At 38.3% G+C, this 72089-nt stretch overlaps 3 protein-coding genes and 1 pseudogene across 3 annotated transcripts; 3 read left to right on the top strand and 1 right to left on the bottom strand.

Annotated features, from left to right (window-relative positions):
• Positions 1–5038: 5038 nt before the first annotated feature.
• Positions 5039–7600, top strand: LOC145044959 (vanillin synthase, chloroplastic-like). The gene is made up of 8 exons (XM_078993320.1): positions 5039–5290; positions 5414–5535; positions 6254–6369; positions 6458–6531; positions 6611–6875; positions 6949–7080; positions 7168–7303; positions 7388–7600. The coding sequence occupies exons 1-8, from the start codon at positions 5082–5084 to the stop codon at positions 7423–7425; spliced, it is 1092 nt and encodes a 363-aa protein (XP_078849446.1). The 5' UTR covers positions 5039–5081; the 3' UTR covers positions 7426–7600.
• Positions 7601–47875: 40275 nt separating this feature from the next.
• LOC145044958 (uncharacterized) lies at positions 47876–49314 on the top strand. Its single transcript, XM_078993319.1, has 2 exons — positions 47876–48327; positions 48670–49314. The coding sequence occupies exons 1-2, from the start codon at positions 48011–48013 to the stop codon at positions 49121–49123; spliced, it is 771 nt and encodes a 256-aa protein (XP_078849445.1). The 5' UTR covers positions 47876–48010; the 3' UTR covers positions 49124–49314.
• Positions 49315–54069: 4755 nt separating this feature from the next.
• LOC145046270 (sucrose synthase 4-like) lies at positions 54070–56381 on the bottom strand (annotated as a pseudogene).
• A 4206-nt stretch (positions 56382–60587) lies between these two features.
• LOC145044957 (O-fucosyltransferase family protein) lies at positions 60588–64270 on the top strand. The gene is made up of 9 exons (XM_078993318.1): positions 60588–61351; positions 62135–62302; positions 62384–62456; positions 62531–62601; positions 62710–62798; positions 62871–63003; positions 63101–63333; positions 63413–63889; positions 63981–64270. Exons 1-9 carry the CDS (start codon positions 60878–60880, stop codon positions 64180–64182), a joined length of 1920 nt encoding a protein of 639 aa, XP_078849444.1. The 5' UTR covers positions 60588–60877; the 3' UTR covers positions 64183–64270.
• The last annotated feature ends 7819 nt before the right edge of the window (positions 64271–72089 follow it).

Here is a 72089-nt window from a genome sequence, read left to right as displayed (position 1 = left end):
CTCAAGAACTCTAGGGACACACTCTGGGGGTTGGATGAGCGCAAATGACGGCCATAAGGCCCCTTAAATAGGCCACAAACCCGGGGATTTAGGGTTCCATAACACAGCGCAGACTCGCCGAGTCCATACCCTGGACTCGCCGAGGCCAAGCGCGCACCTTCGCTCAATCCCGCGTCCCTACTCGGCGAGTCTGAGCCCCAACTCGCCGAGTCCCTCTTACAAAATAACACAATTAAACTTACATTATACCTGGTAAAATCCGGATGTTACAAGTAACTTGGTGTTATAAAACATTTTGTTGTGTGTGATTCGGTGAGTGAGTGCAAGCGAACATTGAGTCAAAGTTTATCCGTTCCTTTTATCCAAAGTAGGATAAAAGCGATATCTTTGGGCCTCTCAATGATTTAGTGATGACAAACGAAAATTTTCGGTCGGGCTAGGGCTAATTTGATTTGTTCAATTAGTCAGTCGTCATAAATCGGAATTCGGGAAATAGTAAAGAGAGAATGAATAGAAATCATGTCTTATACGATATCTAGAATGGAGTAATATATGATCCCTTATCTAAAGGACACGCGTATCTGATAGGATTAGAGTTGATAGCGGCTTTGGAAAGCTACGATTGCAGATCAGGATCTGAAGTCATACGCATAATAGTTATTAGACTTATCCAAGTGGGAGACTGTTGGATTAATGTCTAAGTCCATAACTATTTTGGTATGTACTTGACCCGATGGTGCATGGTCCTTTTGGGTTGCCTTCACCAAAGCAACTTGATAAGATGAATTATGGAGAGAAAGGATTAAATATGATTTATTAATATATTATGGGAATAATATATTAAAGGAGAAATCATATTGTTTAATTAATATTAGTCAAGAATTAATAAGAATTAAGTTTGTGACTAAAAGAGATTAATTAAACTTAAAGGACTGGAATTGTAATTATAAGATAATTGCAATTGGGCTATGGATTGCCTTATATTATAAGGTTGGACGAATTCTATGGGGAAACCCATTAGAAATCGTCCAAGGCCTTTAAGTAAAGGAGTCCATGGGTTGGTTAGGGCTTAAGCATCCAAATTAGGGTTTCCTTGTTAGATAACCCAAATAGCCTCACTATTTAAAGAGCCCTTATGCCTAAAAAACGTGGACAAGCTTCCTTCTAGGGTTTTGGATGATTTTGGGCAGCCTCCTTCTCTTCTCCTTTTCATCCTCTTGCTCTTGGTGTTTGTGAACCATTAGAGGAGTGACATTTGTGACTCTAAGCTTTCTAAAGTCATTACAAGAAGGAATTGTGATTGTTATTGCTGCATAACAATCAAGGTAATATCTTAAACCCATTATTATGTTAATATCGATTATCATATGCTAGAATTAGGGTTTATAGTCTTGGATAAATTGCATGTACAATAGAGAAACCTAGATCCAAGCATTAGGGTTTGTATGAGCGCATAGGATGTTCTTATGACTAAAACCCATCACTTATATATTGTCAAAATCATGTCTGTTTATGTATAGTTATATAAATAATGTTTAAAGGACTTAGGATTGATAACTCGTCTTATTTCATTTTCCTTGTTTGGATGTGGACTTAAGGTATCGACTATTTGTCCTAATGTCGTCTAAATCTTAGTTATATATTATGTATATGTATGTAGACATAAAAGTACTACCAATCAGTTCAATGCCTTTGGGTAAAAAGCGCATACATTCATGATCATTCAGTCAAACTTCAGAAGTTACTAGTAAACTATAATGGGTATAGTTTAGGAAATTACTACTTACTATTTCTAGAACATTGAAACTTACATAAATCAGTACTTACTAGAGTCAGTTCATACATGAGTCAGTTCAAACAAACAATAACAAGAACAGAAAGGAATATATAATAACAAGAACAGAAAGGAACATACAATAACAAGTACAGCAAGAAACATACATCCTTTACAAGAACAAGATAACTTTAATGTGAGTCTACTTCATGACACAACAACAAATTTGTTGTGTCACGCTTTGTAACCAGAGTCTCCTGGAGGGAGAGTGGATGTTGTGTGTATAGATCAATACGGGACTGACAAGCCTGCATCCCGATTGTTCGCTACAGTTGGCCGAAAGGCCAGGGCTGACAAATGTCACAACTACTTTCGGCGCCAGCAGGTCGTCGTGTTAACTACTTGTCGATTTAGCATGGTTATAACCACATCACATTTTACCTTAGTTAACAAACTGGTTTTAAGGCAATTAGTGTTTCAGTAGGTATTTTATACAACATTACTGTACACTTTTATTTTCCTTATTTCATTTATATAGTGATACTCTCACATAAAAGGTAATGAAACTACTTTCTAGAAAAGATAGTCATAAACGTTAGGAAAACACACATTACATACTATTTCGAGTACAAACATACAAAACAGTTGGGTCTTGGTAGAAGACTACTTTCCATACTAGTAGAAAATATAGGATTTTCTAGGATATCTCCAACGTATACAAACACTTTTACAAACTTTTACATCAAACATTTATAAACAGTTTTCATCAAACCATACAAACAATTGTCACTAAAATACTTATGAACTCACCAGCTTAAATGTTGATCTACGCTTTCAAAATAACTTGTATTCTCAGGTCGACAGTAGACAGGTATCGATGATCAAGTTTTGAGAAAACGGAGCATACTCAGAACTCGTCTTTATTTTTATTTCATGTTTTTGGTATCTTACAACTATACATAATACACTTGTATTAAACTATATTATTAATATAATGGATGATGTTGTTTCTTGTCTACTATTATGCATTGTTATGATACTGTACATGACGTCCTCCACCTAAGAACGTTTCCGTCGTTCTGGTTTTGGAGTGTGACAAATTGTTTTTATTAGGAAAGAGGGAGTCATTCCCTACCAACCCACTCCTACAATAGCTTTTTCCCACTTCTCTCTCTCTCTCTTCCATCTTTCCTAACCCACAACACATAGAAACTTTACATTTTCCAACCGATTCAACCACTCAATTAGAAAAAATACAAAACAACTAAGGTAAAATTTTTAAAACACATTGTATAAGATATATATATATATATATATATATATATATATATATATATATATATATATATATATATATATATATAGAGAGAGAGAGAGAGAGAGAGAGAAGGAGGGAGAGACAAAGAGAGAGAGAGAGAGAGAGAGAGAGAGAGAAAGAGAGAGAGAGAAAGCGAGAGAGGGGGGGGGAGAGGATAAAGCATGTTAGTGAATCTACATAAACAACCCACTCATCCAAACCCACTCAAGAGGGAGTGGTGTCTTGGAAGTACCTACTCATTTTACCATGACTCCATCCTCCCTAACCAAAATATATCAATGTGCTTCATTCAAATGTTTATTAAACGGTGGAAAATAACATCTGAAACTGGGATGCTCCTTTCATTATTTTCCGTATGAATCAAATTTGTAGATTTAATAAGCATGATGGAAGCAACATATGTTTTGCATGCATAAGTGAGATGATATAAACAATAAATGATTATTTAGTTATTTTCTATGAACAAAGAAAAGCTCAAAGAAGAGTATGTTTATGCAAAGAAAAGGAGATCGATGAACTTGTTGTTAAAGCTATGGAGAAAGTTGGCAAAGAAGGTACTCACTTTATATTATTGTTATCTATTATATACTATCGTATCTTCTAAGAATGCTAAAAATGTTAATTTTTTAGTTTTTTTTTCAACATTTTGATTATTTCTTTTATAGTTTCTACCCAACAACTTAGTTGATGATACTGAAGCTTTTCCAAGTGTTGGAAGTAGTTATCGTTTGAATGTGTCTTGATGTAAATTTTAAGTAATTGTTATTTATAGTCATTATTTTACTTAGAATTTTCTTTCAGGCTTCAGACATATTAACACATATGATAAGTATTCTTAAATGAAAAAAAAAGCTAAGCAAAATTAAAACAAAAAAATTGGTGTTGATGTTATCTATACCGTGTAAATCACAATTACAAGAACATATATATATATATATATATATATATATATATATATATATATATATATATATAATAATAATAATAATAATAATAATAATAATTTTTAAACAACATCCATATCTTCAAAACATTTTGCATGATTAATTTAAATTAATGATAGATCGGAAACAAAATAAAATTTAATAATCTCTATTTTAATAAATAAATAGTTTTAATCTCTTTTTGTCAGGTGTCACTCTAATACAATTCCTCATTATTATTATGTTATATGTTATGTAAATATATTAGACAGTTAATTTCAAAATTCAAATTCATATATTAGACAGTTAAATTTGAAGTTATATGTTATGTAAATATATTAATATTATGTTATATGTTATGTAAATATATTAGACAGTTAAATTTGAAGTTATAATAACTTTAAAAATTTGATATATCTCTTAATTAATAATTTGTTTAAAATGATTTATTTAAAATAATTGATTAATAATTATAAATCTTTATTATGAAAATTTAATTAATTTTATAACTCGTGATTCCCACGGATTATAAACTAATTAAATATATATAAATCTAATATTAGTTTCCTTAACAGTTAACTATTCAATAAATAAATGAGTAAATTTACAAACTACTTGCTCTTATATGTTCTCACCTACAACTTCAATCTAAAATGTATATTCATATATGTAAAAGGAATCTTTCTCCAATAAAAATAATATTTTAAAAAGGTTATTTTATGATTTATCCAAATACAATAAGATTCTCCGGCGTATCAAAATCAACTAATTGAAAATATCTCCGATCGTATTTTTCTGAATTTTGAATCCAATCCGATGAGAGCACATGGCCGAACAACTAGCCAATAGAAGCCTATCCTGGTGCTAAGTAGGTCCCACTAATACATCAACCTAGTTATTCAATCCTATCCATACACGTGGCCAACATCAACGTTCAGTATTCAAAATTACAGAAAGGACCTTATATTTGACAAGTCACCGGATTCTCCCCCTTCCCTTTTCCTTATAAAGACAAGTGAGTAGACAACCACGCCATTCTAATCTGCTCCTTCACTCTCACTTAAAAATGGCGGCCTTCTCAACGGTGTCAGCCCTTGTAGTTCTGATCATCGCCTGTGCCGCCGGAGTACATGCCACAGAGGTCCGATCCACCTTTGCCGAAGAGAATCCGATCAGACAAGTGGTGTCCGATGGTTTACGAGAACTTGAGACTACTGTTCTCCGAGTTATTGGTCAAACTCGTCATGCTCGCACCTTCGCTCGATTTGCTCACAGGTTTTTGTTATTGCGTTCTTTGTATAGAACTCATGATCAATTGGAATATGTTAGATTCGTGTTTGACTTTTTTTTTCCTGTTTGGATTTTAATTTGTTGAACTCGAACTTAATTTTTGGATAGGTACGGGAAGAGATATGAGACTGCCGATGAGATGAAACAGAGGTTCTCGATCTTCTTGGAGAGTTTGGAGACGATTAGATCGCATAACAAGAAGGGGCTATCTTATACTCTTGGAGTCAACGGTAAGCATTTATTGGTACTTGTTAAAATTAATAAATTCGAATCAAAACTCAAAAGGCTTTTAGTGTTACCAGTGATTTATGTGATTCTGTTTCTCTTATGATTATCTATGGCTATCCTAAGAAAAATATATAGAAAACACCAGAAGCGAACTGTGGATTTTCACTTTCCTCATAGAGTGCTTTCTTGTGGGATCAGTAAACAGTGGTTGATTTGTAGGTTTGACTTATGTATTCTTTGAATCCATCCTTTGATCATGGTATTTTCATACATAGATGATGTTATACTTGTTAGCGATTCATTGATAATCTATTACGATTCTTAATATTTCAATTAGACTACGAATAAGTGATTAATCGACAGTTGTTTTTCCATATCACATGATTCATAACTTTCTGGTATCAATTTGATACCCTTACGATATGTTCTAGAAAAAATACAACTTCTCGGACTCAATCCAATATCATATCCACTATTTTCAAATCCAAGACAGTACGAATTCACAAGTTTTCCTAAAAAAGTATACACTCTTTCTTCAAGATCAGTATGAATCCATATGTAAAGATGGTCAAAGTCTGTAACATGAACTTTTTACTATTTTATCAAGAGTATAAGCATCCTGTTCGACCTCAACAAGCATACCTTTTTCTTTCTTTGCTATCCTATCAGATTCCACATCACTATATCAACAATATCAATACTTTGTGTTGTTTGAAACAGAATTCTCCGATATGACATTTGAAGAATTCAGCAAACAGAAACTCGGAGCTGCACAAAACTGTTCTGCTACTAAACAGGGCAACCACAAACTCACTGATGTTGTCCTTCCTCTCACAGTATGACCTTATCCAATCTTTCATGTTTGATGTTTCATTTCACAAACACGCTTGTATTATATATATACACTCATTATACATATTGCAGCAAGACTGGAGGAAAACAGGAATTGTAAGCCCAGTGAAGAACCAAGGATCCTGTGGATCTTGCTGGACATTCAGGTAATTAATTAATCATCATCATCATCATCAAATACAAACAGAAATGGTTTGTTGATTTATGATTTGATGATTGATGCAGCACAACTGGAGCTCTTGAAGCTGCATATGCCCAAGCTTTTGGGAAATCAGTTTCTCTCTCTGAACAACAACTTGTAGACTGTGCTCGTGATTTCAACAACTTTGGTTGCAATGGTGGGTTGCCTTCACAAGCTTATGAATACATCAAATACAACGGTGGACTTGACACTGAAGAAGCTTATCCTTACACCGGAAAAGATGGTGTCTGTAAATACAAATCAGAAAACGCTGCAGTCAAAGTCATCGATTCCGTCAACATCACCATGGTAATAACTAATAACAATAACAATAATAATAATATAATCAAAAAAAATTATTTACTGATTTGTTTAATTATAGGGTGCTGAGGATGAGTTAAAGCATGCAGTGGGTGTTGTTCGTCCAGTGAGTGTGGCTTTTCAGGTGATTAACGGGTTTCATCAGTACACAGGAGGTGTTTTCACTAGCGATGTTTGTGGGAATGATCCAATGGTGAGACTTGAGAGAGATTACATGTTTATTTGATTTAATTGTTATTGATTAAAAGAATAATAAATGTACACGTGTCATGAATTACAGGATGTGAACCATGCTGTTGTGGCAGTTGGATATGGTGTAGAAAATGGTGTCCCGTATTGGCTCATTAAGAACTCATGGGGAGCAGATTGGGGTCTTAATGGTTACTTTAAGATGGAGATGGGCAAAAATATGTGTGGTAGGTTATATATATATTTAATTATGTTACATTACGCCTCTGAATATAATAAAAATTGACATATGTTATTTATTGTTATTGTAGGTGTTGCAACTTGTGCATCGTACCCCGTTGTGGCCTAAATGCTATCTTTTTATACGGGGAAGTGATTGTAAAGAAGCTTTTTCGTTGTAATTTGGAATTAATGGTTAGTGTCAGTAATGTAAAACTTTCATAAATGGGGTCATCCCATGAACACAAAGACAGCATATTTGTAAATTTGGTTTATTGATATGGTACCTTTTGATTTCGTATTTATTAATGTGACTGTTTTAAATGTTAATTGTGATAAAGTATGTTTTTCTTTAACACAAAAGTTTCATTAAAAAGGGTAGTTTGAAACAAGCAAAAAGAACAAAATAAATTAAGATGGAATTGGGTTTTTTGCGCCACTTGCTCCTTTGGATATAGCAGCTAGATGACTATCATATGATTGAATCACAAAGGAGTATGTCACTAGGGGTGAGATTTGATTGCTTCTGTCTATGGCAACAGTTAAGAAGATGTTGCCTAAGTAATTCCCTTTAATAGGGCATGACGTTTAGAAATGTCGGAATCTACAAGTTATTGGACAATCAATCGTAACACTATTTAATAAAAACATAGAACTATAGGCAAACTAGTGTTGTATAAAAATAGAATCCTACAACCCAACCCAGAACGACAAAGAAGAACTTAAACAGCTTAGAGTCATCTTTCTTGATATGGGTACCTGCTCTGAGATTGGTTTTTGCAAGATTGTAACCATAGAAAAGGGGACCGATTAAACTTTTTTTTTTTTGTAGAACGATGGGTTATTGGATTAAACTCAAACTTTAGCTATAGACAAATTGTATTTTTGGTGTATATGTGTATACAAATATTAACCAACACATACAAAATTATGTCTTAAAAATAAGTTCAAAATATAAAAAAAAATTCGGTTTAAATTCAATTTATAATAGAAAAAAGTACATGTAAAATGCACTTATTTAAATGCAAGTCTGAAATGTCATATTCCAGATTCATTTTATGTCACATCGTGACAGAACTCATAGTCTCCGACATGATTATGGTATAATCTGGATTCTGGAATTTTATTCCGGACTTGATGATCATTTCGGCGAACATATGAAAAATAGGGTAGTAAAATGGATCATTGTTTTTCATAAATACAATGATAAATGCATCAAATGTTTCTCATAAATACAATGATAATCTCCATGCAAAAAAACAACATAGATTTTTTGTAAAAAATATAACTATTTATTGGTTGTTTAACAAAATGGTTATTATCATTGTAGCCCTACAAAGTTACGTATAAAGATTTAAATGGTCTCTCGTGATTATTTTTTGCATTTTAAGGGTATGTACTTCTATTTTACCGATTGAAAAAATCATTTTACCCATTTTAGCAGGCTATCCTGCCTCGTCACTTGCCAAGTAAGCAGGTGAGTGAACCCGTTGAGTCAATACCGAGTCAACTCGACGACAAACATGCATAGAGTAATTACTACCTTTAATATCTACCAACACCCCACCAACCTTTACACTGTCGATTGAGTTCTAGGTCTATGTATTAAACTGGGACACACCTATGTGGGGTTTGATGTAAAACAACCATGAAACTTGTGTAACACCCTGTTTCAAATCGTTTCATAATTCGAGACCGTGACCTAAAGTTTAGTTATCATAAGGCTTTAGGCCTTAGGGGAAAAAGAGATTTTGACCCATTTGGATGTGGGTAATGTAGATTAGGTGATCCGAGAGTTCGGTTTGTGCTTTGGAGCCCAAGGGTATAACCGTAAAGTGATAGTTCGAGACTTTTGTGAATTTTGGATTTAAGTTCGGAAAGTTTTAAGGCAAATGAGAATTGATAGGGTTGTAGAGCTTCTCATTACCTTTCCGTGGATATAAGGATCGTTGAAATGGGAGTTGAAACGAAGAAGTTATGACCGTTTGAAGTTAGGATGGTTGTGGGTTAAGTCGCATACGCTTGGCATACGGGGAAGTATGTTGGGTGTACTAGGGTATCCCTGAGTATGTTGGGCGTACGCAATAAGTTCCCAAACCCTATTTTCATGGTTTGAGCCCTATTTAAGCTCCTTAACTTCCACAAACCTATTACATTCTCATCACCCACCTCTCCAACACCCTCCCTTGAAATCCTAACCCTAGTTTGAGCCTTGTGAGCAAAAATAATGTGTTTTAAGTGCTTTAGAGTGTTCTTGGTGCATATTGGAGAAGAAAAAACTCACTGGAGAAGTGTTCGTTGCATTGGAGCTTGTAGATCCAGACTTTGTTCACCTTGATCTTTCTTCTAGAGGTATAAAGTTTGAATCTTTGTAACATCCATAAAATTCATGAAAAATTTAAACTTTTCAAATATTCAAAAACCATTGTTTTCAAAATAGTTTAACATCAGAGAATCCCAGAAATCATATCATAAAATATGAGGAGGTGCACGATCAAACCTTTGCCATCCTGCGATCATCCGAAGTACCTAAAACAAAATCCACATTTGTAAGCACAAAGATTAGTGAGTTCCCCCAAAATACTCGCATAATAATAACACACATATAATAACAACATATTATGGACCCAATTAACCATCGGTTTGGAATGCCCCAGGCCCTCAACCATCGGGTTGGAATGCCAACATACTATGGGTCCAATCATCCTCGGGATGGTATACCCTCGGCCCACAACCATTGGGTTAGAATGCCCACATGCTATTAGTCCAATCATCCTCGGGATCAAATACTCTCGGCCCACAACCATCGAGTTGGAATGCCCACATACTATAAGTCTAATCATCCTCGGGGTGGAATACTCTCGGCCCGCAACCATTAGGTTGAAATGCCCACATACTATGAGTTTAATCATCCTCGGGATGGAATACTCTCGGCCCACAACCATCGGGTTGGACTGCCCACATACTATGAGTCCAATCATCCTCGGGATGGAATACTCTCGGCCCACAACCATCGGGTTGGAATGCCCCAGTCTGTTGGCTCATGCACAAAGCAGAAAGTATCAACCACCAATAAAACATATGCACATATATCAGATAATCACATATTAGGATACCGATCTAACATATCATAACCATATAGAAACAGGATACTGGTCTAACAGATCAAAACCGTAATAAACCAAGATAACGATCCAAAGGGTCGGCCTTGGTGCCTTCGACCCTTGAGTACAGTGAGGAAAACTCACCTCACATATAATGCTAACTTACAAATCTAACTCTCAATCACAGCTCCGAACTCAACTGCCTACAACCATCAAGAGCGTAATTCCATCAAAATACCAAAATACCCTTAAAGTCAAACTTGGTCAACCATGATCAAGGTCAAAGTCAACTGTCAAGGTCAACAGTCCATGTTGACCCAACTCGTCGAGTGCATCTACTAGCTCGTCGAGTTCCTTCAGAACTCAAAAAACCACAAAAACCCGAGAAACTCGCCAAGTTGTCAAGACAACTCGTCGAGTTTGTATAGTATCCAGAAGGTTGAAGGAACCCCGACCTAACTCGTCGAGTTGGTAGAGCAACTTGTTGAGTTTTCCTTATCTTAACTCATTCAACCATCTCCCAAGTGAGACCAATGCTCCAAACTATAGATCTGGTCCCCTAGGGCTGAGATACTATGTAAAGTTGCTAACTTTACCTCCATGCATGGCATCAATGGGGCTAAAACACTCAGACATAGCTTAATAAGGGGTTTAGGTCATGAAGGAGGGCCAATACTAGATAAAGCTTGGAACATTACGCTCAACGATCCACAAAACATCCAGATTTGAAATGGCAACTTCAAACAGTGCATCATTCCAAAAATGACTCCAATATAGACCAAAAATAACAATATCTTTCCATAGAGTAGATCTAAGTAATAAGAGGCCAAGATATCGACTTTATACCTCAAAATGGTTGCCATAACAGAGTAAACACCATATCTACAACCTCTCCCTTCAACCAACTTCTTCAAGCTTCTTGTTCCTTCCCAAAAGAGCACCAAAAGTCGCTCTCCAAGCTCACACACACACACACACAAAGAGTGAAAAAGCATGAACTAGGGTTTTATCAGGACAAGGAGGCGATGAGGGAGGCCAATAATGAGAGTTAATGCCTTTAAATAGGGTGTAAACCTATAAAATTAGGGTTTTCATGTTCAACCTTCAACTCACCGAGTTGGGGCCTTCCAACTCGTCGAGTAGACATTGAAAAATATGCGGGCATTAAATACTCTACATGACATGTTGGAGCCTTCCAACTCGTCGACTTGCCCTAAAAATACAAATAATAAGTTTTAAATTCATATATGAAGATTGGGATGTTACAACTCTCCCCCACTTGAACTAGGCTTCATCCTCGAAGCCTGCTATGGTGAACAATTCCGGATAATACTCCCGTATCTCGGCCTCTGGCTCCCAAGTCCACTTGGATCCTCTCCGATGCTGCCACTGTACCTTTACCAAAGGTATCTCCTTGTTACGCAGGACCTTTATCTTCTTTTCTAGGATAACTACCGGTTTCTCAACATAAATCAGGCATTTATCGACTTGAATTTCATCCAATGACACCACCACATCCTCTTATAATATGCACTTCCGCAATTACAAAACGTGGAAAGTGCTATGACTTTGACGGAGCTCCTCCGAATGGTCCAGTCTATATGCCACCTTACCAACCCTAGCAATAATCTGAAATGGTCCAATATATAGGGGACCCAACTTTCCCCTCTTCCTGAAGAGAATCACACCCTTCTTGGGTAAGACCTTCAACAACACCATATCGCTGACCTGAAACTCCAACTCGGATCGGGTCGGTCAGCATAACTTTTCCAGCCGACTATGAGTAGTCTGCAATCACTACCTGATCTGTTGAATCTTCTCAGTAGTATGCAGAACTACCTTGGTCCGTCTCATGAACCACTAACCAATCTCGCCCCAACAGACTAGGGTACGACATCTCCACCCATACAACAGCTTGAAAGGCGGGGCACCAATTTTGGAATGAAATTTGTTTTTGTTGGAGAACTCTGCAAGGGGTAGGTATGAGTCCTAGCTCCCACCAAAATCAATGACGTAGGCCCTCAACATATCCTCGAGGGTCTGAATGGTCCGCACGCTCTGGCCATCTGTCTGCAGATGGTAAGCGGTGCTAAAATGCAGTCTCGTGCCCAGTTCCTCATGGAACTTCTGCCAGAAACGGGAGGTGAATCGAACATAAAGGTCTGAGACAACAGATACCGCCACCTCGTGGCAAGCAACGATCTCACGAATATACACAATGGCCAACTTCTCGGCCGACAAACTCTCCCGAATAGCCAGAAAATGGGCGCTCTTGGTCAATCGATCCATGAGGAACCGTATAACATCATATCCCTTCGTCATCCTCGGCAACTTGGTAATAAATTCCATCTTGATCTACTCCCATTTTCACATGGGAACCTCCAGAGGCTGCATCTTTCCATGTGGCCTCTGATGCTCGACTTTGACTACCCTGCAGGTCAAGCACCTCTCAATGTACCAAGCGATCTCTCTCTTCATGCACGGCCACCAGTAACTCAAACTCAGATCCCAGAACATCTTGTTGGCCCCTGGGTGAATAGAGAAACGAGACTTATGAGCCTCCTCCAACACAATCTATCTAAGCTTTCCAGACACTAGAATCCACACCTGCCCACAACGGGTCAACAACCCACGACTGTCTTGAACAAATCGGGTAATATTTCCCCTGGTCCTCTTAATTTTCCAATTTTCCTCTCACACTACCTCAGCCTGAGCCTCTCTAATCAATCTCACTAGTGGGGAGTCCATTAAAATCCTCATACATGATGTCGGAATAGAAGGTTTAGCCGACTTACAGCTCAAGACATCCGCCACCAGGTTCGATTTACCCAGATGATAAAGGATCTCACAATCATAATCCTTAACTACATCCAGCCACCTGCACTGCCTCATGTTCATGTTTAGCTAGTCCATAATGAGTCACAAGCTCTTATGGTCAGTGTAGATGGTACAACGGACCTTGTATAGGTAATGTCTCCAAATCTTGAGGGAGAACACTACTGCTCCCAACTCAAGATATGTGTGGGATATCGCATCTCATGCGGCTTCAACTGCCGCGATACATAGGCTATCACTCGCCCTCTCTGCATGAGGACCGCTCCCAATCCGGTGATGGATGCATCAAAGAAAACCACAAAATCCTCCACTCCCTCTGGTAGGTTCAAGACTGGAGCCTCGCACATTCGCTGCCCAAAGGTCTAAAACATTGTCTGTTGCTTAGGGCCCCACTGAAAATCTACCCCCTTCCTCGTTAGACGAGTGAGGGGTACTGCAATTTTTGAGAAATCCTGAATAAATGTCCGGTAGTACCCTGCCAAACTGTAACCTCCCAAAATCCAAGCCAAAAGTTTGATTTGTAATTTAATAATTCATAAAACAGATTATCGAAAACATCAATGAGTTATCCCATATCATAAAAACCATAATTCATATGTCACAAAACAAGTCATAATAAGGTCAGAGTACAAATCCCAAGAACATCATAGTGCGGAAAATAATGGTGTGATGTGTTGCAGTCATGTCAGCTCCTTTTATTTCGAAGAAGAGGTACCTGAAACCAAAACTGAAAACCGTAAGCACAAAGATTAGTGAGTTCCCCCATCATACCACATACCATACAATAAACATACTATCTAACATATTCGGTTACTAGGTACCCCTTCGGTTTCTTTTAACCGGTAACTTGCCTAGCATATTAGGGTGCTAGCCTACCCCTTCGGTCCTTTCAACTGGTAACTTGCCTAACATATCAGGGTGCTGGCCTACTCCTTCGGTCCTTTCGACCGATACCTCGCCTAGCATATCAGGGTGCTGGCCTACCCCTTCGGTCCTGTCGACCGGTATCGGGGACTATTTCACCCCCTACTTCTACCTTATAACATACTACTATATAAACACATAAGTTATATACTATCTAGCTTATCAGGGTGTTGGCATACCCTTTCGTCCTTTCGACCGGTACAAGGGCATATCCTACCCCTCCTACCACTATCACATAATATCATAGCATACTAGCACATAAAAGACAACAGGTAGTGGCATACCAGATAAATATCACAAAGACAATCATCTCTACTATACTCTTACTAGTGGGCCAACATTGGTGCCTTTGGCCCACTTCTACTGGAAGGTAACTCACCTCAAACGTTGTGAAGTAGCTGAACTGTCTGGGGCTCTAAAATCTGCTCCTCTCATACTTCTACACATAAAATCTCCTTTATTACCCTTTCATACTCATAACCCCTTTAAGGGGAAACTCTGGTCAATGGTCAAAGTCAAAGTCAACATCCTGGTTGACTCAACTCGCCGAGTTGGTCCACTAACTCATCGAGTTCCATGATCTATAAAACCCTGGAAATCTCGATCCAACTCGTAGAGTTCTTTCATGAATTCGTCGAGATCCTCATTATACATAGTCGGGACATTTTGCTCACAACTCACCAAGTTCCTTCTTGAACTCGTCGAGTTCTTCAATCTTTAAATCCCATAAACCATGTCCAACTCACTTAGTCGTCTCCTAGACTCAATGAGTTTCCCCAGAACAAAAAAGGTTTGGGGACCATGACCCAACTCAGCGAGTTGGATGAACAACTCATCGAGACCTCCTTGGTCTAAATTCATTTAGTCACTACCAGTCGAGTTCAGTGCCACTAAACCATAGATCTGGTCCCCTAGGACTGAGTTTCCACATAAAGTTGCTAACTTTACGTCCATGCATGGTGTCATGAAGCTAGAAACACCAAAACTAAGATATATAAGAGATCTAAGGCATAGGGAAGGGCCAAGTCTTGATAAAGTTGGCAACTTAGAGTCTTATAAGCTCATGGGTGCCTAGATATGAAGTCACAACTTTATGATACACTCAAATCCTGAAAAATGACTTCAATATGGCTCAAAACTAACAAAATACAACCTAAATGAAGATCTAAGAAATGGAAATCCAAGGTATCAACTTTATACCTCAAATTAGTTAAAAATGCAGCTTAACTTCCAGATTTATTGGCTCCCTCTTGAATCCTCAAGATTCTCCTTCCTTCTTAAGCTTCAAAATCACCAAGAACACACAACAATGGCACAAAAATACTCAAAGATGGATTAGGGTTTTGTGGCTAGGGTTTGGGTGATGGAGGCTGCAAATAAGGCCAACCTTTGGAGGTTAAACTGTTTAAATAGGATGCAAAACCTTGAAATTAGGGTTTCATTTTGGCATCCTACTCGTTGAGTCGAGGCTCTCAGCTCGTCGAGTAGGATTCAAATCCCGCGTCAAAATTTCCGTTCTTACTCGATGATTTTGGGGCCTCAAAATCATCGAGTCCCTTTTTAAAAATGAGTAATTCTTAATTAAAATATGTACCAGGAACTGGGTGTTACAAATCTCCCCCACTTATTTTAGACTTCATCCTTGAAGTCTATTGTGTTTGGAAATAGCTCTGGGTAGTTCTCCCTCATCTCGTCCTCCGGGTCTCAAGTCCATTTCGATCCCTTGGGGTGCTGTCATTGCACCTTCACTAACTCAACCCTCTTGTTCCTTGGATCATTCATCTTTCTGTCGAGGATGGCTATCAGGCGCTCGATGTAGTTTAGGCTGTCATCCACCTGAATATCCTCCAGAGGCACGACTGCAGAGTCCTCTACTAAGCACTTCCGCAGCTGGGAGACATGAAAGGTGTTGTGGATCTGACTAAGCTCGGCTGCTAGATCCAACCTATACACCACCTTGTCCACCCGGGCTATAACCCTAAAAGGACCGATGTACCTTGTGTGACAACCCGATATTTCGAATCAAGGTAATGACCTAAAAAGTCAAGAATTGTAATCCCATTTGATATAATGAAAATAGCGACAAAATTAAAATGTTCAAAAGTCTCTATTGGGTTGCATAAAATGATAAATATCATATAAAGGGTTTCAGAAATATAAAGAACACTAAAATCCAAGTTATAACAAAGAAGTTATGACCAATCTAAGATTCGTGGCAAAACCGGCAATACCGTTAAACATAAAACGAGAAATTTCAATAAAATACTTTTCAACCTTAGGTGTCTAAATGAAAGGAATAGATATCCCAAAACCGTAAACATACATAAAAACAACGCCCAAATCTGACTTCATATGAGGAAGTTATGATTTTTCGAAGTTTCGGACATAGCAGTAGATAGCTAAAAACTCGAAATAGAGATCGAGCGAATTTTTACCAACATGACCTAAACGAGAATCAAATATCTCATCAATGGTATTACAACGGTAAAAAATCTGACGAAGACGGATATCGGATGAAGAAGTTATGGATTTTTAACGGACTTTTCCTGTCCCGACCTGTTAAAAATATAATATTAAAAATAAATTCAAAATTAGCCGATGAAGTCTAAACAAGAGTTGTAGAGCATAATCTCACCTACACGTGGATATAAAGAGCTTCGAAAATGGAGCGCGTATGCGAAACATATGAATTTACGAAGTTTGATGCACGAACTTCGACGTTGTGTCAGAATTTTCAGAGTTCATGACGTGAACACTACGTTCACGACGTGAACAGTTTGACTGACCATTTCAGAGCCACTTGACAGATAACTCATGCCATGAGCGAATCGGTACAACCTCACGATGTGAATTGGCAAAACTCACGACTTGAACTTCGATTTTTAGCCTATATATAGAAATTGAACCTTTCCGAGTTTGGCTGCTCATTCTTATCCTTTCTCCCACTCCTACTCTATGTTAAGCATCCCGAGACCACCCCCAAAGCCCTGATAATGACCCTAGCATACGACGCAAGTCTCGAATTCCCGAAGTTCCGAGGAACTTACTTCTTTCCAGCTGAAGTACTACCTGGGTTTAGTCTCACCTTCTTCAACTCACCACTTCTATCAAGTGAGTTCATACCCCTACAACTATGTTTTCAAATACTTTGTAAATGCTTTTATACACTTTTAAGGGGGAATACAAGTAAACACATGATTATCCTCGTGTGAAAAACATAAATCTTTTGCTATACTTTTTGTTATTCAATCAATCATATGTGATTTATAACTGTGTTTCAAACAATAGGATTTCATATACTTCAAACTGTGTTATCAAACAAACTACTTTCAAATCGTTTTATAAATTGACATCAAGTCATCAATATTTATTGTTAAATTCTTCAAATGTATTGCAAAACTTCTTTTTAAACTTATATACTGTCAAAAGCATGTCTATATATGTATAGTTATATGAGTAATGTTTAAAGGACTTAAGCCTGATAACTCGCTTTATTTCCTTGTCCTTGTTTGGATATGAACTTAGGGTATCGGTTATTTGTCGGAAGTTCGTCTAAATCTTAGTTATATATTACGTATATAATTGTAGATATAAAATTACTATCAATCAGTTCAGTACCTTTAGGTAGCAAGGGTATACATTCATTCATTTGTTCAAACTATAGAAATTACTAATAAACTATAATAGGTATTATTCATGTTTTAAGACCACTAATACACAAGTCAAGCATACACTAGTACATTGTTTTACAATAACAAGGGTTGGATTCAAAACCACACAAGTGAGAGCTATTTACAAATACATTTTAAGAATACTAAACAAGGAACTTACTAACAATCATTTATTTCAGAATGATTGAGTTTTTCATCGTTATTATATACGTAACATCTATATGCTTTTCTAGGAGTTGATATGTTCAGGTTGTTAGTACATTCAAACAACATAGTTAAAGTCCTGATATTATAACCATAATCTCCATCATAGGGATCGAAACAAATGTGTATAGATCTATATGGGATTGACAATCCCGTACCTAAACTGTTAGCTACAGTTAGACTGGCAGGTCTAGGGTGACAATTGTTATCAACATCTTCGCTGCCTCGAAAACGTCGTATCAGGCCAATTAGTTATATTATGGTTATAATAAACTCATGAAAAAGATATAAAACAATACGGTTAGTGTATAATGAACTAAACTTGAGTATCTTTCAGAGTACTAATTTTACAAAGATACAACTTTCGTTATTACATTACAGTTTACAATAACAACTGGTGGAGCCAGGCACAATCACTTTTACACGTTTCACAAAGGAATTCAAATACATAATACTGATTTACAAATAGAACGGTTTTATGGAATTAAAACTACTTTTCATATACAACAGGAAATATAGGATTTTCTGGAACAGTTTTACATATTCAAAGAACATAAAACAATCTTTCAAACACAGATACTTATGCACTCACTCAACTTTATGTTGATACTCATTTTCAAATTACTTGTATTCTCAGGGGATCGGTAGACAGGTACTCCCCAAGCTTCTACAAATACGGAGCCATTTTGAGTCATGTCTTCTATAATCAGTATCAACCATTTTGGTGTCAATGTACTTGGATTGAACACATTTATGAACTTTTACTTATTAATGCAGTGACTGTTTATACTTTGATTTCTATAAATGCATGTGTTGTGATACTATAAATGACGTCCTCCGCCCCCAAACGTTTCCGTCGTTCCGATTTGGGAGTGTGACACCTAGGGCCCAACTTGCCCCGCTTCCTGAACTGGATGACACCTTTCTAAGGTGACACCTTCAGGAGGACCATATCTCCTACCAGAAACTCCAGGTTTGAACGACGCTTGTCGGCATAACTTTTCTGCCAACTCTGAGCAGTCTGAAGCCTGCTCCGGATGTGTTGGATCCTCTCGGTCGTCTTGAAAACCACTTAGATACTCCCCATGACCCTCTGCCCAACCACAACCCATCATATCGGGGTTCTGTACTTCCCAGCTACCACCAAAGTCTAATACGCATGTCCCTAGCATGTCCTCCAAGGCATGGATAGTCCGCTCACTCTAACCATCCGTCTGGGGGTGAAAAGTCATACTAAAATGCAGAAGAGTACCGAAATCGTCATGAAATTTCTTTCAGAATCTGGAAGTGAACCGTACATCTCGGTCAGAAATCATGGAAACTGGCACTCCGTGTCTAGCTACTACCTCTATGATGTAGATGTCGGCCAGCTTCTCGGACGAAATGCTCTCCTGGATCGGAATGAAATGGGCACTCTTGGTCAACCGATCCACAATGACCTACATAGAATCCACTCCCCGTGCGATCCTGGGAAGCTTCGTGATGAAATCTATAGTAATATCCTCCCATTTCCACACAGGGATATCAAATGGATGCGTCTTGTCATGTGGCCTCTAGTGCTCAGCCTTGACCTTCCTGCAGGTCAAGCACCACTCCACGTACCAAGTTGTGTCCCGCTTCATGTAGGGCCACCAATAATCAGGGAAAAGATCCATGTACATCTTCGTTTCCCCGGGATGGATGGAGAACCCCAGCTTGTGGGCCTCATCCATCAGAACCTGGCACACCCCACCCTTGTAAGGAACCCAGACCCTCCGATGCAGGGTCAGTAGCCCACGGCTGTCATAATCAAACGAGGCAACCTAACCTATGATTCGCTCACACTTCCGACGCTCCTCCTTCATACCCTTGACCTGCGCCTCTCAGATCCGCTCGAAAAGTGGAGTCACCACAATCATCCTCAAGAGGATATATCTGATCAGGGCTGCCCTGCAGCTAAATGCATCGGCCACAACATTGGCCTTCCCCGGGTGGTAGAGCATCTCACAGTTGTAATACTTTACCACATCTAACCACTGATTTCGCCTCATGTTCATATTTGACTGATGCATGACGTACCTCATGCTCTTGTGGTTTGTGTAAATCGTACAACGAACCCCATAAAGGCAATGGTGCCAAATTGTGAGGGCAAAAACAACCGTCCCCAACTCCAGGCCGTGCGTCGGGTAGTTCGCCTCATGAGGCTTTAGCTTCCTCAAGGCGTAGGCGATGACATACCCCCTTTGAATCAATACTGCGCCCAAGCCCAAAATGGACGCATCACAATACACTACGAAATCCTCAACACCCTCTGGCAGGGCTAAGATCGTCGCCTTGCACAGTCTCTGTTAGGGATGTCAACGGGACGGGGAGTGCATCCCCCGCCCCCGCCCCCAAAAATTTCCTTGTTCCCCCGTCCCCGCCCCCCGCCCCCAAAATGTTCAGCCTTCCTACCCCCGCCCCCGCCCCCAAATCTCCTTTATTACCTCCGCCCCCGCCTCGGTTCCCCCACCCCCGATTGATTTTGGGTTGTCTTTTTTTTTTGGCTAAAAGAAGTTGTTGTTTACGCTAAAAGAAGCTATTTTTTAGGTAACAAATAATTATATATAGTAGAATTTTACATGTTAAAAATAAAAAAGTTATGGCATCTTAAAAACATTATATTAACAATTTAAAAACATGTTTTTTTGATGAATTTTGGAAGCTCAAAATCACATTCTAGTTTATTATATTTATATATATTTAATATACGTAAATATATGTGTAATTTATTAACGGGGTCTCCATGGGGGTTTCAGGACGAGATTGCCTATCCCCGCCCCCGCACCCAAAATTAAAACGGGGGTTAACCTTGCCCCCGTCCCCGACCCCGCCCCCGATTTTTTTAAAAAATTTCCTCCAAACGGGACGGAGCCCCCATGGGAACGGGGTCCCACGGGACTTTTTGACATCCGTAGTCTCTGTCTCAAAGTCTCAAATGCTTCCTGCTGCTTAGGCCCCCAACGAAATACAATGGCCTTATTCGTCAGCCAGGTCAAGGGTACTACTATCTTGGAGAAGTCATGTATGAATCTCCGGTAATAGCCTGCTAACCCGAGGAATCTCTGAATCTTATATGGAGACTTCGGATCCTCCCATCTCATCACGGCCTCCACTTTGTTCAATTCAACCAAAATCCCGTTCTAGTTAACAAGGTGCCCCAGAAACTGCACCTCGCGTAAACAAAACTCAAACTTGGAGAACTTAGCATACAAGCTCTCGCTCCTCAGGGTATCCAAAACCTCTTGCAAGTGTTCCTCGTACTGCTCCTGCATCTTGGAGTAAACCAAGATGTCATTAATAAAGACTATCACAGACCGATCCAGCATTGGTCTGCATACACGGTTCATGAGGTCCATGAATGCGGTAGGAGCATTGGTGAGCCCAAAGGGCGTCACCACGAACTCGTAGTGGCCATAACGAGTCTCGAAGGCAGTCTTCTGTACATCATCATCTCTGACTTGCATCTGGTGGTATCCTGAACACAAATCTATCTTGGAGAACCAAGATGCCCCCTATAGTTGGTCGAAGAGATCATCAATCCTTGGGAGTGGGTAACGGTTCTTTAACGTTACCTTGTTTAACTCCCGGTAGTCTATAAACATCCGATGTGACCCATCCTTCTTCTTTACGAATAGGATTGGGGCTCCCCAAGGCGGACTGCTTGGTCTAATGAATCTCTTGTCTAACAGCTCCTACAGCTGTTTAGACAACTCCTGCATCTCAGGAGCAGCCAACCGATATGGTGCCTTGGTTATCAGAGCCGCACCAGGGACTAGTTTGATCATGAACTTCACCTGTCTCTCTGGAGTTATCCCACGCAACTCCTCTGGAAATACATCTGGATACTCTCGCACAACTGGCACATCACTCACGGTCGTCGTCCCGCCTCCCAGGTATCCATAATGTAGGCGACATACCCTGCGTAACCTTTTTGGAGGTAGCGTCGAGCCCTCACTGTCAAACACAAAGTTGGTCCACGTTGCAGCCTCTCGCCCTGAATCACCATCTCTCCCCTACTTTAGGTCTTGACGCGTACCAACTGATGCGTACAGTCGATCACCACCCCATTAGGGCTCAACCAGTCCATGCCTATGATAACCTTGTTCCCCCTCAAAGGAATGGGAACCAAATCCACAAGATACTACTCATCGTACAACCTCAAGATGCAATCTCTAAACACCTCTGATGCTCGGACAGATCGGTCGTCAGCAATCTCGACCTCTAAGGGACAATCCAACATACCCGAAGACTCATAAAACCTCTTGCTAAGTGCACGAGATACAAATGATAGGGTAGCCCCCGGATCGAATAACACCTGAATTGGGATACCGTTCATGTGGAACGATCTCGTCACCATATCCGGATCGGCACACACCTCTTCGACGGTCAGCTAGAAGGCTCGGGTCCTCACCACTCGAGCATCTGACTTGCCCATTCCGCCATCCGTGATCTGTAGGGTCATTGGAGCTGGCGCCGCCACTGGCGCTCATGATGTTAATCGCAGGCAGTTGGCCTTATTATGGCCCTTTTGATTGCAATGAAAGCAAATCAGGTATGATGTATGAAGGTTGGGGGTAAGGGCAGTACAATCCCTGCCAAAGTACCCAACCTTGCCACACTTATAGCAACCCGATGACCCTAATCTACAAACTCCCTCGTGCGTCGTGCCGCATTTTCCATAGTAGCTCCGACCCTGGTGTCCCTTCGACCTAGAGTCGGCTGCCTTGGGCTTCTTCCCCGAAACCCAGTCACCTGCCCAGCCTCCGCCTTCCTCTTCTATATGTGCTCTATATCAATCTCCCGCCCTATCGTCCTGGCTATCATGTCCTCCAAAGTTGGGCATGCCGAGTAACTGACATGTTTCCGGATGTTAGCTCTCAACCTATCTTATTATCGGGTCTTCCTCATTTCCTCGTCACCCGCGTACTGATGCACCAATAAGGCCCTCTCCTTGAACTTCGCGGTAATTTCTGCCACCGACTCAGTCGTCTGCTTCATATCATGAAACTCCCTGGCCAGTTGCTGAAACTCCACTGCAGGCGCAAACTTAGCCCTAAACCTGGTCATAAAGCAGCTTGCGCAAACTCGGCCCTAAACCTGGTGAAAAAGTCCGACCAGGTCATAACCTCTATGGATGGGGCTCCTAACGAATCGCTGACTGCCTCCCACCAATCTCTAGCTCTGCCTCTCAAACATCCCGCATCATACCGGACCTTCAACCCCTCAGGGCAGAAGCTCGTTAACTGTGTAGACTCGATATCTGCAATCCACCTCCTGGCCACAATGGGGTCCTTCACCCCGTGAAAGTCTGGTGCGCCACATCCCCTGAAATCCTTGAAGTAAATTATGCGCATCCCTGACTGGCCAGATGCCATGTCACTCCTGAACGCCCTGAGGCGCTCCTCCATCAACTTGATGATCCCTTCCTTGATTGACCTGAAAATTATCAGGGTCGCCTCAAGGATGCCTCTCATAGTCTCAGATGCGGTGAACTTGCATAGTTTGTCATCAATCGACTCGGAACATGCACCCAAACCTGAACCTGAACCTGACCCAGACCCTGAACCTCCTGCTCCGTGTCGTGTAACCACCATTCTGAAGCAAAACACATAATTGTCAGGGTCATACAAATCTCTAGAGGTCTCACACACTCCACAAGTTCATTGGTTCTATCTTATCCTTCCTTGATTGATCCGAGTACGGATCCTCTGCTTTTAATAGTACGGGCCCATACTACCTTCCACATCTATCCGTACTTTTCTCAAGGATTGTCTTGACTTCACCAAGTCCCTTCTACTACTAATTCTACTTCACGCGTTAATCTCATCCTAGGCATGCCATAGGGTAATCACCATCCCACTCTCCTCCATCAGCTGCATAAGAAGTCCCTGTTACCTCCCCCTAACTCGCTCGCGAATACCATTATATATCACAAAGACCAGATAATTCTTCGAATGAAAGGTCTCCCGTAGTAGGTTAGACTCAAATGAGAGCTGCAAAATAGGGCTAAACTTAACCTTCTGAAATTATTTAGTCCTCGGAATATGTAACTTGACGTATTCATTTACTAGCTAATTAAAGATAAGTATGACTCCTAAAAGCACAAAGTAAGCATCATTCGGACATTGAGTAACCAAAACCAAGCATCTCCCACTCATGTTACCATATCACTGAATAATTAGTTCTAGCATGTAATTCAATAAGCACATATAGCAAGCACATAAGGCATCTTCCTAGATCCTTAGCCCTAATCTAGCATGCAGTTTTCATACAAATACAACAGGCATATAAGGCATCCTTCCTAGATCCTTATCCCTAATCTAGCATGCAGTTCTCATAATCATATCATATGTCATAACAAACATGTATGGGTATCTTGGGCAAAACTTACTTGAGCTCGGCCGATTGCACACATCACACACCTTGTTTTTTTCTTCCAAAACTCCTTATTTTAATTTTAGAAAAAACTATTTTCTCGAAAAAATCTTTCTAACCCTCGATTTGAGTCGAGACACCCACTCCCCCAGAAGGTGTGTCCGAATCCCTCAAACCAAGGCTCTGATACCAAATTTTAACATCCCAAAATCCAAGACGAAAAATTTCATTTAATTTAATAATTCATAAAATAGATTATCGAAAACAACGATGAGTTATCCCATATCATAAAAACCATAATTCATATGTCGCAAAACAAGTCATAATAAGGTCAGAGTACAAATCCCAAGAATATCATAGTGCGGAACATAGTGGTGTGATGCGTTACAGTCATGTCGGTTCCTTTTATTTCGAAGAAGAGGTACATGAAACAAAAACTGGAAACCGTAAGCACAAAGCTTAGTGAGTTCCCCCATCATACCACATACCATACAATAAACATACTATCTCACATATTCGGGTACTAGGTATCCATTCGGTCTCTTTTAACCGGTAACTTGCCTAGCATATTAGGGTGTTGGCCTACCCCTTCGGTCCTTTCGACTGGTAACTTGCCTAACATATCAGGGTGCTGGCCTACTCTTTCAGTTCTTTCGACCGATACCTCTCCTAGCATATCAGGGTGTTGGCCTACCCCTACGGTCCTATCAACCGGTACCGGGGACTATTTCACCCCTACTTCTATCTTATAACATACTACTACATAAACACATAAGTCATATACTGTCTAGCTTATCAGGGTGTTGGCATACCCCTTCGGTCCTTTCAACCAGTACTGGGGCATATCCTACCCTTCCTACCACTATCACATAATATCATAGCATACTAGCACATAAAGGACAACAGGTAGTGGCATACCAGATTAATATCACGAAGACAATCATCTCTACTATACTCTTACTAGTGGGCCAACATTGGTATCTTCGATCCACTTCTACGGGAAGGTAACTCACCTCAAATGCTGTGAAGTAGATGAACTCTCTGCGGCTTTGAAATCTGCTCCTCTCAAACTCCTACACATAAAATCTCCTTTAGTACCCTTTCATACTCATAACCCCTTTAAGGGTCAACTCTGGTCAATGGTCAAAGTCAAAGTAACCATCCTGGTTGACTCAACTCGCTGATTTGGTCCACCAACTCATCGAGTTCCATGATCTATTAAAACCTGGAAATCTCGATCCAACTCGTCTAGTTCCTTCATGAACTCATTGAGTTCCTCCTTATACATAGTCGAGACATTTTGCTCACAACTCGCTGAGTTCCTTCTTGAACTCGTCGAGTTCTTAATTCTTCAAATCCCAGAAACCATGTCCAACTCACTGAATCATCTCCTAGACTCAACGAGTTTCCCTAGAACAGAAAAGGTTGGGGGACAATGACCCAACTCACCGAGTTGGATGAACAACTCAACGAGTCCTCCTTGGTCTAAATTCATTTAGTCACTTCCAGTCGAGTTTAATGCCTCTAAACCATAGATCTGGTCCCCTAGGACTAAGTTTCCAAGTAAAGTTGCTAAGTTTACATTAATGCATGGTGTCATGAAGCTAGAAACACCAAAACTAAGCCATATAAGAGATCTAAGGGATAGGGAAGGGCCCAGGCTTGATAAAGCTGGCAACTTTAAGTCTTATAAGCTCATGGGGGCCTGGATCTGAAGTCACAACTTTATGATACACTCAAATCCCGAAAAATGACTTCAATATGGACCAAAACTAACAAAATACAACCTAAACGAAGATCTAAGCAATGGAAATCCAATGTATCAAGTTTATACCTCAAATTAGTTAAAAATGCAACTCAACTTCCAGATTTACTGGCTCCCTCTTGAATCCTCAAGATTCTCCTTCCTTCTTAAGCTTCAAAATCACCAAGAACACACAACAATGGCTCAAAAATACTCAAAAATGGATTAGGGTTTTGTGGCTAGGGTTTGGGTGATGGAGGTTGCAAATGAGGCCAACCTTTGGAGGTTAAGGAGTTTAAATAGGATGCAAAACCCTGAAATTAGGATTTCATTATGGCAACTCTGCTCGTCGAGTCGAGGCTCTCAACTCATCGAGTAGGATTCAAATCCCGCGTCAAAATTTCCATTCCTACTCGATGAGTTTGGGGGATCCAACTCGTCGATTCCCTTTGCAAAAATGAGTAATTCTTAATTAAAATACATATCAGGAACCGGGCGTTACACAAACCCATAAAACTCCTTATATCTGAGGGAGATTTCAGAACCTCGCACAGCATCACCACCTCGATTGGGGCCGGGTCGACCAAAATCCCCTCCTGGTTAACGAGATGTCCAAGGAACTAAACCTCTTACAGCTAAAACTCTCATTTCGAGAACTTGTCATAAAGTCCTTCTCGCCTCAAAACTCCCAAGAGCTCGCGGAGATGCCCCTCATGTTGTTCTCTGGTCTTGGAATACACCAAGATATCATCGATGAAACAATAAATGAGCAATCGAACATCGGCCTGCATACCTGATTCATCAGGTCCATGAATATTGTCGGTATGTTGGTTAGCCCAAACGGCATCACCACGAACTTGCAATGTCTGTAATGAGTCCGAAATGCAGTGTTCTCCACGTCCTCCTCCTTCACCCTGGACTGATGGCACCCGGACCTCAGATCTATCTTGGAAAACCAAGATGCTCTTTGTAACTGATCGAAGAGGTCATCTATCCATGGAAGGGGATAACGGTTCTTCACCGTCAACTTGTTCAACTCCTGGTAGTCAATGCACATCCGATGTGAACTATCCTTCTTTTTTACGAAAATGATCGGCGCTCCCCACATAACAGACACTCTAGCTCCCTACGAAGAACTGCTCATTGACAATGGAAACTCGTAACAAACACACTAGCTCTTCTAAGGGCAAACCGAACTCCCTACTAAAGATCGAGAGGCAAATGACCGACTCGCCCCCGAGTCAAACAATACAAGAGTAGGCAATGAGTTCACTAAAAACGTACATAACATAGGTACAAACATATGATTATACAATAAACATAATCAATGAGATAAGGAATAGGAACATACCAGCCACAACATTTGGTGCGATCCTTGCCTCCTCGGCAGTAAGCTGGAAGGCGCGACCCCTAGCCTTCGGGGGTTCAACTCTACCCTGACACCCATCCGTGATCCAGAAAGTAGCCGATGCTAGAGCATGTTCCGGTCTGGCAGCTAGTAGGGGATATTAAGCCTTCATATGGCCCACCCACTCACAATGGTAACAAAGTCTGACACCAGAAGTTGGAGTCTGCTGCCTACAATTCCTAGCAATGTGGCCCTGCTTGCCCACACTTGTGGCACCCTGAAGAAGATCGAAAAATGCCATCATGCACCTTGTCGCACCTCCCACAAGTGCGACCCTTTCGGCCCCCAAATCCAGTATCAGTGGTCTTGGACCGCTTTGGCACAGGTTGCGATTGCATCGGGGCCTGCCTCTGCTCCCTCAACTGAAGCTTGATCTCCATTTCATGCCGCATAATGGCCTCTTGTATAGCAATGAAATGTCTGATGTCATTATTGAGCATGCTCAGATAACGACTCATCTGAGGCTGCTCGGAAGCAAACACTAGGCAAAACATCGCCCTCTCGGTAAACATCCGGGTGATCTCCATCACCGACTTCGTACCCATCTCTGCAACGGTTAGACTAATATGAGAGTTGTGCAACAGGGTCATATCAATTACTCTAAAATTATTTAATCCCACTATGAGTGACTTATCACTTCCCAATCAATCAATTATTCCGTCCGTACTTGCAAACCTAAAACACTAATACTGCTCGAGACACCGAAACTGCTTGAAACACTAAAGTGCCTGAAACAGTTTGCTGCCTCGTAAGTGTTCTCCAAAATCCACCGAGAACTCCTGGTCTCAATTCGTTTGCCAATCATCTGAATACTAGGTTCTAGCTTCGTTGTGAAGCCAAAAGACTCCCACGCAGTCGCCCCACACGACTTCTGAATGAAATCCTCGTCTGCTAATAGTTGTCATTAGTTATCTTGCCACTATGGCTCTAACGACCTCCTGATCCAACCAATCGGGTCTATACGTCGAATCCTGACGTCACCAAATCCAAGGCTAAAAGTGATTTCTACATGACCAAGGGTAGCCTTATATCACAAATGACCTTAAACGATCCATCGATTCCTTTACTGCAGTGGTGTTCCTACGGTCTTATTACTGGATCAACCAGGTCTAATTTATCTAGGGAAATTTGTAAACCAATCCGTGGATTTGCCACACCGTCACTGCTACACCCGAACTGGTGGGCACTACTGTTCCTTCTGCGATCTAACAACACTCCCATGCTATCTACCAACCTGGTGAATGATACGGCTACACTCGTAGTCTTACAACACTCTAGCACTATCGACTAATCTTGTGAATTCTACGGCTACACCCGTAGACTTACAACACTCCAGAACTATGTGCCAACCTTGTGAATACCACGGCTACACCCATAAACTTACAACACTCTAGCACTATCTGCCAACCTTATGAATGCTACAGCTACACCCGCAGACTTACAATACTTTAGCACGATTTGCCAACTTTTTGAATGCTGTGGATACACCCGCAGACTTACAACACTCTAGCACTATGTGGCAACCTAGGTCCTACCACTAATCCAACTATATCCAACCCTGGTCGAACACGCACTCGACCTAACACTCAACTGAACTTGAGTCCGAACTGGAGCTCTAACTTGGTCCCCAAAACCCGCTATTTGATGCCAAGGAAAAACATGAACCAAATCTTGGAACGTCTTCCGAACTCCCAACTCACCCAATCCTCAACCTAGACGGCCACTAGGCCGCCTTCCTTCCTGAAGGGGATGCGAACTCATCCTAGATTCACTCATATTTCTACTCCTAAGTACCTGATTGATTCTCCCCCACTTAGATTCGACTACGTCTTCACAACACATAAGAATTGAAGGATTCCTAATCCTCTTTTACTTTCTAACAGTCGATCTGATGACAACTAATGCTTACCAATGCTAGTGCTCCATCACTAGCTGAACCCCAAAAGACCACACAAATTCTAAAGGCCAAATGACACTTCCAGAATCCCAATGTAACTGACAGCCCCTGATGCTTGAAATGATACCGCACTCAAATCTTGAAGCTCAGCGACATATGCTCCAACCAATACCTCAGCAACAAGCCACTTCCCTTGGTGCTTCCAACAGTCACTCCAATATTAACTACTAAAGCACTGAGTCCTGACGATGCTGAATAACCATCCTGCTGACACTGACTGCAGATATTCCTATAATGCCCCTAAATGACCTCTACTACGAACCGAGAGAACATTGAACACCCCAAACCAGCAAAAAGGGAAACGACCTTACATTAACCACTAATAATTCACGATATACAAATGGTATATGACAATATCGGAAGATATAACCCAACAGGAGAAAAGAAGTAAATTAGGGATATACTTACTCAACCCGCTACATTATTCCAAACCAAAGCAAAATTCCCACAACAGTGTGCAGATAAAACTGAACGAATGCAAGGATACATACCTGCAACATCTCCTGCTGGAGTCCTGACTTCTCATGTTTGACACTGCAGGGCCTGATTCCAATCCGCTGGGGCTCCTGTCCCACCCTCTCGACCATTAAAGATTTGCAAAATAGCCAGAGAAGGTACCTTCACTGCTCCTCCCGTCCTCCTTGGACAGTCAGCCTTCTTGTGGCCCACAACCATCGGTTGGAATGCCCACATAATATGAGTCCAACCATCCTTAGAATGGAATACTCTTGGCCCACAACCATCGGGTTGGAATGCCCACATACTATGAGTCCAATCATCCTCGGGATGGAATCTCTCGGTCTACAACCATCGGGTTGGAATTCCCACATACTATGAGTCCAATCATCCTCGGGATGGAATACTCTCGGCCCAAAACCCTCCGGGTGGAATGCCTCGGTTTGTTGGCTCATGCACAAAGCAGAAAGCCTCAACCACTAATCAAACATATGCACATATATCAGATAATCACATAACAGTTTACACATAGGAAAATCAATCTACAAATCACTAAGCATAGTAACTGTAACACCCGGGTTTCCAGGCTAAGCATTTTGTCAATGTAATAGTCTATGTCAACTATTGTAACTCTTTTTGAAGTAATAAAGATGAAATATTTGAGTATTATGTGAATTATGTGTGTTTTATTTAATTATAAATGTATAATTAATAAAGAATAAAAATGAGCGTCAAAATTAAAGTGTGAGATAATCCCGATATATCTACATAAAGTTGTAGAATATGTCTCAAGGTTTCCATACATATAAAGAATGCCGAAATCCGAGTTATAACGAAGAAGTTATGATCCGCCGAAGTTTTACGGCAAAACCGGCACGATACCGGGAAGCGTGAATAGTGAATTTACGATAGAGCGAGATTTAGCCTTAGCGATCTAAACAAAAGTCGTAGAATATGTTAAACTAAGAACATCGATAAAAAGAACGCCCAAATCTGACTTCGTATGAAGAAGTTATGATTTTTCGAAGTTTCGGACTAGCAATGTACAGCCCGAAATTCGAATATTAGATCGAGTGATTTTTTAGCCGACACGACCTAAACGAGAATCGAAGATCTCGTTAAGAGTAGCGTAACGAGAAAAAGATTGGCGAAAACGGATGTCGGATGAAGAAGTTATGAGAATTTAACAGACCAATCCTATCCCGACACGTTGATAATATAAAATTTAAAATCGAGCCAAAATTAGCCGACGAAGTCTAAACGAAAGTTGTAGAGTACGTTCCCACCTTCGCGTGGATATAAAGAACATCAAAAATGGAGCTCGTATGCGAAAGTTACGAATTATTGAAGTTAGGACTCGAAAATGCGAAACCTGGTACGAGACTGATGACGTGGCACAATCCCAGCCATCGCTTGCGGCCCACGGTCTTTGCTTCGGATTGAGACATGCACCCTTCACATTACGCCCCGCGTACGAGGTCCGGTACGCCCCGCGTACCTCCGGCCTTATCCGTCCGAGTCCGAGTGCGAGCCAGCTGTTGCGAGCTGGCAACCACCTCCGAGCTACGCCCCGCGTAGCACCACCGAACGCCCAGCGTAGCGAGGCCCTCGCGCCTATAAAAGGGGGCCGAGGCTGCCCTCATTTTTCACACCAAAATCCTTTCTCTCTCTAAATTCTTTCTCTCTCTACAACCCCAAACCACCCCTAAGCCCTAGTTAAACCCCTAGCACCCTAAGGAAGCCCCGAGGCTCCCGGAGTCCCGAGAAAAAGGAGTTTTTCGGTTTCGAAACACTGCTCCAATTAAGTCCCGGTTTTCGATAAAATTCGTTGTAAGTATGCTACGCTTACGCAATTTTTAATATAGCTTTCAAATAATTATAGGCTTATATTGTACTGTTTATACTTTTGATCTGTACGAACATGACATCCCGAGTCTTTTAATGAAATACATTTCTATGGAAATGCTTTTGATAAATCTTTATCATATTATTGTTTTGGGACAAATTCCGCAACCCTTTTATTAAAAGATAACTCTGATTTTGAAATAAAGTATAAACAAAACCGGTCTTTTCTGGCCGTGATTTTGGGGATGTCACAGTTGGTATCAAAGCCTTAGTTTAAGCGAACTAGGAATTTGTAGGATTTCTAGACTTAAACTTAGAATGCTAAGCGATGATTGTGAGGTGTGAGCACTAGCTTATTTAAGGAATTGTGCCTAAAATGCCTTTATGTGCTAAATGCTTTATGCATGATATGCTGTTATTTTGTTCGGATCTATGGTATGTTGCCGACCGGATCTGGAAACCTTATGTGTTTAGGATTCTAAACGTACGACTACGATATTAGAACTAGCATGTAAACGTTTCGGAGTGATAAGGACGATTTAAAAACGTCTCTCCTAAATAAAGACCTGAATTCACCTTATTCGGTGTATAGATCAAGATGGCAAGGACCCGTAGCGGAAACATGAACGCGAATGGAGGTAGGAACCAACCCCCAGTGATCGAGCAAATACCAGTTGTGGAAGCCACTGCCGGACCAATAACGTGGCCGGAGTGCAAGCGATGATCCAGGCAATGTTGGATCGTAAAATGGAGGAAACCAGGCGTTTGCTCCAGCAAAATCGAGAGGAAGCGACTATTCAGATCGAACAGCCTGAGTTGAACGAAGGGCAGACTGAAGAAGGAAACTACAGTGGGACTATTGGTCAAGCCAACCCACCGATAGTTAGGCAAAACCACCAGGATGGAGGAAATGATGGACGTGGATGCAAATACAAGGATTTCATGGCATCCAAGTCACCGAGTCTATCTGGAAGCCCGACGCCGGTGGAAGTCATGAACTGGATCTCTGAGATGGAGACAATGTTTGAGAGTTGCGAGTGTAGCAATAGGCAGAAGACCGCTCTCGCAGTTCCTCTATTGAAATATGGAGTACTAAGCTGGTGGAAGCTATTAGCTGATTCGATGCACAAAGGAGAAGCAAGCAAAATGTCGTGGGAGGATTTTCTGGTACAGTTGAAGATGCAATACTGCTCTGAGCAGGATCTTCTGGAGATCAACAACGAATTCCAGAATCTGAAGAAGGGAAGAATGAGCGTTACTGAATATGCTGCAAGCTTTACTGAGAAAATGAAGCTTGTTCCTCACCTCGTCCCAACTGAACTCTCCAAGGTTAACAAATTTGCCCTCGGATTACTAGCGGACTTCGGTCCAATGGTCAAGCAAACTACCACTCTGAAAGCCGCCATCTGGGCTGCAAAGAATGTGGAGACCCAGATACGAGAGAAGGGTCTGGAGAGAGCAGAAGTGGGAGAGAAAAGGAAATTTGACGGATCCTCGAGGTCCGGTAAGAAAGGTAGATTCTCGAAATCTGGTTCGAGAGGAGGAGGATCAGAAGCAAAGTGATGTGACAAGTGTAAGAAGAAACACTCTGGGAAGTGTGATGGAGGGGTCACTTGTTACAAATGCGGAAAGCCTGGGCACTATGCCAATGAATGCACCCTCAACCATAAGGCCTGTTATGGGTGTAATGAAGAAGGGCACATTTTGAAGGACTGCCCGAAGAAGAAGGAGGCAGGAAGACCCAACATACCACCAAAGCCGAAGGCAAGAGCCTTCCAGATGACGCTCGAGGCTGCAAAGGAGGCAGTAGACGTCGCTTCAGGTACCTTTCTTGTAAATGGTTTGCCTGCAAATATACTGTTTGATTCCGGAGCCAACTACTCCTTTGTGTCGCATAAATTTAGTGCGAAATTAGCATTACCTGTAGAAAAACTAGATAATGCCCTGATTGTAGAAGTTGCCAGTGGCAAATTCGTACCTGTTAGTAATCGTATTAGGAACATCGTCATTGACCTAAACGGAAACGAATTCCATGAGGAACTATTACCCATAGAGTTAAACGGTTTCGACATCGTTTTGGGTATGGATTGGCTTAGCGCCAACGATGCCGAGATATTATGCCGAAAGAAGATAGTTAGGATAAACCCACCCGGAAAGGAATCATTTATGGTGTACGGGGACAAACGCAGAGTGAATTCTGGAATCATCTCCCTGATGAAAGCCAGGAAATATTTGTCCAAGGGATGTGCATCGTACTTGGCATTCGTAATCGATGCTAAGAAGGAAAAGAAAGAGGTGCAGAATATACCGGTTGTGTGCGATTATCCGAAAGTCTTTCCCGAAGATCTTCCCAGATTACCACCTGATAGGCAGGTGGAGTTTCGTATAGACTTATTACCAGGAACAACACCGATAGCAAAGGCACCTTACCGATTAGCACCGACGAAGATAAAGGAGCTCATGACGCAACTTCAGGAGCTGTTGGACAGCGGTTTCATTCGACCTAGTTCATCACCCTGGGGAGCTCCGGTGTTATTCGTGAAGAAGAAGGATGGAAGCATGAGGATGTGCATAGACTACCGAGAGCTGAATAAGGCAACGGTGAAGAACAAGTATCCATTGCCGACGATTGATGACCTATTCGATCAGCTGCAAGGTTCGAGCTACTTCTCAAAGATCGATCTTAGGTCAAGATATCATCAGCTGAAGGTGAGAGAGCAGGATATTTGGAAGACTGCATTCAGAACAAGATATGGACACTACGAGTTCTTGGTTATGTCATTCGGACTATCCAATGCTCCTGCAGCATTCATGGATTTGATGAATAGGGTTTGTAAACCTTTCCTCGATAAATCTGTGATAGTGTTCATCGACGACATTCTCATTTACTCGAAAAGCCAGGAAGAGCATGGCAAGCATCTACGAGAAGTGTTGGAGGTGTTAAAGAAGGATAAGCTTTTTGCAAAGTTCTCCAAATGCGACTTTTGGATACGGGAAGTCCAATTCTTGGGTCATGTTGTTAACCAGGAGGGAATAATGATTGACCCCGCCAAGATCGAGGCTGTAATGAAGTGGGAACGTCCGAAGAGTCCCACGGAGATTCGAAGCTTTCTAGGATTAGCCGGATATTACCGACGATTTATCCAAGGCTTTTCTTCGATAGCTGCTCCATTAACAGCTTTGACCCATAAAGGAGCTACGTATACATGGAGTGAGAAATACGATGAGGAATTCGAGAAGCTAAAGAAAAAGTTATGTGAAGCACCAATACTTTCTCTACCCGATGGAGTCGAAGATTTTGCAGTTTATAGTGATGCATCTGGAGTCGGGTTAGGTTGTGTTCTGACCCAAAGAGAAAAGGTGATAGCATACGCATCTCGACAATTGAAAGAGCACGAAAAGAACTACCCCACTCATGATCTGGAGTTGGCAGCGGTAGTATTTGCCTTAAAGATATGGAGGCATTACCTCTACGACACAAAGTGCAAGCTCTTCACTGATCATAAGAGTCTCCAGTACCTCTTTAATCAGAAGGAGTTGAACATGAGGCAACGACGCTGGCTAGAACTTCTCAAGGACTACGACTGTGAGATACTTTACCACCCAGGTAAAGCAAATATTGTTGCTGATGCTCTTAGTCGGAAAGTCAATCTCGAAAGGAAAAGGCCAAGAGCGTTAAGAATTGAAGTCGTCTCTACAATTGTGGAAAGTATCAGGAAAGCTCAAGAAGAAGCTTTAGGGACGAATGACCAAAAGGAAGAACGTTTGGGCAAAACGTTAGTATTCGGAAGAAACAGTCGAGGACTGAAGGTATTCCAAGATCGAATTTGGGTACCTAAGACAGGAGGAATAAGAGATCTTCTAATGGAAGAAGCACACAAGACCATGTACTCGATTCATCCCGGTATCACTAAAATGTATAGGGACCTAAAACCCTACTACTGGTGGCCGACGATGACGCTCGATGTTGCGAAGTACGTGGCCGAGTGCGTAACATGTGCAAGGGTGAAGGCACAACATCAAAAACCGCATGGGAGTTTAGAACCTTTACCTGTACCCATGGGTAAATGGGAAGACATCACCATGGATTTTGTGACTAAACTGCCCAGAACGAAGAACGGACACGACATGATTTGGGTAGTCGTGGATCGTTTCACCAAGAGTGCACACTTCATAGCCGCCAACGAGAAGTGGTCTATGGATAAGCTCGCAAACGCTTACGTGAAGGAAATTGTAAGACTTCACGGTGTCCCTCTTACGATTGTGTTAGATCGTTATAGTCGTTTCACGTCGAGGTTTTGGAGGAGTCTACAAGAGGAGTTGGGTACAAATTTGTGTTTGAGTACTGCTTACCATCCGCAAACTGATGGTCAGAGCGAAAGAACGATTCAGACGTTGGAAGATATGCTGAGAGCATGTACCCTCGAATTCTAAGGGAATTGGGACGAGCACTTACCTCTAGTAGAATTTTCCTACAACAATAGTTTTCACTCGAGCATCAAGATGGCACCTTATCAAGCCTTGTATGGACAGAAGTGCCATACGCCGTCTTGTTGGCTCGAAGCCGGAGAGAAGCAGTTTATGGGCCCCGAGATAGTCCATGAGACTGCTGAGAAATTGAAGGTGATTAGGGAAAGAATGTTAGCAGCTCAGGATCGTCAGAAGAGTTATGCTGACAAGAAAAGACGACCGATAACCTTCGAAGTTGAGGATTCCGTTCTACTTAAAGTCACACCGTGGAAGGTACTTATACGATTTGGGAAACGAGGAAAGTTGAGTCCAAGGTTTATTGGACCGTTCAAAGTTCTTTAGAGGATTGGGAACCAAGCTTACAAGTTGGAATTGCCCGAAGAACTCAATGGTAATCATAACACCTTCCATGTGTGTTATTTGAGGAAATTCATGGGAGATGTTCCCGACATAATTCCAATCTCGGAATTAAGGATGGATGAGAATAAAAGGCTGATCGAAGAGCCTGAGGCAATTGTTGGCCGCAAGACTAAGAAGTTACGACGCAAGATGGTCGACTTGGTGCTAGTCCGATGGAAACATTCGAATGGGCCAAATCTCACTTGGGAAACAGAGGATGACATGATGAGTCGCTATCCACATCTGTTTGTTGATGCATGATTCCGGGACGGAATCATCCTAAGGGGGAGAGAATTGTAACGCCCGGGTTTCCAGGCTAAGCATTTTGTCAATGTAATAGTCTAGGTCAACTATTGTAACTCTTTTTGAAGTAATAAAGATGAAATATTTGAGTATTATGTGAATTATGTGTGTTTATGTGTTTATTATTTAATTATAAATGTATAATTAATAAAGAATAAAAATGAGCGTCAAAATTAAAGTGTGAGATAATCTCGATATATCTACATAAAGTTGTAGAATATGTCTCAAGGTTTCCGTACATATAAAGAATGCTGAAATCCGAGTTATAACGAAGAAGTTATGACCCGCCGAAGTTTTACGGCAAAACCGGCACGATACCGGAAAGCGTGAATAGTGAATTTACAATAGAGCGAGATTTAGCCTTAGCGATCTAAACAAAAGTCGTAGAATATGTTAAACTAAGAACATCGATAAAAAGAACGCCCAAATCTGACTTCGTATGAAGAAGTTATGATTTTTCGAAGTTTCGAACTAGCAATATACAGCCCGAAATTCGAATATTAGATCGAATGATTTTTTAGCCAACACGACCTAAACGAGAATCAAAGATCTCGTTAAGAGTAGCGTAACGAGAAAAAGATGGGCGAAAACGGATGTCGGATGAAGAAGTTATGAGGATTTAACAGACCAATCCTATCCCGGCACGTTGATAATATAAAATTTAAAATCGAGCCAAAATTAGCCGACGAAGTCTAAATGAAAGTTGTAGAGTACGTTCCCACCTTCGCGTGGATATAAAGAACATCAAAAACGGAGCTTGTATGCGAAAGTTACGAAATTTTGAAGTTAGGACTCGAAAATGCGAAACCTGGTACGAGACTGATGACGTGGCACAATCCCAGCCATCGCTTGCGGCCCATGGTCTTCGCTTCGGATTGAGACATGCACCCTTCGCATTACGCCCCGCGTACCTCCGGCCTTATCCGTCCGAGTCCGAGTGCGAGCCAGCTGTTGCGAGCTGGCAACCACCTCCGAGCTACCCCCCGCGTAGCACCACCGAACGCCCAGCGTAGCGAGGCCCTCGCGCCTATAAAAGGGGGCCGAGGCTGCCCTCATTTTTCACACCAAAATCCTTTCTCTCTCTAAATTCTTTCTCTTTCTACAACCCCAAACCACCCCTAAGCCCTAGTTAAACCCCTAGCACCCTAAGAAAGCCCCGAGGCTCCCGGAGTCCCGAGAAAAAGGAGTTTTTCGGTTTCGAAACGCTGCTCCAATTAAGTCCCGGTTTTCGATAAAATTCGTTGTAAGTATGCTACGCTTACGCAATTTTTAATATAGCTTTCAAATAATTATAGGAATGTTATTAGGTCCTTAAAATATTTATTTGGGCTATTATTATGAGTTATATTGAGCGTTATTAACGCTTAATAATAGTCAGACTAATTAATTTGTTGCGGTTATCGTTAGACTAAACCCTAGTGGTATTGGTACTAGGTTTTATCGAAGGAATATCGTTTTGAGAGTATCGAAGCGCTGTCCGAGTGCTGAGTCACCACCTACTCAGGTGAGTGCATAGTTATTTCCAACTTACGCATAGATATGAAGTATTTTATATAAATTACGTGCTATGTGTGCATATTATCTGAATACTTACTATCTATGCTAGATGAACGTTGTTATACAGGTTTTCAATGATTTGAACTGTATGTGTATTTTATATCTACGAAAATATTGGGGTAAAACATGGGTAGATGTAATAGGTGATCTGTGATAAAATGATGAGAGGCCTCGATGTTGTTGTTGTTGATCCAGTCATCTAGCGGAGTATAGATGACGACCACGGACTCTTCTAGACAATCCAGTGGAACACTAGCAGGCTCGCAACCTGTAGGTGTTGTGAACGATGTGTTCACCGGTGTACTCCATCCCCCACATGGTTGCCTATTAGGACATTTATCGCTGAGGAATCCCCTTAGCAGTAGTGTCCGTCCCGATGATGATCCTTAGGCTAGGTCCCTTATAATAGGTGTTTAGGGACGTAATGTGAGGATAATGGGAACGGGTAATCGGGTTATTGTTGATTGATGAAATTAATAAACTTATTTATTGTGGGTTGAAAACCCTATGTGCTCACCAGGCTCCCAAGCCTGACCCACTCAGTTTTATGTATTACAGGTAGTGGCGCATGAGCATAGGTGTGATGTTTTGGATGAGGGATTACGGATATAGGCCTGTAGATATGAAATAATGTAGTAAGGCTTATATTGTACTGTTTATACTTTTGATCTGTACGAACATGACATCGCGAGTCTTTTAATGAAATACATTTCTATGGAAATGCTTTTGATAAATCTTTATCATATTATTGTTTTGGGACAAATTCCGCAACCCTTTTATTAAAAGATAACTCTGATTTTAAAATAAAGTATAAACAAAACTGGTCTTTTCTGGCCGTGATTTTGGGGATGTCACAGTAACATCCTATCTACCAGGATACCGATCTATCATATCATAACTACAGAGATACATCCTATCTACCAGGATACTTATCTAAAAGATCATAATAGTAATAAAGTAGGATAATAATCCAAAGGGTCGGCCTTGTTGCCTTCGACCCTTGAGTATAGTGAGGAAAACTCACCTCACAAATAGTGCTGACTGACAAATCCAACTCTCAATCATAGCTCCTAACTCAACTGCCTACAACCACCAAGAGACTAATTCCATCAAAATCCTGAAATACTTAAAATACCCTTAAAGTCAAACTTGGTCAACCATGTTCAAGGTCAAAGTCAATAGTCCATGTTGACCCAACTCGTCGAGTGCATTTACAGACCCGTTAAGTTCCTTCAGAACTCAGAAAACTGTGAAAACCCGAGTCAACTCGCCGAGTTGTCAAGACAACTTGTCGAGTTCATATAGTGTCCAGAATGTTAAGGGAACCCCGACCCAACTCGCCGAGCTTACAGAGAAACTCAATGAGTTTACGTGTCTTAACTCATTCAGCCATCTCCCAAGCGAGTCTAATCCTCCAAACTATAGATCTGGTCCCCTAGGGCTGAGATACCATGTAAAGTTGCTAACTTTACGTCCATGCATGGCATCAAAAGGGCTAAAACACTCAAACATAGCTTAATATGGGGTTTAGGGAATGAAGGAGGGCCAATACTAAATAAAGCTTGGAATTTTAAGCTCAAAGATCCACAAAACATACAGATTTGAAGTGGCAACTTCAAACAATGCATCATTCCAAAAATGACTCCAATATGGTCCAAAAATAACAATATCTTTCCATACAGTAGATTTAAGTAATAAGAGGCCAAGATATCGACTTTATACCTCAAAATGGTTGCCACAACAGAGTAAACACTGGTTCTACAGTCTCTCCCTTCAGCCAACTTCTTCAAGCTTCTTGTTCCTTCCCAAAAGAGCACCAAAAGTCACTCTACAAGCTCTCTCTCACACACACAATGAAGGCAAAAGCACTAACTAGGGTTTTATCTGGACAAGGAGGCAATGAGGGAGGCCAATAGTGAGAGTTAAGGCCTTTAAATAGGGTGCAAACCCTAAAATTTAGGGTTTTCATGTTCAGCCTTCAACTCGTCGAGTTGGGACCTTCCAACTCGTCGAGTAGACATTGAAAAAATATGTGGGCATTAAATACTCTACACGATGATTTGGAGCCTTCCAACTTATCGAGTTGCCCTAAAAATAGAAATAATAAGTTTTAAATTCATACCTGAATATTGGGATGTTACAATCTTGATGATGCATTTGATAGATCTAGCTAGTCTGGGTGTTATGAGCTTTTGGTCACTTAAGTGCATAAAGTTTAGATATTGAAAGTTTGTTACCTTGTTATGGATAAAGTTAGAAACTTTATCCATCCAAACATCATATTGATTCAGATCTAAAATCTTGAGACTTGAACTTAATGGATTAATTTGGAAAATATGCACTTTTGGTCCCTTTGAGACTTAAAGACTAGATCTTGGTTGGTTGGACCATTCTAATGGATAAAGTTGGAAACTTTATCCATTATGGAGTTATTAGGACCCCTAAAAATATCATTTTGATGGGTTTTGACGAATCATGCTTAAGTTGATGTTTATATTATGGGTTTAGATGGATAAAAACGAGTTTTAGGTCCCATTAAGACATACAAAAGAGTAAAGTTGGCAACTTTATGGATTAAGACCTTATTTAGATGTTAGATATGAGTTTGGACATTTTGGTCTTAAGCATTAAGTGCTTAATATGAAGTTTTGGTCATCTGATGAGTAAGTTGGGCGTACAAATGTCTACGCTCAACGTAATGCATGAATTTCCCATCCTTAAGCTTTAGCGAGTTGTACCTTGTGCTTCAGTGGGCTGTTCGCAGGGCGTACGACTTGGTCCATGGGTTATTAGATCAGATACGAGAATGGTAAAATGGTCTTTTACCCATTGGAAGTATAGAATACGGTTTGGGACCTTGGATTTCGGGAAATTGTATTAAATTATTAATTAGGGATATTTTGGTTGTGTTCAGTGTAAGTATTTTAGTAGCAACAATGCGTGTGTTTCGGTTATCGTGGATTGAGGTGAGTCTTCTCATTGTATACATGGGTCGAAGGCACCAATGCTGACCCATTATAGTATTATTTAGAATGATAGCTGCTATGTAGCTTATATATGATTGTATGCTGGGTTGAAATACACCCGAGGTTGAGGCCTACTATTATATGTTCAGGTTGAAATAGATCCCAGGGCAGGACCTACTATTGTATGATTGGGTTGAAAGTTGCCCTAGGGCGGGGCCCAAATGTGTTGATCGCATTGAAATATACCCCAAGACGGGGCCTATATGTGTATATTGGGTTGGATTTATACTCCAAGCTTAAGCCCGGTTGTAGGATTGGTATATCGTACTTTGGGGAACTCACTAAGCTTTGTGCTTATAGTTTCATGGTTATGATTTCAGGACTTACGATTCGAAAGGGAAGGGTCCAGATTGATCGCAATGCATCCACCCATGTTTTCGCAACTATATGATTTTGGGATTGTACTTTGATAACTGTTTTTATTCTGAAATACTTTTGAATGGTTGGAAAGAAGATAATTGGTGTTTTTGGTTGAGTTAAAAATGATAATTTTAACTTATAATTTTTGGGATGTTACAAGTTGGAACGACCCGAAACAGGGTGTTACACTAGGACCGAAGAATATTTGAACAAAGGATTTAGATGGGGATGTTACGGAAGAAAGAGTTCGAAAGAGAAAGTTGAGGGGTTACAGTGACAATAACCATTAACAAAATTACTATTCTCTTTCACATAAATATTAGGATATTTCATAAATTAGTCCTTATATCAGATAAATCCACAAATGGTCCTTAAGTTTTACATAATTACAGAAATCGTCTCTTTGTTTCTGTCACAACCAGAAAATTAGCGTTATATTTTCTATCCTTGTACAGGATAAATTCTTATTGTAACCTTGTAACCCTAACTTTGACTTAAGTCAAACTCAACACTATATAAGTTACACATTCAAGAATCGTAATTCAAGTCGAAACTTCTTCGTATAAGCCCAATAACTTAAACCGATAAACTAAGACTACTCAGTTTTGGGCCTTAGTCCAAGCTTTCTCGGCCCAAATCCCCTGCTTGGGCCAAGCCTTCCATATTGGGCCCTAGTGAGCCGATAACCTCTCAAAGGGCCTTAATGGGCTGAAAACTTTAATTAAACACTATTTTGAACCAAAAACTCCTAGTAAGCCTTTCATTGGGCCGAAAATCCTTATTGGGCCAACCAAAAATCGAATTTGATCTTTTGGGCCAACATTGGGCCGAATATCTCCCCCATTCTCGGCCCTATACAAAAAAAAGGAACAGCAATAAGAGGGAGATTAAGTTTTGTGTGCCACCTCAAAGTTGTATAACATGCATGTAGGTTGTTACCTAGCATGTATCTAGAAGTGAGTTTATTGTCCAACATATAACAAGGAAGGATCCTCCCCCTCCTCTCCCTTATCTCGGCCAAACATCACCACCATCCCCTATCTATTTTCACTTTCAAATTTCACTCACTTCTCAATTCTCTCTAACCTTCAAAGTGTTTTCTCACTCCCTTTTTCTCCAAGAAATTCGTGGATTGTGTGTGGGTGTTTCAAGAAGTTCTATTCAAGCCTTTATAATTTGGTAAGTACTCTTGTTAATCTTAAAGATTATCACATCTTTCAAGCTAAAACTCTTGTTTACATCCTTTGATTGTGTTAAAAACTCTTAGATTCACCACCATTTCGAGATTCTTTCAAAGAACTCAAGCTAGGTTCAAAGATTCTTCTTCTTCTTCATCTACATCTCAAAAACCCCTAAGTTGAGTTCATACCCCCTTTTTTCGGTTTTATAATGTTTTTAGGGGAGGATACAAGTGCTTTTGCGTTAGATCTATGTATATGTGCATGTTTATGTGTTTAACATTTAGATCTTTACTTGAACATGAAGTTTATCACTTGGATCTTCATAAAAACCTTGAAAAAAGTATGAGTTATCACATATAATACATGTAAACTTTGTAGATCTGGGATTTATACACTCAAAATAGCAAAAACAAGTGTTGTGAACAAACATGGATAACTTAAACTCAAAAATCAGCCTTTGACAAAAAAGTTTTATTCTAATCTTGGACTGTTTTGACCCCCTTAATGGTAATATTTTTCAAAACTGTTTTACATGAAAAAAAGTTCAGGTTATTACCTTTAAAATGACTACTCTCACGTTATCATATGATTTTTCTACAATTTTTGGCGAATTTTACAAAACTGCCTATCATAGTTGAAATAATCTCAGACCAGCCTGTGAGGGTGAGCAATTTCACACTTGTTTGAGGCTATTAAAAATTATGAGAAATTTTTTGAACAAAGTAGATAAATTCTCCAAACTTCCAGAGTTTACAGATCCAAATTTTGACTTATGATGATTTTTCTAGAAATTTTCCAACAACCGGGTCAGAAAAGTCAATAAATCAGAAAAATGTGTATTTTCACAAAAATCAAGCCAAAAATGATATTTTGATAAAAATGGGTTAAAATTTCTATCTTTACCAAAAACTAGCCATAAATACAAGCTTTGAACAAAAAAGGGGATTAAGGTGTTATTTTTACTAAAATTAGGCATTAGTAACCCATTAATATGTTTGATAGGTCCTGAATACTATTTATATGTTTATGGGGCCTCATTGACCCATTAACATATGCGACAGACCTTGGATTATATTTGCGTTCTGTTTGGGTCTGTAAATACCTTATATGTGAAATCGCCATTAGTTGTCCTTTTACATATATTTTGGGCCCATGTTATATAATCTCATTCCTATAGGGGCTTGAAATGACTTACATGTTTAGTGATGCCTTAGTGGTTCACTTACATGATTCATTGGGTCTGGGAATGAGTTTTATATGTTTTTTTTTTCGCGTAATTGCGTAAACTTTGATCTAGTGAGAAGTTTCGTTTGGCACCAAATGAGTGTACAAACGTAGCCTGTAGTTATAACCAGAGTCTCCCGGAGTAAGAGCGTGAGTTTGTGTATAGATCTATACGGGAGTGACACCCCACACCTGAGCTGTTCACTACAGTTAGACTAGGCCAGTCTAGGGTGACAAACAATACATTAAGCAAGTCGGTGTCTAATAGACGTCATGACAGGCGAAATTATCATTATCAAGTATGGTTATAATGGCTCACTTAGAGGAATTAACATTATAAAATTTACAGGAAACCTTCTTTTTGATAAAACGGTAATATATACGCACTGGTACTCAACCACGGGGGTTGAGATTCCAGCATTATCTATCGCAGACAACATCATGTTGTCTGGAATCATTCTATTTCTATTTTTGCAAACATTAACACATATGCATTAATATAAGACCGGACACAAATATTTCAAACTATTTCTTTTTAGAAAATATCGGATTTCTGAAGGCACTATGAAAACTATTCTGAACAAGTACAAAAACCATTTTTATACAAAACTACTTATGAACTCACCAACTTTTTAGTTGACGCTTTTCAAAACGATTTGTATTCTCACGGATCCAGTAACAGGTAATAAGCTCGACTATGAGATCAAGTGGTGCGACTTCAAGAAATTAACTTTCTTACTTTTGTGTAATTGATGAACAAGTTCAATATGTAAACTATGTAAGTATGTATTTCCAATGTATGATGTTTGGTTGTTATGTTTCATTCATATTCATTTATTATGATACTGTACAATGAAGTCATCCGCCCTCGGACGATTCCGCTGTCCCGGTTTGGGGGTTTAACAGTTTCACAAAGTTACAAAAATTGTCTCGTTATTTCCCAAAATTATACTTATGGTACTACCTAATAGGAAAAATACATAATCCATCCCTATGTTTCACAATATTACACAATATATATAAATGATCTTTGCCTAATAGCAAGTTTACAAAAATAGTTCATGTGTTTCTCTTAACTTACATAATTAATCTCATGTAAGATTATAGCACCCTATTTCGGATCGTTACCCGTTTGGACGTGGTTGATGAAATGTTGGGGTTTCGGGTGTTTGAATTTGGTTTTGGAGAAAGGGGTATTTTGGTAAAATGGCAACGGACTTTTATTGGAAATTTGATTTTTGTTCTGGGATCTGTATGGCAAGTTTCAGTTGATAATAGTGTAAGGCTTCTTGATGCCTTTTCTTTGATATAAGGATGGTCGGAATCAGAGTTGTATCGAGAAAGTTATGGCCTTCGAAATGAATTAGGGTTTAAGGAAAGACCCTAGTACACCGGGCGTACCAAGGAAGTACGCGGGGAGTACTGATGCGAGGGGGTTACGTCGTGCGTAATGGAGAGTACGTGTAGCGTAGTTTGAGGCTAGGATCGGGGTGTGAGCTCGTACGTTGGGCGTACGAGGGTCAGGTTGAAACCCTAATTTTTAGGGATATACCCTATATAAGCTTAATGTTAGCCCTTTTCCCTTATTTCTAAGTCAACCTCCACACTCTAAAAACCCTAAATCAACCTTGTAGCCTCTTGGAGGTGTTCTTGAGCTATTGGGAGAATTTGATGCTCATTTTTGCCCTTGGGAAGGAAAGAAGAGAAGCTTGAAGTTGTTTGGAGTGGTGAAGAGGATTTGGATCCATAATCATTATCTTGTAGGGAAGCTTTTTGAGGTAACAAGTTTGCATCTTGGCTTGTGTGTGATTAGATCTCTTCATGACTAGTTTATTATGTTTTTGGCCTCTTTTTTGGGTTTATGGATGGGTTGGGTTGTCTAAGGGCTTGTTCTTTCAGATCTGAGTTTGTTTTGGTATCCTTGAGCATAAAGGTGCAAGCTTTATGTGTATTATGGAGTTATGCATGCATTAAGTCAACCATTACGACCCTTTTCAACTTAAGAGCTTCTTTTAGCCATGTATGAATGTAAAGTTGTCAGCTTTACGTGGTGTTCCAGCTCAAGGAGGTTAGATCTGTGGTTAGGAAGCTTTGTCTTATTGGATTAAGTGGAAATCGAGTTGGGCTGAATGAGGGTGAGACTGCTAGGCATACAAGCAGTCACGCTTAGCGTATAAGCCTTCAAGTGAGTATGTCGCGCGTACATGCCTATACACCCCGCGTACTCGGTCTGAATGGGCTTAGTGTGTTGGGCTTCGATTTGGGCTTGGATTGCTTAGGGATTTGTTGGACAATCTGTAAGCAAGTGTTTGGATTAGGGGAAATTTAATGGGCTTTAGCGTATGTCCCAAGTAAGGATTGGGGCCCAATTTGGAAAATTGGGCCATAAGTGGGCTTTAGATGATTATTGGTTTATGGGCCTTTATGATGGATAGTTTGGGCCTTAGTCTTAGACCAAATTAGGTGAAGGGTAAAATGGTTAATTGGGTGTTATTTATTTGGTTTGAAGCCCAGTTGTTAATTGGGTGTTATTTATTTGATAGCGCGGGGATTCTAGCGGATCAACGGTTAAATATTTATTCATGCGTTCAGCTGTCGAGGTGAGTCTCCTCACTATACTATAGGTTGAATGCATCAATGCCGGCCCATTTGGTTTATGCATTATAGGAAGACCCGACCCAGGGGTGACCCTTGGCATTTGTATGAAAGATCGGGAGGTGACTCTTGGCAATCTGTATGCAAGATTAGAGTCTGAACTTTGACAGTTAATTAGTTAAGTAGTTGTAGATTGAATGCTAGTAAAGAGTCTATCGTCTAACGGGATCATGATATATATATATATATATATATATATATATATATATATATATATATATATATATATATATATATATATATATATATATATATATATATATATATATATATATGGGATCATCAGTCAAATATTTAGGATTTAAGTCCATTGTAGACAAACGTAGATTTAGAAATAAATAGTATCCATGTGTATGCCGTTCTGAAAAAATAAATAAATAACCTTACATAAATTGTCTTATAAATATATATATATGATTACAAATCAGTTTCAACAGGCATGGCCCACTGATTTTATACAAATACAAAATATTCGAAATTAGAACCGAATCTATATAATTTTCAAAATCCAACCAAACATATGATTTAAAAAAAAAACACAATGACCAATTTCATTTTATAATATTCACTAAAATCCTTTCTCTATATGTTCAACTTGCATTAGTCAAACTAAAAATTGGATAAATCTTTGACAAAAAATGAAAACAAGTCCAAATGTCAAAGAGAGGGGAATACCGGCAAAAGATCCATTTCAGTTCCATGCACCAGCACACACACACAAACACCTCTCATTAATCCAAATAATTAATAGACAAGATAATGGCGTTTGATTATCCGATTCTATTAATTTAAGACAAAATGGTGGGGCGACTTTGAGAGGATAAGGCCTTTTTATTTCGTCATCTTCCTCGATATATTCTCCTCTCTGTCAAAACTCAAAACCCTCTCTCCTTTTTTTATCCGTTTTCACTTGTTCTTCCGTTTTTGTCTTTGTATGATCCCTATCTGTTTAAATTCATCCATTTTTATGCTGCAACTCTTAATCTGATCAATATCATGTCTGTTGCGTATGAGTCTAATACCAACAGTGATACTAATCGGATCCGGCAGCCTGGGTTTGCTCAAGGGATGTGGATCTACAACTCATCGGAGACCGCTAGATTCACCGGAGATGATCATCGGAGCAGCAAGTTCCCCGTCGATAAGGATGAAGATGATCATGATTCAAGCAGTTCTTCGTCAATCGGCAATAACAGTGACGCATCTGGCGGCGAAGGCGATTCCGATGATGACGCCGGCGGCGGCGAGGTTCAGAGCTTATTTAAAGGCTCATTGAATAACTTATGCGCTTTGGAACAGGCTTTGCCGATCAAGTATGATTTCTTAGTTTTATCATTTGTATTATCCATTACTTTTATCTATGATTGCAATTTTTTGTTACACCTGTTCATATCAACAATTAAACGATTCGAGAAATATTAATCCTGAAGATCGGTGATAAGTCCGTACTGGTTACTTAATTAATGAACGAATATTGTATGCGATTTTGACATGCATGTGCTTCTAGAATCAAGGAATCATGAAACATAGCTCATTAATTTGAGTCAAAATATATTGAATTTCATAGATAGTAACATAGGGGTTGGTCTGATTGTCTGAATCAATTAAGTTCTATCTTATATTCTCATTCAATGTTGGTCTGATTCTCATTTTAGGAGAGGTATATCCACATTCTATGCTGGAAAATCGAAGTCATATACAAGCTTAGCTGATGCAGTATCTGCTCCATCAATCCAAGACATTGGTAAACCAGAGGATGCTTACAACAGGAAACGGAAAAACATAATTGCACATGGTGTATTCTTGGATAAAAATCGAAATTTTGGTTCTAAAACAGGGATATCAAAGAGATCAAACAACACAAATGGAGTTGGTGAAACTGAAACTTCAAGCATAAGCTTAAGCTCATCCCCTAATCTTTCTCTTCCCCCTTTACCTTCACGTCCTACAAGATTACCCACTAAAGAAATTTCAGATTCATCATCTCCCAGGATTCATTCTTCTCCATGGAGATCTTATTCTCTGTCAGATTTACAACATGCTGCTGGTGAAACATCAAGAATGAAAAGCTCACTTGATAACATAAGAGATAAGGATGAAGATGATTAGAGTTTGAAAAAGATGACTTTGTAAGGTGTTAGGTTTGTAGCTGGTTTCCTTTTTCCCGTTTCCTGATAACTGCCCTTTGTACTTACTTCCTTGAGGGCATTTCTGGAATTCAGTGGATTTTATGTTTCCTGTAGTTCTTCCTTGTATCCTTATGCTTGTTATATATATAATCAAATGTCCCCTTTTCATCATATTTATCTGTTGCCACTTGTCATCCATTCACCAATCTGTTTCAGATCTGTAAGATTCTGCAAAATGGATGAAGTTGCTACTTAAATCTACTGAAAGGTACTGTGAACACTGTTTGAACCCTAAACATAAACAGTATCTATTCTTTATTAAGAAGAAGTAGAGGGGAGCTCTTTAACTGCGTCATTATAAGTCTGATTAACCTAACTGCTTTATTATAAGTTCTATTGACCTGATTTGTTTTTTGGGAATGTAGTTCAATGTTTTAGCTTAGACTCTGAAAACATCTTGTTTTTTTGGTTAAATGTCAACCGACTCACATGCCCTAGACAGGGGTATCAAAGCTTATTTGTAGCTATTTCTGAATTGTGCAGAATTTTTGCCTACTTAAACTCTGCCATATCATTTCATTATAGATTGATATGATTTCTTATTTTCTTTTACCGCTTGAAATGCAATATTTGGTTATATATCGACATGTTTACTATTTACAAATCCTAAACAAAAAGGTAGCAAAACTCTCTCTCTCTCTCTCTCTCTCTCTCTCTCTCTTTTTTTTTTTAATAAATAAAAACTAACTTTTGTGATAGATGCTTCCTTTTCACGAGACATGATAGCCTCGTTTACATATTTTTTGTACTAACAAGTCCTGGTTTTTCAGTTATCTCTGCTTATTTTCCAAGTATTTTGGGTTCGGTTTTCCCAAGTATTTTCGGTCTTAACCGGTTCTAAAACCAATTTTTAATCTGTGTAGTTTAAATTATATAAATGTTGTGTTAAAATAAAAAAAAAGAGAAAATTACTGAAATCGTTTTTATGGTTTGATCAAAATTGCACGTTTGGTCCCTAACTTTTTTTTTTGCACTCGGATCGTCTCTGTGGTTCGATTTTATTGCGTTTTTCGTCCCTTACATACATAAAATTAAGGGACCAAACGTGCCATTTTGACCAAACCATAAGAACGATCCAAGTGCAAAAAAATATTAGGGATCAAACGTGAAAATTTGACCAAACTATAGGGATAATTTCAGTAATTTACTCAATAATAAATAAAAAGACATTTTATGGCAAATAAAACTCCTATAATCTTTTGTAAATTTTTAAAGATTTAAGAGACATAAATGTTCGTCGTAAAATGATGTCATCTTTTGTTAAAGTTCACGACTAATTTATGTGTTTGTTGTCTTTTACTTATGAAATAAGAATGCATGATAACCGTTATTGTAACCAATTCTATTATATCGGTCCGGTCTTTTATTTTAGGATTTGTCACTTTCGGTTTTCAGTCGTTCCGGTTCCAAAAACGAACACACCCCTAAGAAGAAGTATTATGAACCAAACAGCTTATAGCCTAACATATAAGGATTTGACGGTAACGTGTCTTCCAACTAAATGTTGAGGGTTCAAGTCTCGTTAGAGACAAGATATGTAGATTTATGAGTAGGATAGTGAGTTATTGTGTTAGTAGTGTAATATTAACTTTTTTTAAACGCGTATAATAAATTACAATAGCCCAGGCCATCCCAACTCCTAAAATCCCTTTCTTCGTTGAGTTGGTCGTCTCCCTAATTGTTGACACAACCCTAAAACAATTGTTCTGTCATGTCTAACTTTTCTACCTCCTCAATTCTTTTCTTATCATTAAAATTCTCCTATTCACCGCCCGCTACCACTAAATCTTACCACTGCTTCCTCCGGTAATCACTGATAACACATTCCTTCATTCACTTTCTCAACAAAAAGATTTCCTTCTATACTAATAGGTTTCCTTTGATACGTCGTATGAACAGATCTAAGATCCTAATGCAGAACAGTGTGGTGTATGCACTGCAATCATCTCGGGCTCTTCCCATTCGAACCAGAAATACCTGAAACATAAACTAAAAACCGTAAGAACAAAACTTAGTGAGTTCCCCAAAATACTACATACCATACATATCAAACATATAATGGGTCTTGCCCGACATTGAGCCTCACTCAGTAAACAAATCAGTCAGTCATCAGACCCCGCCTGGCATTGGGCTCAACCTTGTATACATATAAACATGTAAACATATGAACACATAAACACATGCAATGATCACAAAGATAAATAGCATACAAAATAGTCATCGAACCCTGCCCAGTAAACATCTAAACACATAACATATGCAAGAGTCATGCACACATCTAGCATCCTAAACATAGCAAACCATGGGCCGATATTGGTGCCTTCGACCCGTTAAACATAGTGAGGAAACTCACCTCATAGTTTGAAAGAATAGTTGAACTGATCACTACTCAAAAAACTATCTCTATCGGTCACCTATAAAATTAATAGGAACCTAAATCTCAAACTATAAATCAAATTACCCAAAATGCCCTTAGTTCAAACTTGGTCAAAGTCAAAGAGAAAGTCAACGGTTAAGATCCAAAAGTCAATATTTATTCTCAACGGAGTACGCCCAACGTATTTTGATGTTGACCAAAAGTGGGGTGTTGACCGCATACGCGCAACGTACCATCAGGTACGCCCAGCGTACGCAACCCAGTCCCAAAACTCCATTAAGAGCTTATTCCATTAAGCCCTTACGTCCAAAATTCAGATCCATGCCCAAAATGATATCCTAAGTCATAAAGTTTCCAGCTTTATGCCTTTGCATGACTATAAAGTGTTTAATGACCAAAACCCTAAGTTCTTAACCCAATAAGACATCACAACTCTTGTATGGAAGGGATGGAAGGGCCAAGATCACATTTTTATGGTTCATAATAGTTCCATAATGGATAAAGTTTCAAACTTTATCCATTAGAATGATCCCAACAAACAAGGTCTAGTCTTTAAGTCTCAAAGGGACCCAAAAGTGCATCTTTTTCAACTTAATCCATTAAGTCCAAGTCTCCAACCTTCAGATCTGAATCAAAATGATGTTTAGATGGATAAAGTTTCCAACTTTACCCATAACAAGGTCACAAACTTTCAAGATCTAAGCTTTATGCACTTAAAGTGACCCAAAGCTCATAACACCAACAACTAGCTAGATCTAACAATTTCATTATCAAGATTTAAACCTTATACATTTAGAAGAAAGATCAATGTGGACAAAGTCTGGATCTACAAGCTCCATTGCAACCAACACTTCTTCAATGAGTTCCTTCTTCTCCAAGGTGCACAAAGAACACTCCAAAGCACTTAAAAACACATTTTTTTTTGCTCACAAGACTCAATTTAGGGTTAGGGTTACAAGAGAGGATGTTGGAGAGGTGGAGGTTGAGAATGGAGTGGGTTTGCGGAAGTTAAAGAGCTTAAATAGGGCTCAAACCACGAAAATAGGGTTTGATCACTGATCGCGTACGCCTAGCATACTCAATTTATGCCAAGCGTACTCAGGCATACTCAGTACACCCAATGTACATGGCTGGTCCAAAAATCATCCTAACTTCAAACGGTTGTAACTTCTTCGTTCCAACTCCGTTTTCGATGTTCTTTATATCCACGAAAAGATATTGAAGAGCTCTACAATATTATATAAATTTCTTGGACTAAAAACTTTTTGAACAAAAATCCATATTTCATGCAAGACCACGGCCTATGACTTTTCCCTTTTATCATTCGGCCCAAAACACAATTTAAGGTTTAAATATCTTAACCAACATTACCTCCTTTCACAAGGACTAAACCTTGCCTCCTTAAGGCCCATAGTCTTACACAATCGACTTCTGGCCCATGGCCCAGAAATGGTAGGAAACATGAAGTTACATCTTACCTTAAACTATATTACTTCATGACTAGGTACACTGCCTAATTTTTTTTTTAAATTGGTTGAGATTTGGCAGGATATATTAAAACTAGTAGTAAAATTACACATGAAGTTTTTGACACCGTTTTCGGGAAAATGTTTAATTTATTGAAAATTATATGCCATTAGTTGAATGATCGTTTGTGTGGGATAAAATCCACATAAACTTATTTTTTGTTTTCTATTTTTCTAGTGACCATGAAGTGGTGAATCTTTCTCCATTTCGTGGAAACTAAGTTTCAGTTTTGTTTTTTATTTCTTTTTTGTTCGTTTTACACTTTTATTTTTCTGTTGTTTCAGTAGTACATGACCAAGGGATCCTCATCGACGATAGTAGCTGAGTTCAAAGATCCAGAATCGGAGTTTCACAAGCAAAAGAAGGGCAACAAAGAAGAAGGGTACAAATCAGGCAAGACCTATCCAAAACCAGAATCTGAAATCAAAATCGAGGAAGAAAGCGAACCAGAAAACAACATGGTTGATATTACAAAGATGACCATAGAGGAGTATAACCAACGCACATGAGAAGACGTCAGACCTTGTCTTATGCAATCAGGAATCCCGGGCACAACAAATTTTTAGCTAAAAGGGAATTTCCTCAACATGCTACAAAACACTCCATTCTATGGAAAAGACCACGAAGATGCTTATGCTTATCAACACATAGATGCAATTGAAGAAATTGTCAATTACTTTCACATTGTTGGGGTACGCAAAGATGCATTCATTTTAAAAGTGTTGTCAATCACATTAAAAAATAAGGCCAAAACATGGTTAAAATCACTACCAGCAAGATTGATCACTACTTAGGCTACTTTAAGAGAGCAATTCATACACTAATTAAGCCTTCCATCAATGACTGCCAAGCTAAAGAAAAAAATCCATAATTTACAACAACTTGACAAGGAGTCATAATTTCCATAATTTACAACATTATAAACAATCTACACGAAAATGGGTCAAACAAGATCTATGTGCTTAAGGAGGCCATTGAGTAATATGAAAACACAACAACAACCCACAAACATTTTCCAATCTCAAAGTTTGGCTAAAATTGAAAGATTCTCTAAAATAGAAAAAAATAGTTAAAAAAAAAACAAGGAATAGTTTTTCTTTTATTTATTTATTTATTTTTGAGTTTTTTGAATTTTTGTGTTTTTCTTGCATTTTTTTAAGTTGTTGTTTTTTTAATTAATGTAATATCCTTTTTAATGAATAATAAATTAGTTTTAAAGAAATTTGTAACATCACATTTTTCAGAAATATTTTTTTCATTTTAAAACTAACATAAACACTCTTATTATTATTATTATTATTATTATTATTATTGTTATTGTTATTGTTATTGTTATTGTTATTGTTATTGTTATTGTTGTTATTATTATTATTATTATTATTATTATTATTATTATTATTATTATTATAAAAGTACATTCAAAGAAAAATTATTTGTTCATAAACTGAAATCCCTAAATAAGAGTTATAACAAAAGCAACTTAGAATCTCAAATTATAAAATTGTTGATCTGTGTTACAATTGTGTCTTCGTATTCCCACGAACTGATAAAGTACCTGAGAAACATTTAATCCACAACTGTAAGCCAAATCTTGGTGAGTTCCCCAAAGTATCACATACAACATAACAATATTCTTCTTGAAATGAATTTTATAAACAAAATAAGCTGATGTGGATTTTAGCAGACCATAAAAACTTTGGACACTTACGTTCGTGCAATTTCTTGGTATGTGCTGGTGATGATAAAATCTACATTGTTCATGGCTAGAAGGTCAACAGTAAATTGACAAGAAAAGTGATACTTGTCATCAAATACAAGTCCGAATTTGGGTACTTTGTTTTCTCCAAAGCATGCACAATGTTGCACTGCATTTGTCAATATAGATATAATAAATTTCACCACTTTGTGGAGAATAACTTGAAGTTTTTATCTTCAGAAAAAGGTTTCTTACGTGAGTTATTCCCATTTTGTAGGATAACAAGGAGGCAACAAGATTCCCTTCACTATAATTTCCAGTTATAAGATCAGGAGTACCATGTAACTCAACAGAAATCTCGCTTGCTGCATCTTGTGACACAACATATATCATTAAAATGAAATAATATATAAAAGTTCAATTCGGTAGATTGATTTAATTTACCTCTGCAAACTTGTCCAGATAACGCCATACATCAAACCTTGAGATCCACTTTTTAAGAATCCCTTTCTTTGTCCTGAAAGGAACACGCAATATATGGGTGTGTTTAGTCCCACTAACTCCCTTTAATCACTGGTTGCATGAAGTACCTTTTGCATCAGGTATCAACCGAGTCACCTTAAATAAGTTAAAACATCACAAGGTTTTATAAACAAATTCAGAATGCTGTTAAAATATGACTAGAAATAAAAGTATACGTACAATCAGAATCTTGGGTTTGATATCGAGTCCTTGATGCTTTAATTTAGGAAGCATCTCATTCTCCAATGCACGAACTTGGTCCAATATATATACAATCTATGTTTGAAACAAAAAAAAAACGTGTGAACAAAACTATAAACTCGTAACATTAAATCTTTATTCGAGTCAAGATCTCTATATTTTCTTCAATATTTTTCATAAATTCTTCCAAATATACAAGAAAATTAAAAAAAATTGATTAATGCAAGAACACTTACAAAAATGCATGTGTGTGTGTGTCTATATATATATATATATATATATATATATATATATATATATATATATATATATATATTAAGATTCACATGTAATTATATCATTTAAGAAAAAAAGCTCATGCATGCTCTCTAAGCTCAACCAAAAGGTCAGAACTGAAGTCCATTATGAATATAAGATCATGAAGTTGTCCAAACTCCAAAGAACAAACCATTAAGAGGACCAAAAATACCAAATTATGGACTAAAATACCATTATCTCATTAGTCCAAAGATGAAATATAGTAAAGCAATGATCTTTGCAGGTTACAAAGGTGTAAAAGGTAGATGAAAGTCGAGATATTCTAATGAAAATCTCCAATACCCAATCTTGTAAGAAACTCAATATAAAAAGTCACCAAAATCACACAAAATGGATGAGAGGTGAGAGATAAGAGGATCAAAATGGTGAAAGGGAGGATATGGTTTGCTCCCAAGGAGCTCTTGAAGTGTTGGAGGCTGAAAAATGACCTCAAACATTGAACTAATCCTTTAAATATGGGGAAAAAACTAAATTTATGGGCCTGGGATGCACATCTTACCATACTGTGGTGACCTTCTCACCACGCCATGGCGACATGCTTTTACTTATTTCATTCAAACTTTAAAAAATCGTAACTTCTTCGCTTTAAATCCATTTTCAGTGTTCTTTATATACACACGAAGGTATTAACAAGCATCATAATCCTATCTAATTACTTTTTACTTAACGAATAACGAACTTAATCCTCTAATACATCCAAAGAGTCTAAAATGTTACTTTCCCATTCTACCTTTTGGCTTCAAAGCACACTTTAAAGGTTTAAATCATTTAAGAAACATTATAAACACCTAATAATATCTAAACTTTATCACCTTGGAAGCTTAAGAACCATACTTGATTAAATTATGGTTCGTTATCCTGAAATTGGAAACATTCTAGAACTGAATGTTACAAAATCTATGTTTATTGTATTTTTTTAATTTAATTTTAAATAAAAAATGATGTAGAGTGGTGTTTTAGTGGTAGGTATACCACGAGTTTAGTGGTTAGATATGGTGTTAATGTGACATCCACCATATTAGTGGTTAGTGGTAGGTATTTCGGATGATCTTATTTTATAGAGGGTGTTATGGCCATTCTATATTCTTATATATATATATATATATATATATATATATATATATATATATATATATATATATATATATATATATATATATATATATATATATATATTAAAAATAGGATTTGGTTATATGTGATATTTTTGTGAACTTATGAATGATATATATAATATTTAGAGATTAGGTTGGATAAATATGATTTATTGATATTTATTAAGGATGTGTATTATTATTATTATTATTATTATTATTATTATTATTATTATTATTATTATTATTATTATTATTATTTTTTGAAGTGTGGAATTTATCTTTCAATATATTCAAGATGGATATTTGAAGATTACAAAACTACATAATATACAATAAAGAATCATAAGCATCTAATCTAACTCAATAAATACAGATTTTTGTCACTTGTCATGATTTCATTGCATTTGATACATGTTATTTTTTAAGATTTTTTGATTTTTTTTTCAATTGTCATTTTATGGTTTTTCTATTTTATTAAATTCAACACAATATTCTAATAATTGTAATAAATATAATAATAAATGCATATCAATTTCATTAATATAAAAATCCTTTTAATTTCTAAATATCTAAATTGATTCCAATTATTTTATTTATTTATTTAAATTATGTTTAAATTTAAAAGAGAAATAAAAAGTTAAAAATAACAAAATAAACATTACATTTCAATTATTAAATTCTTTTTCTTATAAATTCAAACTTCCTAGACTTTTAGAACTTCATATTTAACTTTTTTTAAAATTTTTGTTATATAAATTTTCAAAAAAAAATGACTAATAACTAATAACCTTTAAATGTGACTCAGTTGTTTATAGTTGACAAAAATAATTCACAAATAATAGTATTTAGAAATTTATGGATAGTTTGCAATTTACAATTTTGAAACAATTTTTTTGTCACTAAAGATAATTCAAAACTTGTATAGTATAAGGAAATTCATTATGTTTTGAAGTTATCATTCAAGATATTTATCAAATAGAGAAAACAAGCTTTAAAAAATAGTCTTTTTACTGTTATTCCACTAAACTATATCCCATTACTAATTTTATATTTGCTAACTTGATGCATAATATACACATAACTATTTAGAGTTATGATGGTAATAGATGATCTGATAAATATTGTGAAAATATAAAAGCAATTCTTGATCGTTGGATTGAAAAAAAAAACATGATGATTCTAAGAGCATAGGATATGGGTCTTCATAATGTCATTATTGCTAAGGTGGTAGCTCCATAACGCCGTCATAACATGGAGAACATCGCCCCATTGCTTGTTATGATGCTTCTGTTGGCGTTACAACATATCGAAACAAGAATTCAGAACCAATCAAAACTATTTTTCTCTTTCTACCTCTTAACATGTTATAACATATTATAATATAGGAACATCATTTCTTATATGGTGTTAAGACAGTGTTAAATGGAGGTGATGGGTGTGACATTTGAAGTGATGTTATACATAATGTTCTAACTAAATGTTGACTATTTAAAGTTTTCCAAATTAAAAAGATTTAAAATGAAGAAGATTTAATTGTGATTGTCATGATAAGTATAAAATTGTAAAACAAAATTAGACAAATCTACAATATTGGTTACTAGGTACTCAAAAATATTTGGAGAGGGTCCAAAAAGTTTCCAACTTGCATGAAAAGTCTAAAAATCAAGGTTTTTTTTGTCCCTAATACATTTGAAAAGTCAACTTTACCATTTTTTTTCTATTTTCTTTATTTATTTTGGTATTTAAATAATTAAAAATAAAAATTAAAAACTAAAATCTCTCTCTCTCTCTCTCTAAGGAACCTATATTCATACTTAGGAGCAAACTAAGTTGGATTTTCAAGATTTGTAAATCCACACAAGAATCAAAATAAATCTCCACAAATAAGCAAATCATAACTGCATCATCAGATTACATAGATTTTGGTTTTGGTGAGTTTAGTAAAAAAATCGTTGAGACCCCATCTCTTCATCTCCGACCCCTATTCCTGTTCATCATCATTTCACCTTAAATCATCACCATTCTCGCCATCCTACCACTCTAGCTTCCACTGTAGCTTCCACATCCACCATCATATTTTCTTCCCTGTTATCATCCCTCACAAAAGAGGAGGTAAAGGTAGTTATTAGGGGTGTGACTCTGAAATACTAGCTTGAAAATAACCAGATGCCTCCAACGTCTGAACATTAAGCAATGGGTGTCATATATGATTTTTGGGAGAGAAAAAAAATTATAGATAGGATTCGAATTTGATGTCCGGCGAGAACAAATTGCAAGTGGGTGAGTGGGTCTCAAAATCTCGTTTTAGGAATAATGAATTGCACGTGGGATAAATATGTACTCGACAATAGTGGTCCTCAAGCTTTGGTGTAGGGATGAGAATTTCGCCCGAAAACCCGAACCGAACCAAACCGAACTAGCCGTGAATAAGCAATTCGATTCGGTTTCCGGGTATCTATATAAGGCTTATTCGGTTTTCGGGTTATTCGGTCCGGGTTACCCGAATAAGGGTTTTATTGGTCAAAAAGGACTGAATCGAATATGAAAAGTCACATTTTTTCCCCTTGCACGATTGCTTATTCGGTCTTGTATTCTATCGATCGTTACCCAAAATACTCACGTAATGTTTAATGTTTAACTTATATACTTATAAATAGATTTTTGAGTGTTTTAGATGTTTAATGTTTAGTGTTTAATATATTGCTTAATAACTATATCTTAAGAATTTGGTGGTTGGATTTTACATTTTATATATCAAGAATAGTTAATTCGTGTTATTCGTGTTTATCATAAGCTACAAAAGTCATACAAAATACAATATTTATAATCACATTGTAAATGTTATTTGGGTTATTTGGCTCCTTAATCATCTTGTACATGTTATTTGGGTTATTCGTGCCGAAACCGAACCGAATCGAATACTCGAACCGAACCGAACCCGTATTGCTTATTTGGTTTGGTTTTCAGTTCATATAATTACCCTTATTCGGTTTTCGGTTTATTCGGGTTCGGTTCCGACCCGAATAACATCCCTACTTTGGTGACTAGGATAATGGTGTGAGGCTATATCTGTAACGAGAGCTAAAGAGATGGGGGTAGATGGCAACAAGGGAAGAAGAAAAACGAGGGTGGGGTGTTTTAACTTTGATGTGTGGAGAGAGAGAGAGAGAGAGAGAGAGAGAGAGAGAGAGATTTTAGTTTTTATTTTTTATTTTTAATTATTTAAATACCAAAAGAAGTTAAAATGATAAAATCACTTTTCAAAGTTGGAAATTTTTGGATTTTATATCCAAAGTTTTTTTTTTTTTTTTTTTTTTTTTTTTTTGAATACAACATGCTAATCCTACAGTTTTGTCACAAAATTATAATATTGGATTAATACTTTCAATATAACAAGTATAAATAAAGAATACATGGATATTTTCAATTTCTAATTGCAACTAAATCTTCAATTACATGTGCTTTTTAATATAAGCTAACCTTAACCCTAGATAAAAAAATAAAAAAAATAGGTATTTCTAAATTATTTGTGCCTTTTAATGAAAGTCATCTCTGGCGGCATTTGAGAATTTTATGGATGGTCCGTCTTTTTGCCTCATAAAAATCTACTTCTTTTATCGATAAACATCAAGTTATTACTTTAATATGTTTTGGTTATTAATGGTAACTGGGAATAATCTTTCAACGATTTGAGAATTTAAGGTCCATGACAAATTCCTCATATTCACACCATGGCATCATCAATGTTACAGCCTGTATACGATATACACACTCAATTGGTTCTTTTTCACTCGGATTCCTCCATTAATGGCGATCTATCCTCAAATCAACCAATATACTACTGAATAACTGCACCAATTACCTTCCATTTATTCAATTTGGGTCCCTTGATTCATAAATACATCATCAATCTCCCAGCTCATCTATCATATATCCATGGCCAACAACAATCACAACCATAATCACTACCAGGCCTCCACCTCCACCACTGCCGGCGCCGATGGACTTGCTCATCGAGTTAACAGCCCTAGATTTTCTGGTCCGATGACTCGCCGTGCTCAATCATTCAAACGCAACACCAACAACACTAACGCTAATAATACGCACCATGAGATTGATGTTCCACTTAACTCACCTAGATCTGAACTCGCTGAAGGGTTTGACTCGGTACCTGAAAAGAAGCAGACCCGTTTGACCCAACGGATTCAAACAAGGAGAAGCGGCTCCAGTGGCGGATCCGGTAACGTTGATTTTGTTGAGGCGTTTGGATTAGGTGGAGTAGAGAAGAAAAAACTGCTAGGACACTGGATGTTCTTCCTGTTTTGTGGCTTCTGTTTGTTTTTGGGAATCTTGAAGGTTTCTGTTAATGGATGGTTTGGATCTGCCATCGAAAGAATTGGGTTTGATCAGGTTGGTTCATCTCTTGATAATTTTCATTACTTACACTCAAATCGCATTTATATATACATACGATATAATCAAAGATGCTCTGTTGCGTGGTCTTTATCCGATGAAGTGAACAACCTTCCGAACAATATATTAAATGGGGAATCTGACTACAGTAGGTTAAACAAGTTTTTGTGCTTGTTTGAATCTTTCTTTTATTCAGAAGAATATTACACTGATATTGACACCATAGCAGAAAGCTATATATATATATATATATATATATATATATATATATATCTTCTTTTTGGGTGTAATTTAGTTTCACTTAACTCACAATCTAAGGACTATGCAGATTTTATTGGTACGAAGCTCATAATATTGGTGAGATCATAAAGCTAATACTAAAAGAAGAAAAACCTATAAGTGCAGTAGTTGAACAACTTTTTGGTTTTTATAGAACTTTTACCATTATGTTGCTATGTTTTTATCTGAAGATGAATATTATATCTTATTGTTATATAGAAACATCTTTGGATATTCATATTTTACAATTTGTTTGATGTCAATAGAAGCTGTCACTCACATTATCCCCATTGTTTGTGTTACAGCATATTTGTGTTTACCTTTTGTTTTTATCCTGTTTTTGTTTTAACTGATGTTTGTTTCCAATAACCTTCTCCATTATTTAAAGAACCACTAGAAAACATAAGAAAATTGCATACAATTTGGACTTTCATCCATAAACATTAACCTTTTGGCTCAATTTTGATAACTTCATATTTTCTTACATTTGTATCAAATTAGGATTACTGGGATTCATCAATCTCTTATAAGAACTTAAGGGATCATATATCTCACGACAATAGATATCAAGAAAATAAAAATCATATTGGAGTTGAAGAAAATGATGTGCACAAAACTCTAAAAATGGTAGCTTCAGGTATTGTTGCTGATCAGTATCATAAAGATGATGTAAGTCTACACATTTTAAACATTTTCAAATATATTTTATCATCAATGAAACAAATTGTTTATGAAATCATATGATTTTAGTTCACAGGTGTGTGGAGTAAACCCAATAGTGGTAATTACACTCGGTGCATTGATCGACCAAAAAGTCAAAAGAGTAAGTTTCACATAAAGTTTGACTTTTAATTTTGACCTCGAGTCTATTGGTTAACTTTCTTCCTTTTCTTGTAGGGTTGGATGACAAGACTAATGGTTACCTTCTTATTAATGCAAATGGAGGCTTAAATCAAATGAGATTTGGGGTCTGATTCATTTATATACTAATAAATTATACAATGTTTGTAATTATATCTTAATTGTACTCAAAATTATCTATTAATCTAATAATATATTTGTAATTTGTATTGCAGATATGTGATATGGTTGCTGTTGCAAAGATTATGAAGGCCACATTAGTTCTTCCTTCCCTTGATCACACTTCCTATTGGGCTGATGAAAGGTTTTGTATTTTTGTTTTTCTTGAATTTAGCAATCTGAAAATTATATATTGATTTATATTATATATTTTCAGTGGATTCAAAGATCTGTTTGATTGGCAACATTTTATCGAAACCTTAAAAGAAGATGTGCACATAGTTGAGGAATTGCCACCTGTTTATGCTGGAATCGAACCGTTTTCCAAGACTCCAATTTCATGGTCAAAGGTTTGATTTTGACCCTCCATTGACTATTTTCTTGGCCTTTTATTATAAAGTTTTTGTCTTTTCTTTGAAGTCATCTTTTTAACTCTTTGTGTCTCAGGTTAGTTATTACAAAATGGAGATTGTGCCACTTCTGAAACATCACAAAGTAGTCTATTTCACACATACTGATTCCAGAATCGCCAACAATGGAATCCCGAATTCCATTCAGAAGTTAAGGTGTCGTGTCAATTACAACGCATTAAAGTATTCTGCACCAATTGAGGAATTAGGAAAGACTTTGGTTGCAAGAATGAGACAAAATGGAAGCCCTTATCTTGCATTGCATTTGAGGTATTTATCACCATATCCAAACACCCTCTTTTATTATTATTATTTTTTTGACTTAAAAGACAATCTTTATTTCTTCTAGATATGAGAAGGACATGCTAGCATTTACAGGGTGTAGCCACAACTTAACATCAGAAGAAGACAATGAGCTTCGTAGAATGAGATATGAAGTGAGTCATTGGAAAGAAAAAGAAATTGATGCTTCAGAAAAAAGACAACTTGGTGGATGCCCTTTGACTCCAAGAGAGACTTCTCTTTTACTCAAAGGATTAGGGTTCCCTTCAACCACAAGAATCTATTTAGTAGCTGGAGAAGCTTATGGAAAAGGAACAATGGGTGCTCTCAATCAAGATTTCCCTAACATTTTCTCACATTTCACTCTTTCAACTCAAAGAGAGTTGAAACCCTTCATGAATCACCAAAACATGTTGGCTGGTTTAGATTACGTAATCGCCCTTCAAAGTGATGTTTTTGTTTATACTTATGATGGGAATATGGCAAAGGCTGTTCAAGGGCATAGGAGATTTGAGGATTTCAAGAAAACTATCAATCCTGATAGGTAATTTAATATTATTACTTTACTTTACTTCACTTTACATACTATGTTGTTGTTTTTGTGTAAAATCAATTTGTTTTTTTTGTTGATGCAGGATGAATTTTGTTAAGCTTGTGGATGAATTGGATGAAGGGAAGAAATCTTGGGAGGAGTTTAGTTTGGAAGTGAAGAAGCTTCATGAGAAGAGAGATGGAGGTCCATATGTGAGGGAACAAGGGGAGTTTCCGAAATTAGAAGAGAGTTTTTATGCAAATCCACTTCCTGGATGTATATGTGATAGAACACATGAAAAGTAAGGATGATATTGTTTCTAAATTGAGTAGAATGTTAAGAAGAATTGTGGGTGGAATTAATATGAAATGAAAGAAGTTGGTGATTGATGGATGGATGAAAATATTGAAACATGAGGATATTGAGGTCAATCTGATCGACTTGAGAAGCTTGTGGAAGTAATTTGAGCAGCAGCTTAGGTCGAAATTTTAGAATTGGCGTAGGCTGTAAGAAGGTTAACTTTTGGTTTATTTTATATTATATATATATATATATATATATATATATATATATATATATATATATATATATATATATATATATATATATATATATATATATATATATATATATATATATATATATATATAGGATAATACATGAATAGAAGCAATGTAATACTTGTTCCTAAATTTATAATTATATCATATAGCATTCATGCTTCTTCTTTTGAATGGCTAAGGTTTAAGTTCAATATATTACTTAGCTTAGGATATGACATCACATAACATGGTATATTATGCATTGGATTGGGATTGATGTAGATGTTGATAGGACAAGAATTACATTCTTTTGTTTGTAAAAGAGACATGTGCAAAACATATGAATGTGCTTAAAATAGCTCTTAAAAGGTTATCCATCATAGATTTGTCGGATGTAGAAAAACTTGGTCTTGTGGATCATGAAAGTTCAAATAGTCTTATGTTAGATGCACGTAATCTACATCCTAGTTTTGTCCCATGTAGAAAAATGATGTCTTATGGAGATACACGTAATCTTGTATATGTAGGAAGGTATTGCTAAATACAAAATGTTTTTCTGACTTTTCTCTATAAGATTTGTTTCTTTTTCTTTTGCTAGAAGAGATCTACCAAACTTTCATTCTAAATATTTAAGCTGGTTAAATATCTCTCTCATTTCGGCTTTACCGAAGATGATTGGTACCACAATAAACAAACAACAACGACATCACCAAGATGTTAACAAATCAAGAACTAAACACACCCTAAAAAAACCTTAACACAAGATTCAACAAGAAGACACTTTGAGTTTCTTAACTTCTTCTACATCCATGAGAGTTATATTTGATACCAATTCCATTGACAAACTGTAGCAAACAAGGCCAAATCCAATGCACTGAATTACTGAATCGAATTTACAGAATGCAATAGTTCACTTGGAAAGGGACAAACAAACCATCCTCTTTTTGTAATGTCTTGGGAGTATACAATATCATCATGAGAAGATATGAATCCAACCAACATGGTACCTTCACAGATAATCAAAAGCTCATTGGCTCCAGGGTGAGAGTAGCCTTGATGGTATTGCTCATGTTGCCAGGTGAAGCAAGGCTGAAAGTAAAATCATCTATCATCACTTTAGTGGCATCATAATGATGCTCTTTACCAAGATTTCCCAAATTTTTTCACATTTTAGTCTTTCAACCAAAAGTTTTGTTGCAAAAAAAAAAAAAAAAAATGAAAATTTCATTATGGTTCTCAATGTATCAAATATATTAAGCGTATGTTAAATTCTATGTATTCTTTTTTTATGATTTTATAAGTGTTTATTATGTTTCTTGAATATAAATTTTAAATATATGTTTTAGTGCTTTTATATTTGTAAAACTTATATTACTTTCACACTATATGTTATTTCTCATATATAAAAGTCAAGATATATATATATATCTATATAGGATATAGATCCGGTAAGAAATTTTTTTTGGTAGGAAGGTAAGAAGTTTTTTTTCTACATATTTTTTGGACGAACAAAATAAATGAATCACTAGATGATTCATTTCTAAGATGATTCACAAAAAAAAATTCTCAAAAAAACATCTTTATGATTCATTTTTAAGTAAATTAAGAAAAAAATTCATTTTTATGATAATTTTAGTGAATAACAACAAAATCATTGTATAAATGAATCATAAAGATGTTTTTTTGAGAATTTTTTCTTGTGAATCATCTTAGAAATTAATCATCTAGTGATTCATTGATTTTGTTTGTCAAAAAAATATGTAGAAAAAAAACTTCTTACCTTCCTACCAAAAATTTCCTTCTTATTTGATCTTGACTCTATATATATATATATATATATATATATATATATATATATATATATATATATATATATATATATATATATATATATATATATATATATATATATATATATATATTGTAACTCCCGTAGATCCGGGCTAGTCAATTTAAAGACGATAAATATCAAAAATGACTTTTTGATGGAAGATTATTTATAAGGATTGATCTTAACTAAGTTGTAGTATATGTCACAAGGTTTCCGTGCATATAAAGAACGCCAAAATCCGAGTTATAACGAAGAAGTTATGACCTGTCGAAATTTCGCGACAGAACCGACACGACACAACGCGACGTAAATAGTGAATTTATGTTAGAGTGATATTTGGCCTTAGCAATCTAAATGAAATTCGTAGAATATGTTAAACCGAGAGCGTGTATGAAAAGAACGCCCAATTCTGACTTCGTATGAGGAAGTTATGATTTTTCAAAGTTTCAGCATTAGTAGTATGCAGCCCGAAACTCGAGATTGAGGTCGAGTGATATTTAGCCAAAACTTTCTAAATGAGAATTGAATATCTCATCAATAGTAGTCCAACGATAAAAAGACAGACGAAAACGGACGTTAAATGAAGAAGTTATGAATTTATAACGGAGTTTTCCTGTCCCGACCTACTAAAAATAATATAAAAGTAATATATTTATAATATGTTAAAAATAAAGTCAAAATTAGCCATTGAAGTCTAAATGAAAGTTGTAGATCTTGTTTTTACCTACACGTGGATATAAAGAACGTCGAAAACGGAGTTCGTATTCGAAAGTTATGAATTTCTGAAGTTCGGGGCGCGAAACCCCAAAACTGTCAGAACTCATGAGGTGAACATATGCAGTTCACGAGGTGAGCATTAGTGACTCACGAGGTGAACAGATGATGGACATCTTCCAGGGCAAGTGGCCATGACGAGCGCAATGATGTATCGAGCTCACGAGGTGAATATTAGAAACTCACGAGGTGAACCCAGAAAATTCACCCTATAAATAGAAATCAAGGGTTAGCTGATTTTGGTTGGTCCTTCTCATCTCTCCCACTCCCGATACTCTCTCTAAGCCCTATTTTAACCCCCCGAAGCCCCGGTATCATTCCCGAGACCCGAAACGAGTCCCGAAGCCCGAAGATCCCGAGAAGTGAGATTCCTGAGCCGAAGCTCTGCCCACGAGGATCCCGGTTTTTGTGAAGATCTTCCAGATCTACTGAAGAATACTACTTCTACAAGTCGTAGTGCTGTCTGATCATCTTCTGATCAGGTGAGTGTGTGGTCACTTTCTTCTAACACATAAATATTAAGTATTTACTATGAAATACGTGCTATGTGTATAATATAAAGTTGTTTATACGTGTGGGTGTATAGTCCCTTTCATAAACACGAGTATAATACAAGTATTGTTTGAATGTATTAAGTATATGTTTGAGTGAGTGTGTAGTTACTTTCTTCTACCGCATAGATATGAAGTATTTGTTATGACATACGTGCTATGTGTTTATACGTTGTTTGTTTACTTGATATGGTTGTCAAATGAATGTTTTATACAGATTTTTAAATGATTTAAACTATATATGTATTTTATATCTACAAATATGTTGGGTAGAACATGGGTAGTCGAAATAGTTGGTGTGTGATGAAGGATGAGTTTGAGGATGAAACGAAAGGTGAACCTTGGTAGTTATGGATTTAGTACCGTATAGATGAACGCTGGTAGCTATGGATTTAGTACTGTTAGATAGACGATGATAGCTATGGACCTAGTACATACACTGGTAGTTATGGATTTAGTACCCGATGAAAGAACCCTGGCAGCTATTGTCTTAGTGCCAAATAAGGAACCCTGACAGCTATTGTCTTAGTGCCAAATGAAGAACCCTGGAAGCTATTGTCTTAGTGCCAAATAAAGAACCCTAGAAGCTATTGTATTAGTGCCAAATAAAGAATCATGGAAGCTATTATCTTAGTGCCAAATAAAGAATCCTGGCAGCTATTGTCTTAGTGCCAAATAAAGAACCCGGACAGCTATTGTCTTAGTGCCAAATAAAGAATCCTGGCAGCTATTGTCTTAGTACCTATTACGTAGTGAACGAATAGATGATTCTTAGGGTAGACCCTTAAGAGTAAGGAATATAATGGGGATGGGTAATTGGGTTGATTGTTTGATGACTAAACATAATAATTATATTATTGTGGGTTGAAAACTCTATATGCTCACCAGGCTCCCAAGCCTGACCCACTCAGTTTTCTTTGCATTACAGGTAATGGCACAAGAGTATAAGTTGGTGGACTTGACGTGATATTTTGGATTATAGATCAGTAGTTATAAATAACTGTTGTAAGGTCTATTTTATACTGTTTATGCTTTTGGTCTTGTAACATACCGAGTTCAGGGGTGCAAAGTTTAGGGTTCAAAGTGAAAATGTGAATGGTCAACTCGGTGAGTCCATGGGGAGACTCGGCGAGTAGGGTCGCGATTCTGGTCGCGTGTCTAGTGGCCAACTTGGCGAGCCGGTGGCTGGACTCGGCGAGTTGGTGCTGTGTGGAGAAAAACCTAATCCCAGGGATTTGTCCCTATATAAAGAACATAATACCCTCTCCCCATCCTCTTTGCTCTCCCTTGAAGTCCAAAAACCCTAATATTCGTTGTGAGAGAATTATAGAACATTTGGATCTTGAAGGGGTGTTTGTTGAAGAGATCTTTGAAGATTAAGAGGCTTGGAGCAAGGGGCTTTTCAAGGTTTTGACTTATTCTTCTGTTGGAGCCTTCTTTTGAGGTAATAATTCATTGCTTGAGCTGTTATCCATCTAGATCTATCATTTGTGGGATTTTTGGGTGTATATCTAGTTCTATCTTGAGTTTGGAGGTTAGATCTGAGGTTGCTTGTAACACCGTAAATTTCAAACAATTTTTTTTTCAAATTTTCATAAAACATAATTCATTTAATATTCAGAAAACAACCATATTTAATTATCCAATTCAAGTAAATACAAAATCCCAAGATCTCAAAATCATAACTCCCATGTGTGTATACTGATCAAGCCGGCACCTTCCCGCAATCGTCACTAGTACCTGAAACAAATAACATCAAACACTGTAAGCACAAAGCTTAGTGAGTTCCCCAAAATACCACATATAACACTTATTAGCCACTCAAGGCTATAACTCTTTGGGTCCGTGCACCCAAACTCTGTGAACCCTCTAGCATACAAATACTCTATCACATAACTCTGGTTACCTACTCAAGGTAAAGTATAGTGAGAAGACTCACCTCGCGTGTCTCGGTAAGTCGTAAATCCTGAAATCACTAGCGCTCGATCTCCCGAGCTATAGTCCTCCTATAGCACAATACATCTCTAATTAACACTTTTCCAACTAAGGTTGACTACACTTTAACAAGTCAACTTAGGTCAACGCTGGTCAACGGTCAACGGTCAACGGTCAACTTTGACAGAACTCGGCGAATGCACTATTGCGACTCTGCGAGTCTGAGCGTATACACTGATTTCCCTGGAATCCTCCCTTGACACTTCGAGTATTCTCCTAACTCGGCGAGTTCCACCTGGCATGAGTTGTGGGGCCACCACGACTCAACCCGTCGGGTCTCAAGAACAACTTGGCGAGTCCAGCTTAACTCAGTCCACCTGTCCACTCTGACTCCCCCCTGACTCACTGAGTCAACCCTCCCCAACTCGGCAAGACCACTCGCTGTGTGGTCGGGCATTATTCATACTACTCGTCGAGTCTGTTCTTCGGACTTGGCGAGTCCGTGCCATGCAATGACTCAAACTTGCTCATAAGGTCAGATGCAATCCATTAACCCATAGATCCAGTCCTTCCAAGCTTATTTAGCACGTAAGGCCACTATCTTGATGCACAGACAATATCTATATGACCATATATGATGCTTTTGACCCATATACTACAACTCAAGGTCATAAACTCCATTGCTATACATAAAGCTTGATGAGTGAGGCTCTCTGGACCTCTATGGATCCAGATCCAGAGTCTCAACACAAGAAGGGAGCTAATTGGCATCAAATCAACCCAATAATGACCATAAGAAACCCTAAATCCCATTATACTTCACAAAACAGAAGATGAGCCGAAATCATACCTCTAGATCGATGATATAAGCTTCAAATCCACAGTATAACAACCTCCTTTTCTTCCTCTTGCCTAGAATCTCCTCCTTCTTTGCTAAATGACACACACAAGGTCAAGAAATTCTTCCTTTCTCTCTCAAACGTTCAAGCACTCAAGGGTTTCTCTCTAAGGGTTGGGTGAGCACAAATGACGGCCATAAGGCCCTTTAAATAGGTCTCAAACCCCGGAAATTAGGGTTTCACCACACAACATGGACTTGCCGAGTCCACTCTTGGACTCGTCGAGTCCGGACGCGAACCCGTGCCCAAATCCGCGATCCTACTCGACGAGTTTGAGCTCTAACTCGCCGAGTCCACTCACAATTCCCAAAAATAAGCCAAAAATAAATACCTGGAAATTCCGGGCTGTTACAATTCTCCCCCACTAGAACTAGACTTCGCCCTCGAAGTCTCATTCTGCAAATAACTCCGGATGCTGCTCTCGCATCTCACGCTTCGGTTCCCACATCATCTCGGACCCCTTCCGATGCTGCCACTGAACTAAGACCAAAGGTACCTCCTTGTTCCTCAGAACTTTGATTTTCCGATCTCTGATGGCCACTGGTCTCTCAGCATAATTCAGGCTCGCATCCACCTGAATATCATCCAATGGAACCACTGCCGACTCATCGGCTATACACTTCCGCAATTGCGACACATGGAAAGTGTCATGAATCTGCCCCAACTCTGCTGGCAAATCCAAGCGATAGGCTACCCTGCCTACCCTCGCGACTACCCGAAATGGTCCGATATATTGGGGCCCCAACTTGCCCCTCTTCCTGAATCGGATCACTCCCTTCCAAGGAGAGACCTTCAGGAGCACAAAATCACCGACATGGAACTCAAGTTCGGACCGACGTCTGTCCGCATAACTCTTCTGTCGACTCCGAGCAGTTAGTAACCTCTGTCTGACCTGCTGGATCTGCTCTGTCATCTAAAGCACTATCTTCGTGTTGCCCATAACATGCTGCCTGACTTCTCCCTAGCAAATGGGGGTCCGACACTTCCTCCCGTACAATAATTCAAAGGGTGGCATACTGATGCTCGAATGATGGCTGTTATTGTAAGAAAACTTGGCCAATGGCAAATACGTATCCCAACTTCCCCCGAAATCCAATACACATGCTCGGAGCATGTCCTCGAGGGTCTGAATCGTCCGCTCACTCTGTCCGTCTGTCTGGGGGTGATATGCGGTACTAAAATGCAACCTAGTACCCAACTCCTCATGGAACTTCTTCCAGAACCTGGAAGTGAAACGCACATCCCGGTCGGAGACAATCGAGATCGGCACCCCATGCCGAGATACCACTTCCCTCACATATATCTCTGCTAACTTCTCTGCGGAAGAACTCTCACTGATGGCAAGGAAGTGAGCGCTCTTCGTCAACCTGTCCACAATCACCCAAATTGCATCAACTCCTCGAGCAGTCCTTGGCAATTTGGTGATAAAATCCATGGTGATCTATTCCCACTTCCATTCGGGAACCTCCAATGGCTGCAACTTACCATGCGGCCTCTGATGTTCGGCCTTAACCTTACGGCATGTTAAGCACCTCTCAACGAAACACGCAACATCTCTCTTCATACAGGGCCATCAATACTCCTTCCTCAAATCTAAATACATCTTAGTGGCCCCAGGATGGATCGAGAATTTCGACCGATGAGCCTCTTCCATCAAAATGGCACGCGCACCTCCCACGA

The sequence above is a fragment of the Lactuca saligna genome, chromosome 5 (genome assembly GCF_052625555.1).
Source record: "Lactuca saligna cultivar CGN05327 chromosome 5, ASM5262555v1, whole genome shotgun sequence".
NCBI classification, from domain to species: Eukaryota; Viridiplantae; Streptophyta; class Magnoliopsida; order Asterales; family Asteraceae; genus Lactuca; species Lactuca saligna.
Note: the sequence above shows the minus strand (reverse complement) of the source record. Positions and strands in the feature narration are given on the sequence as shown.

Coding starts and splice junctions, on each gene's coding strand:
- LOC145044959 (XM_078993320.1), top strand. CDS start 5,082: ATGGCGGCCTTCTCAACGGTGTCAGCCCTTGTAGTTCTGATCATCGCC. Junction 5,536..6,253: donor TTATACTCTTGGAGTCAACG/GTAAGCATTTAT, acceptor TGTTTGAAACAG/AATTCTCCGATATGACATTT. Junction 6,876..6,948: donor ATTCCGTCAACATCACCATG/GTAATAACTAAT, acceptor GTTTAATTATAG/GGTGCTGAGGATGAGTTAAA.
- LOC145044958 (XM_078993319.1), top strand. CDS start 48,011: ATGTCTGTTGCGTATGAGTCTAATACCAACAGTGATACTAATCGGATC. Junction 48,328..48,669: donor GAACAGGCTTTGCCGATCAA/GTATGATTTCTT, acceptor TTCTCATTTTAG/GAGAGGTATATCCACATTCT.
- LOC145044957 (XM_078993318.1), top strand. CDS start 60,878: ATGGCCAACAACAATCACAACCATAATCACTACCAGGCCTCCACCTCC. Junction 62,602..62,709: donor TAAATCAAATGAGATTTGGG/GTCTGATTCATT, acceptor TTTGTATTGCAG/ATATGTGATATGGTTGCTGT. Junction 63,334..63,412: donor TATCTTGCATTGCATTTGAG/GTATTTATCACC, acceptor TATTTCTTCTAG/ATATGAGAAGGACATGCTAG.